Below are 72089 nucleotides of genomic sequence, written 5' to 3'. Positions count from 1 at the left end.
GAAATCTGAGCACAAGTCCTAGAATATGGACAAGAGAAGCTCCACAAATAATAATAATCATATCCCAAACTTCACATTATAGGGGACATATAATACTACATTACAGTCTATGAGGACGAGGGAGGACACAAGAGCTTACAGTCTATGAGGATGAGGAGGTGACACAAGAGCTTACAGTCTATGAGGGTGAGAGGGGGGCACAAGAGCTTACAGTCTATGAGGATGAGGGGGTGACACAAGAGCTTACAGTCTATGAGGATGAGGGGGTGACACAAGAGCTTACAGTCTATGAGGATGAGGGGATGACACAAGAGCTTACAGTCTATGAGGATGAGGGGGGACACAAGAGCTTACAGTCTATGAGGATGAGGGGGTGACACAAGAGCTTACAGTCTATGAGGATGAGGGGGTGACACAAGAGCTTACAGTCTATGAGAATGAGGGGGTGACACAAGAGCTTACAGTCTATGAGGATGAGGGGGTGGCACAGGAGCTTACAGTCTATGAGGATGAGGGGGTGACACAAGAGCTTACAGTCTATGAAGATGAGGGGAGACACAAGAGCTTACAGTCTATGAGGATGAGGGGAGGACACAAGAGCTAACAGTCTATGAGGATGAGGGGAGGACACAAGAGCTTACAATCTATGAGGATGAGGGGTGACACAAGAGCTTACAGTCTATGAGGATGAGGGGGGACACAAGAGCTTACAGTCTATGAGGATGAGGGGGGACACAAGAGCTTACAGTCTATGAGGATGAGGGGGTGACACAAGAGCTTACAGTCTATGAGGATGAGGGGGTGACACAAGAGCTTACAGTCTATGAGGATGAGGGGAGACACAAGAGCTTACAGTCTATGAGGATGAGGGGAGACACAAGAGCTTACAGTCTATGAGGATGAGGGGTGACACAAGAGCTTACAGTCTATGAGGATGAGAGGGGACACAAGAGCTTACAGTCTATGAGGAGGAGGGGGTGACACAAGAGCTTACAGTCTATGAGGATGAGGGGAGACACAAGAGCTTACAGTCTATGAGGAGGAGGGGGTGGCACAAGAGCTTACAGTCTATGAGGATGAGGGGGTGACACAAGAGCTTACAGTCTATGAGGATGAGGGGTGACACAAGAGCTTACAGTCTGTGAGGATGAGGGGGAGGACACAAGAGCTTACAGCCTAGGACTGACTTATATTTGCCATGATACTAGGAATTGTAGATCTTCAAAAGTTAACAAAGTAAAACTTCAAAATTCAACTCTTGAAAGAACTATGACACTTTGTATCCTGGGACTATGTTACTTTATTCTTGGATGTGTTGCCAAAAAGTCTTGGCATTTGTTTCTTTTGTTCCTGGGAGAACTGATGAGTTATAAAAGACGGATACTCTTTGCTGTTAGTATTTGCTCTTCTATTTGTTCACCCACCGTGTCCCCGTTATTCACATTATCTCTGTATGTACCAGTTTTGCCATCAATTTTAATAATTTGGACATATTACACGGAAATGATGAAGAACCAAACATCCATCACCAGCGTTCTTCTCATGAGTCTATCGGATGACCAGAAGACCATCCATGTCCTCTTCATCTTCTTCCTCCTCATCTACCTGATGACTGTCTTCTCCAACTTCCTCATTATCCTTCTAGTTGTTACTTGTGCTCATCTTCATACACCCATGTATTCCTTTCTTGGTAACTTGGCAGTATTCGACATGTCCTCTTCATCTGTCATTGGACCAAGTCTGCTTTTTCATCTCAACACCCAACGATGGTCCATCTCCTTCCCAGAATGTATAGTACAAGTGTTTTTGGCCATGTATTTTGGAGGCTGTGAGGTTTACTTGTTGTCCTCCATGTCCTATGACCGGTATGTAGCCATCTGCCATCCTCTCCATTACTCTAAACTTATGTCTTTGGAAACATGCTTTAAAATTGTGTCTCTGGTCTGGTCTATTTCTTTTGTTGTTCCCCTCATTTGTACCTTATGCATAAGAAGATTGACCTTCTGTGGTCCTAACTTCATCCGAAGTTTCTTTTGTGATCTGCCCCATTTGTTCCAGATCTCCTGTAGCGATGCTTCCATTAATATTCTAGTCACTTCAATTTTTGGGGGTGTTATCGGCACCATAGCCTTTGTAGCCACATTTTACCCCTATGTCCGAATATTTAGGGCAGTCCTCAGAATCGGCACCAGTGATGGGAAGAGTAAAGCTTTCTCCACCTGTACGTCTCACCTGACTGTGGTCGTAATATTTTATGCATCAGTAACTTTTATCTATCTTGTTCCTGACACAAGTCACCTGGTTGTCCTCAGCCAGATGGTCACTGTGATCTACACCCTGATCACCCCCTTACTGAACCCCTTAATCTACAGCCTGAGGAGTAAAGACCTGAAGGCCGCACTGCAGAGAGCGTTACATATACACCGGCTGCATCCAGACACCGCTACAAGGAGATGAAGATGCCTCCTGCTCAGGGTCTATCATACATGGTCCACACTTTTAGACAGATATTGATGATGGGCCTTGATGGAGAAGAAATAATAAGGACATTGCTGGTCCACGTTGTCCTATGTTGTTTATTATTACACATTTCCCTCGGTGGGGGTTGGTGACTCCTCCAGCAGCAGTGAGTATTGCTCCAGCCTGATCTACAATAGTCTTCTCTAGTTGTGGTGGTGGATCAGTATTTCTGCTGGTTCATTGTTCTTAAAATTATCTCTAACCATAAAAACTTAAAATATTGGCCGCCATAAGCCATTGGTGGCTTGGTGCGTTGAGTGGATTAATTTGTGGGGCAGGGTCGGTTTTCTGTTTTGTAGCATTGTATCGCAAGACACGAGGAGAAAATGGGCAATGGAAATGCTACATTCAGGAAGGAGTTTAGAAGGTGATCAGTAGCGTAACTAGGAGAGGCTGGACCCCATGGCAAACTTCTGCTTGGGGCCCTCCTACCCCTGAGTTCAGGCCGGTGCCGCGGAGTTTGGGCGGGCCAGCACTCAGAGAAGTACTGTACAGAGTTGGGCCGGCTGGAGTTTGGGTGGGCCAGTGTTTGGGGAAGCACAGAGACAGAGGGAGGGCCCAGTCGCAGTCGCACCCTCTGCAACTGTGATTGTTACGCCCCTGACGGTAATAGACTTCGTGTTGGTCTTAATGTGCAACAAAAATTGCCCCAGAAATAGGTGTCAGAAACAAGAGCTGTGCCCAAATTGAGAGAGACAGAAAACTGAGCTGACTGTGGAGCTGAAGCTCTGGAAATCCGTCGTAACCGGTGCAAAATAAAAAAAATCGCAGAATTGCCCGACAAAAAAACAGAGGTAAAAGTATTAATACATTCCCACCATAAACCTTCCAAGAGCGACAAAAGCCGATAGAAGAGTAAAATACTAAACCAGCCTCCGCACTGGACGACACGTCACACACATTCGGGCAGATTTACTTACCCGGTCCGTTCGCAAACCAGTGGCGCGTTCTCTGCGCTGGATTCGGGTCTGGCCGGGATTCACTAAGGTAGTTCCTCCGCCGTCCACCAGGTGGCGCTGCTGCGCAGAAGTTCTCCGGAGGCGCACTGGAATGCCCTGAAATTCACCGGCCTATAACTGGTGAAGGTAAGTGTAATTTTCGCAACACATTTTTTTCTAAAATGCTGCGTTTTTTTCCGAATCCGTCGGGTTTTCGTTCGGCCACGCCCCCCGATTTCCGTCACGTGCATGCCACCGCCGATGCGCCACAATCCGATCGCGTGCGCCAAAATCCTGGGGCAATTCAGGTACAATCGGCGCAAATTGGAAATATTCGGGTAACACGTCGGGAAAACGCAAATCGGGCCCTTAGTAAATGACCCCCATTGTCCCAGGACCTCTAGGTTGGTCTTGTTCTTCCATAGATTGTCCTTTGATTTGTGCATTTCAGGCCTGGTCCATAATTCCAAAAGAAAAAGTGGCTTCTATTCATCTCCGTTGAGTTGTTGTAGTCTGTATACTGTGTATATCGCCTATATTTACCTGCTAAAGCTAAAATCACACTGGTAGATGGGGGCACAACTAGAAGAGTTCTCAATGGGGCCCTTTTTCACTTTGTCAGGTAATCTTCTTATCCCAGGGAGGTTGAGGGCTCATATCTCTCCGAGGGAAGTAGATGGCAGGAGCTGGATTTATTAGATACAGCCCCTCTCACCCCATGGAATCTTTATCTACAGCCTTATGGAGCCCCAGAACTTGCCCAGGTTCACCCAGTGCTGGTGCTGACCCTGCACATTTGCTATTTTTAGTGTGTTAGGTCAGATGCTGGGGCCCCCTGAGACTACGGGCCCCATAGCAGCCTACATGGCTGCTACTGCTACAGTTTCACAGATTTGGGCACCAGATTCAGGATTTCTAGGGCATTCTTCATCAATCTGGTGCCCCCTGCACTGCCCCGACAGAGTGCACCACTTTTTTTGGTGCCCCTTTAACATGGGACGTGTGACACTTCTGTCGGACTTCGCAGGATAAATGTGGTGCGCCTGAGCCCCGGACGCCCCTTCAGTGCAGAAATTTGTGTGGTGCAGACACTTCCTAAATGCAAAGTCCATCGGAAAACTGGCGCAGGGGCCTCAGTGAATGTGCCACAGAGTATTTATAAAGGATGAAATGAAATGAAATAAAGAGGAACATTTATATTTTTCTCAGCAGAACTGACTGGGGGACTTTGTTGTCCAAAAATGTTAATTCTCTTAAATTAAAAGTTTATTCTACTCAGCTAATGTACAAAGTAACCAGCGGCCTCAGACTGCCCCTGCCTGTGTTATATTGGGGTACATTGGGGCCCCAGTAACATAGAATAAGTGTTAGGGGCCCCCACTGAGGCCACTGATTAGCTGCACCGGGCCCTGTAAAAGGCGCAGTAAGTACTTTATTATTTTCCCCTCCCCTGTCATCACCCATAGAGAATCCTGGAAACCTGAGTATATAACAGCACTTCTTCTCTCAGCCTCCAGGTCCGGAGGGGCGCTGTTACCTTATTCACCTCAATGGGAGATCCAAATCCAATAACCAGAGGCACAATGTAATCCTCCCCGGGGCTCATTGAAAAAGTTTATCTTGGTTTCTTCCTGACTTCCTAACTTAACTACTTCAGCTAGAGGAGGTCCACAGAGGAAGTCTATAGAGGAAGTCCATAGAGAAGGTCCACAGAGGAAGTCCATAGAGGAGATCCATAGCGAAGGTCCACAGAGATGGTGCATAGAAGACTTCTATAGAGGAGGTCCATAGAAAAGGTCTATAGAGGAGATCCATAGAGTACGTCATTGAGGAAGTCCATAGAGGAGGTCCACACAGATGGTCCATAGAGGAGGTCCATAGAGGAGGTCTATAGAGGAGATCCATAGAGTACGTCATTGAGGAAGTGCATAGAGATGGTCCATAAAAGAAGGTCCATAGAGGAGGTCCACAGAGATGGTTTACAGAGGTGGTCCATAGAGGAGGTCCATAGAAGAAGTCCATTGAGGAGATCCACAGAGTACCTCATTGAGGAAGTCCATAGAGGAAGTCTATAGAGGAGATCCATAGAGGAAGTCTATAGAGGGGGTCCACAGAGATAGTCCATAAAGGAGGTCTATAGAGGAGGTCTATAGTGAAAGTTTATAGAGGAGGTCCAGAGAGGAGGTCCATAGAGAAGGTATATAGAGGAGATCCATAGCGGAAGTCTAAAGATCAGGTCCATAGAAGAAGTCCATAGAGCAGGTCCATAGAGGAGATCTATAGTAGAGGTCCATGGAGAAGGTCTACAGAGGAGATCTATAGAGGAAGTCCACAGTGGTGGACACCTGTGATTATAAACTATTTTGTCATATGTCCTGGGTCCCATCACTCTTATGTACCCCAATATAACACGCAGACAGGGGCAGTGTACAGGGGAGACTCTTCATCTTTCACTTATTTCACTTATTACATTGAGGTGGAGAAAACTCATTATTTTTCTGTAATTCCCGGTGGTTTCTTTGTCTCTATCCAATTCCTCCGGGATGTGAGGGATGATGTCTACAATAAACCCCAGGAGCCAAATACAGGAACATATAAGACGGCACAGATATCAGATATACAAGATATGCACTTCTCTATGTACATGATCTGGTGGCTCTGTAGTCCATGCACCCTACTCCTGGAGATGTCCACAACCTGCACGTTTGGCCACTGTCACTGTCTACATGTCACTAGATTTCCCCTCAGTAACAATCGTTAGAATGTTTTGACTTCTGACGTCTTCTGAGGCAGCTCCTCGAATCTATTGTTTCTCTTCTGATGGGGAACCACACCTTGTCAGAGTTGTACCTGTTGGGGATTTCTGACCTCCCCCACATTCAGCTTCTTCTCTTCCTGCTCTTCTTCCATGTCTATTTCTTGACCCTAGTGACTAATCTTCTCATCCTTCTTCTGGTCATCATGGATGCCCACCTCCATAGCCCCATGTACTTCTTTCTTGGTAACCTGGCCCTTCTGGACGTTGGTTCCTCTTCCCTCACGACCCCACGGTTGCTCTTTGATCTCAGAACCAACAGTAAGATGATTTCTGTACCAGCCTGCATCTGCCAAGTCTTCTTCTTCATATTTTTTGCATCTAGTGAGATTCTCTTACTTGCAGTGATGTCATATGATCGATACATTGCCGTCTGTAGACCTCTTCACTACATCCATGTCATGGGCTGGAGGAACTGTGTCCTTCTGTCCGCCCTGGTGTGGACGCTTGGCATGACATATTCCATGATACACACAGTCTTCACGTTGAGGTTGACCTTCTGTGACTCCAATATCATCCAAAGTTTCTTCTGTGATGTCTCCAAGTTGTTGCAGATTTCCTGCACTGATACACTTGTCAATCTGTTGTCCATCTTCATCCTTGGGGGACTTCTGGGCATAAGTTCTCTGCTGATGACATTTATTCCATACGTCACTGTCTTCTCCACTGTCCTGAAGATGAAAGTGAAGGAGAAGAGGTTTAAAGCCTTCTCCACATGTTCATCTCACCTCACAGTTGTCTTTATTTTCTATGGGACACTTGTCTTCAACTATTTCAGACCAACCACCAGTTATTACCACACGGCTGACAGAGTAGTATCAGTGTTTTATACTGTAGTCACACCTCTAGTAAATCCACTGATATATAGTCTAAGGAACCAGGAGCTAAAGGAAGCCTTACTAAGACTGTACAAGGCCTACAACATCTACTGAGACTGTGCAAGGCCTACAACATCTGCTGAGCCTGTACAGGGCCTACAACATCTGCTGAGCCTGTACAAGACCTACACCATGTACTGTGACTGTGCAAGACTTACAACATCTGCTGAGCCTGTACAGGGCCTACAACATCTACTGAGACTGTACAAGGCCTACAACATCTGCTGAGCCTGTACAGGGCCTACAACATCTGCTGAGACTGTGCAGGGCCTACAACATCTGTTGAGCATGTACAAGACCTACACCATGTACTGTGACTGTGCAAGACTTACAACATCTGCTGAGACTGTGCAGGACATACAACATCTGCTGAGACTGTGCAAGACCTACAACATCTGCTGAGACTGTGCAGGGCATACAACATCTGTTGAGCATGTACAAGACCTACACCATGTACTGTGACTGTGCAAGACTTACAACATCTGCTGAGACTGTGCAGGGCATACAACATCTGCTGAGCCTGTACAGGGCATACAACATCTGTTGAGCATGTACAAGACCTACACCATGTACTGTGACTATGCAAGACTTACAACATCTGCTGAGACTGTGCAGGGCATACAACATCTACTGAGACTGTGCAGGACATACAACATCTGCTGAGACTGTGCAGGGCCTACAACATCTGCTGAACCTGTACAGGGCCTACAACATCTGCTGAGCCTGTACAAGACCTACAATATTTACTGTGACTGTGCAAGACAACATCTGAGCCTTAATAAGATCTACAAAATCTACAGTGACTGCACAGCAACTAAAACATCTACTGAGACTGTGCAAGGCCTACAACATCGACTGAAACTGTGCAGGACATACAACATGTACTGAGACTGTGCAAGGCCTACAGCATCTACTGAGACTGTGCAAGGCCTACAACATCTACTGAGACTGTGCAAGGCCTACAACATCTGCTGAGACTGTGCAAGGCCTACAACATCTGCTGAGACTGTGCAAGGCCTACAACATCTGCTCAGACTGTGCAAGGCCTACAACATCTGCTGAGACTGTGCAAGGCCTACAACATCTGCTGAGACTGTGCAAGGCCTACCACATCTGCTCAGACTGTGCAAGGCCTACAACATCTACTGAGACTGTGCAGGACCTACAACATCTGCTCAGACTGTGCAAAACCTACAACATCTACTGAGACTGTGCAGGGCCTACAACATCTGCTCAGACTGTGCAAGGCCTACAAAATCTACAGAGGCTGTGCAAGGCCTACAACATCTACTGAGACTGTGCAAGGCCTACAACATCTACTGAGACTGAGCAAGGCCTACAACATCTACTGAGACTGTGCAGGGCATACAACATCTACTGAGACTGTGCAAGGCCTACAACATCTACTGAGACTGTGCAAGGCCTACAACATCTACTAAGACTGTGCAAGGCCTACAACATCTACTGAGACTGTGCAAGGCCTACAACATCTACTGAGACTGTGCAGGGCCTACAACATATACTGAGACTGTGCAAGACCTACAACATCTACTGAGACTGTGCAGGGCCTACAACATCTACTGAGACTGTGCAGGGCCTACAACATATACTGAGACTGTGCAAGGCCTACAACATCTACTGAGACTGTGCAAGCCCTACAACATCTACTGAGACTGTGCAAGACCTACAACATCTACTGAGACTGTGCAAGACCTACAACATCTACTGAGACTGAGCACGGCCTATAACATCTACTGAGACTGTGCAGGGGCTACAACATCTACTGAGACTGTGCAAGACCTACAACATCTACTGAGACTGTGCAGGGCCTACAACATCTACTGAGACTGTGCAAGGTTTACAACATCTACTGAGACTGTGCAAGGTTTACAACATCTACTGAGACTGTGCAGGACCTACAACATCTACTGAGACTGTGCAAGACCTACTACCTCTGATGAGATAGTACAGTGAGGAGGTCAGTGGTAGGTCGAGCGGTTTTGGAAGGCAGTACAGGTGGGATAATTGGTCAGTTGGACACCGCGAGGGAGGGGCAGTGGGGTTATATAAGTGGAAGGAGAGGGTTGGCAAGGGTCTTACCTTTTCAGAAAAGTCACGACACCCCTCTTATTTTGGTATAATGTATAATTGCAAGATATTATGTTTTTGTGGGATACTTTGGGTTTTTCACTGTCTTTCAGGAGGCACAGCTGCGGATTGGGACCTTGCCCTGGAGAAGGAGGGGCAGCTTGGCGCCTCATGCTCGGCGGGCCGACGGACAAGAAGCGCAGAAGTCTGAAGAAGGTTTCTGGTTTAAGGGCAAAGGTCAAAACAATCTTTAATGTTAAATATGTTTGGTTAATAAAGTTGTGGCCACCCCCCAAATCCCAGCATGTCGCTGCAAGGTATTTTATTTGGGATGTTTCCCTGCTGCGCGTCCGGTGGTTACTGAGAATTGTCCCTGAAGTCCTGCTACACCTGATGAGATTGTACAAGACCTACAATTAATGATATATGTACAGCCGGTATAACCTGGGGATCTCCTGTATATAATGATATATGTACAGCCGGTATAACCTGGAGATCTCCTGTATATAATGATATATGTACAGCCGGTATAACCTGGGGATCTCCTGTATATAATGATATATGTACAGCCGGTATAACCTGGGGATCTCCTGTATATAATGATATATGTACAGTCGGTATAACCTGGGGATCTCCTGTATATAATGATATATGTACAGCTGGTATAACCTGGGGATCTCCTGTATATAATGATATATGTACAGCCGGTATAACCTGGGGATCTCCTGTATATAATGATATATGTACAGCCGGTATAACCTGGGGATCTCCTGTATATAATGATATATGTACAGCCGGTATAACCTGGGGATCTCCTGTATATAATGATATATGTACAGCCGGTATAACCTGGGGATCTCCTGTATATAGTGATATATGTACAGCCGGTATAACCTGGGGATCTCCTGTATATATTGATATATGTACAGCCGGTATAACCTGGGGATCTCCTGTATATAGTGATATATGTACAGCCGGTATAACCTGGGGATCTCCTGTATATAATGATATATGTACAGCCGGTATAACCTGGGGATGTCCTGTATATAATGATATATGTACAGCCGGTATAACCCGGGGATCTCCTGTATATAATGGTATATGTACAGCCGGTATAACCTGGGGATCTCCTGTATATAGTGATATATGTACAGCCGCTATAACCTGGGGATCTCCTGTATATAGTGATATATGTACAGCCGGTATAACCTGGGGATCTCCTGTATATAGTGATATATGTACAGACGGTATAACCTGGAGATCTCCTGTATATAATAATATATGTACAGCTGGTATAACCTGGGGATCTCCTGTATATAATGATATATGTACAGCCGGTATAACCTGGGGATCTCCTGTATATAATGATATATGTACAGACGGTATAACCTGGAGATCTCCTGTATATAGTGATATATGTACAGCCGCTATAACCTGGGGATCTCCTGTATATAGTGATATATGTACAGCCGGTATAACCCGGGGATCTCCTGTATATAATGATATATGTACAGCCGGTATAACCTGGGGATCTCCTGTATATAATGATATATGTACAGCCGGTATAACCTGGGGATCTCCTGTATATAATGATATATGTACAGCCGGTATAACCTGGGGATCTCCTGTATATAATGATACATGTACAGCCGGTATAACCTGGGGATCTCCTGTATATAATGATATATGTACAGCCGGTATAACCTGGGGATCTCCTGTATATAATGATATATGTACAGCTGGTATAACCTGGGGATCTCCTGTATATAATGATACATGTACAGCCGGTATAACCTGGGGATCTCCTGTATATAATGATTTATGTACAGCCGGTATAACCTGGGGATCTCCTGTATATAATGATATATGTACAGCCGGTATAACCTGGGGATCTCCTGTATATAATGGTATATGTACAGCCGGTATAACCCGGGGATCTCCTGTATATAATGATATATGTACAGCTGGTATAACCTGGGGATCTCCTGTATATAATGATATATGTACAGCTGGTATAACCTGGGGATCTCCTGTATATAATGATATATGTACAGCCGGTATAACCCGGGGATCTCCTGTATATAATGATATATGTACAGCCGCTATAACCTGGGGATCTCCTGTATATAATGATATATGTACAGCCGGTATAACCTGGGGATCTCCTGTATATAATGATATATGTACAGCCGGTATAACCCGGGGATCTCCTGTATATAATGATATATGTACAGCCGGTATAACCCGGGGATCTCCTGTATATAATGATATATGTACAGCTGGTATAACCTGGGGATCTCCTGTATATAATGATATATGTACAGCCGCTATAACCTGGGGACCTCCTGTACATAATGATATATGTACAGCCGGTATAACCTGGGGATCTCCTGTATATAATTATATATGTACAGCCGGTATAACCCGGGGATCTCCTGTATATAATGATATATGTACAGCCGCTATAACCTGGGGATCTCCTGTATATAATGATATATGTACAGCCGGTATAACCCGGGGATCTCCTGTATATAATGATATATGTACAGCCGCTATAACCTGGGGATCTCCTGTATATAATGATATATGTACAGCCGGTATAACCTGGGGATCTCCTGTATATAATGATATATGTACAGCCGGTATAACCCAGGGATCTCCTGTATATAATGATATATGTACAGCCGGTATAACCCGGGGATCTCCTGTATATAATGATATATGTACAGCTGGTATAACCTGGGGATCTCCTGTATATAATGATATATGTACAGCCGGTATAACCCGGGGATCTCCTGTATATAATGATATATGTACAGCCGCTATAACCTGGGGATCTCCTGTATATAATGATATATGTACAGCCGGTATAACCTGGGGATCTCCTGTATATAATGATATATGTACAGCCGGTATAACCTGGGGATCCCCTGTATATAATGATATATGTACAGCCGGTATAACCTGGAGATCTCCTGTATATAATGATATATGTACAGCCGGTATAACCTGGGGATCTCCTGTATATAATGATATATGTACAGCCGGTATAACCTGGGGATCTCCTGTATATAGTGATATATGTACAGCTGGTATAACCTGGGGATGTCCTGTATATAATGATATATGTACAGCCGGTATAACCTGGAGATCTCCTGTATATAATGATATATGTACAGCCGGTATAACCTGGAGATCTCCTGTATATAATGATATATGTACAGCCGGTATAACCTGGGGATCTCCTGTATATAATGATATATGTACAGTCGGTATAACCTGGGGATCTCCTGTATATAATGATATATGTACAGCTGGTATAACCTGGGGATCTCCTGTATATAATGATATATGTACAGCCGGTATAACCTGGGGATCTCCTGTATATAATGATATATGTACAGCCGGTATAACCTGGAGATCTCCTGTGTATAATGATATATGTACAGCCGGTATAACCTGGGGATCTCCTGTATATAATGATATATGTACAGCTGCTATAACCTGGGGATCTCCATGTATATAATGATATATGTACAGCCGGTATAACCTGGGGATCTCCTGTATATAGTGATATATGTACAGCCGGTATAACCTGTGGATCTCCTGTATATAGTGATATATGTACAGCCGGTATAACCTGGGGATCTCCTGTATATAATGATATATGTACAGCTGCTATAACCTGGGGATCTCCATGTATATAATGATATATGTACAGCCGGTATAACCTGGGGATCTCCTGTATATAATGATATATGTACAGCCGGTATAACCTGTGGATCTCCTGTATATAGTGATATATGTACAGCCGGTATAACCTGGGGATCTCCTGTATATAATGATATATGTGCAGCCGGTATAACCTGGGGGTCTCCTGTATATAATGATATATGTACAGCCGGTATAACCTGGGGATCTCCTGTATATAATGATATATGTACAGCCGGTATAACCTGGGGATCTCCTGTATATAGTGATATATGTACAGCCGGTATAACCTGGGTATCCCCTGTATATAATGATATATGTACAGCCGGTATAACCTGGGGATCTCCTGTATATAATGATATATGTACAGCCGCTATAACCTGGGGATCTTCTGTATATAATGATATATGTACAGCCGGTATAACCTGGGGATCTCCTGTATATAATGATATATGTACAGCCGGTATAACCTGGGGATCTCCTGTATATAATGATATATGTACAGCCGGTATAACCTGGGGATCTCCTGTATATAATGATATATGTACAGCCGGTATAACCTGGAGAACTCTTGTATATAATGATATATGTAAAGCCGGTATAACCTGGGGATCTCCTGTATATAATGATATATGTACAGCCGGTATAACCCGGGGATCTCCTGTATATAATGATATATGTACAGCCGGTATAACCTGGGGATCTCCTGTATATAATGATATATGTACAGCCGGTATAACCTGGGGATCTCCTGTATATAATGATATATGTACAGCTGGTATAACCTGGGGATCTCCTGTATATAATGATATATGTACAGCCGGTATAACCTGGGGATCTCCTGTATATAATGATATATGTACAGCCGGTATAACCTGGGGATGTCCTGTATATAATGATATATGTACAGCCGGTATAAGCTGGGGATCTCCTGTATATAATGATATATGTACAGCCGGTATAACCTGGGGATCTCCTGTATATAATGATATATGTACAGCCGGTATAACCTGGGGATCTCCTGTATATAATGATATATGTACAGCCGCTATAACCTGGGGATCTCCTGTATATAATGATATATGTACAGCTGGTATAACCTGGGGATCTCCTGTATATAATGATATATGTACAGCCGGTATAACCTGGGGATCTCCTGTATATAATGATATATGTACAGCCGGTATAACCTGGGGATGTCCTGTATATAATGATATATGTACAGCCGGTATAAGCTGGGGATCTCCTGTATATAATGATATATGTACAGCCGGTATAACCTGGGGATCTCCTGTATATAATGATATATGTACAGCCGGTATAACCTGGGATCTCCTGTATATAATGATATATGTACAGCTGGTATAACCTGGGGATCTCCTGTATATAATGATATATGTACAGCTGGTATAACCTGGGGATCTCCTGTATATAATGATATATGTACAGCCGGTATAACCTGGGGATCTCCTGTATATAATGATATATGTACAGCCGCTATAACCTGGGGATCTCCTGTATATAATGATATATGTACAGCCGGTATAACCTGGGGATCTCCTGTATATAATGATATATGTACAGCCGGTATAACCTGGGGATCTCCTGTATATAGTGATATATGTACAGCTAGTATAACCTGGGGATCTCCTGTATATAATGATATATGTACAGCCGGTATAACCTGGGGATCTCCTGTATATAATGATATATGTACAGCCGGTATAACCTGGGGATCTCCTGTATATAATGATATATGTACAGCCGCTATAACCTGGGGATCTCCTGTATATAATGATATATGTACAGCCGGTATAACCTGGGGATCTCCTGTATATAATGATATATGTAAACCTGGTATAACCTGGGTATCCCCTGTATATAATGATATATGTACAGCCGGTATAACCTGGGGATCTCCTGTATATAATGATATATGTACAGCCGCTATAACCTGGGGATCTCCTGTATATAATGATATATGTACAGCCGGTATAACCTGGGGATCTCCTGTATATAATGATATATGTACAGCCGGTATAACCTGGGGATCTCCTGTATATAATGATATATGTACAGCCGGTATAACCTGGGGATCTCCTGTATATAATGATATATGTACAGCCGGTATAACCTGGAGAACTCCTGTATATAATGATATATGTAAAGCCGGTATAACCTGGGGATCTCCTGTATATAATGATATATGTACAGCCGGTATAACCTGGAGAACTCCTGTATATAATGATATATGTAAAGCCGGTATAACCTGGGGATCTCCTGTATATAATGAGATATGGACAGCCGGTATAACCTGGGGATCTCCTGTATATAATGATATATGTACAGCCGGTATAACCCGGGGATCTCCTGTATATAATGATGTATGTACAGCCGCTATAACCTGGGGATCTCCTGTATATAATGATATATGTACAGCCGGTATAACCCGGGGATCTCCTGTATATAATGATATATGTACAGCCGGTATAACCCGGGGATCTCCTGTATATAATGATATATGTACAGCCGGTATAACCTGGGGATCTCCTGTATATAATGATATATGTACAGCCGGTATAACCCGGGGATCTCCTGTATATAATGATATATGTACAGCTGGTATAACCTGGGGATCTCCTGTATATAGTGATATATGTACAGCCGGTATAACCTGGGGATCTCCTGTATATAATGATATATGTACAGCCGGTATAACCTGGGTATCTCCTGTATATAATGATATATGTACAGCCGGTATAACCTGGGGATCTCCTGTATATAATGATATATGTACAGCCGGTATAACCTGGGGATCTCCTGTATATAATGATATATGTACAGCCGGTATAACCTGGGGATCTCCTGTATATAATGATATATGTGCAGCCGGTATAACCTGGGGATCTCCTGTATATAATGATATATGTACAGCCGGTATAACCTGGGGATCCCCTGTATATAATGATATATGTACAGCCGGTATAACCTGGGGATCTCCTGTATATAATGATATATGTACAGCCGGTATAACCTGAGGATCTCCTGTATATAATGATATATGTACAGCCGGTATAACCTGGGGATCTCCTGTATATAATGATATATGTACAGCCGGTATAACCTGGGGATCTCCTGTATATAATGATATATGTACAGCCGCTATAACCCGGGGATCTCCTGTATATAATGATATATGTACAGCCGCTATAACCTGGGGATCTCCTGTATATAATGATACATGTACAGCCGGTATAACCTGGGTGTCTCCTGTATATAATGATATATGTACAGCTGGTATAACCCGGGGATCTCCTGTATATAGTGATATATGTACAGCTGGTATAACCTGGGGATCTCCTGTATATAGTGATATCTGTACAGCCGGTATAACCCGGGGATCTCCTGTATATAATGATATATGTACAGCCGGTATAACCTGGGGATCTCCTGTATATAATGATATATGTACAGCCGGTATAACCTGGGGATCTCCTGTATATAATGATGTATGTACAGCCGGTTTAACCTGGGGATCTCCTGTATATAGTGATATATGTACAGCCGGTATAACCTGGGGATCTCCTGTATATAGTGATATATGTACAGCTGGTATAACCTGGGGATCTCCTGTATATAATGATATATGTACAGCCGGTATAACCTGGGGATCTCCTGTATATAATGATATATGTACAGCCGGTATAACCTGGGGATCTCCTGTATATGATGATATATGTACAGCCGGTATAACCTGGGGATCTCCTGTATATAATGATATATGTACAGCCGGTATAACCTGGGGATCTCCTGTATATAATGATATATGTACAGCCGGTATAACCTGGGGATCTCCTGTATATAATGATATATGTACAGCCGGTATAACCTGGGGATCTCCTGTATATAATGATATATGTACAGCCGGTATAACCTGGGGATCGCCTGTATATAGTGATATATGTACAGCCGGTATAACCTGAGGATCTCCTGTATATAATGATATATGTACAGCCGGTATAACCTGGGGATCCCCTGTATATAATGATATATGTACAGCCGGTATAACCTGGGGATCTCCTGTATATAATGATATATGTACAGCCGGTATAACCTGGGGATCTCCTGTATATAATGATATATGTACAGCCGGTATAACCCGGGGATCTCCTGTATATAACGATATATGTACAGCCAGTATAACCTGGGGATCTCCTGTATATAATGATATATGTACAGCCGGTATAACCTGGGGATCTCCTGTATATAATGATATATGTACAGCCGGTATAACCTGGGGATCTCCTGTATATAATGATATATGTACAGCCGGTATAACCTGGGGATCTCCTGTATATAATGATATATGTACAGCCGGTATAACCTGGGGATCTCCTGTATATAATGATATATGTACAGCCGGTATAACCTGGGGATCTCCTGTATATAATGATATATGTACAGCCGCTATAACCTGGGGATCTCCTGTATATAATGATATATGTACAGCCGCTATAACCTGGGGATCTCCTGTATATAATGATATATGTACAGCCGGTATAACCCGGGGATCTCCTGTATATAATGATATATGTACAGCCGGTATAACCTGTGGATCTCCTGTATATAGTGATATATGTACAGCCGGTATAACCTGGGGATCTCCTGTATATAGTGATATATGTACAGCCGGTATAAGCTGGGGATCTCCTGTATATAAGGATATATGTACAGCCGGTATAACCTGGGGATCTCCTGTATATAATGATATATGTACAGCTGGTATAACCTGGGGATCTCCTGTATATAATGATACATGTACAGCCGGTATAACCTGGGGATCTCCTGTATATAATGATATATATGTACAGCTGGTATAACCTGGGGATCTCCTGTATATAATGATATATGTACAGCCGGTATAACCTGGGGATCTCCTGTATATAATGATATATGTACAGCTGGTATAACCTGGGGATCTCCTGTATATAATGATATATGTACAGCTGGTATAACCTGGGGATCTCCTGTATATAATGATATATGTACAGCCGCTATAACCTGGGGATCTCCTGTATATAATGATATATGTACAGCCGGTATAACCTGGGGATCTCCTGTATATAATGATATATGTACAGCCGGTATAACCTGGGGATCTCCTGTATATAATGATATATGTACAACCGGTATAACATGGGGATCTCCTGTATATAATGATATATGTACAACCGGTATAACATGGGGATCTCCTGTATATAATGATATATGTACAGCTGGTATAACCTGGGGATCTCCTGTATATAATGATATATGTACAGCCGCTATAACCTGGGGATCTCCTGTATATAATGATATATGTACAGCCGGTATAACCTGGGGATCTCCTGTATATAATGATATATGTACAGCCGGTATAACCTGGGGATCTCCTGTATATAATGATATATGTACAGCCGGTATAACCTGGGGATCTCCTGTATATAATGATATATGTACAGCCGGTATAACCTGGAGATCTCCTGTATATAATGATATATGTACAGCTGGTATAACCTGGGGATCTCCTGTATATAATGATATATGTACAGCCGGTATAACCTGGGGATCTCCTGTATATAATGATATATGTACAGCCGGTATAACCTGGGGATCTCCTGTATATAATAATATATGTACAGCCGGTATAACCTGGAGATCTCCTGTATATAATGATATATGTACAGCTGGTATAACCTGGGGATCTCCTGTATATAGTGATATATGTACAGCCGGTATAACCTGGGGATCTCCTGTATATAGTGATATATGTACAGCTGGTATAACCTGGGGATCTCCTGTATATAATGATATATGTACAGCCGGTATAACCTGGGGATCTCCTGTATATAATGATATATGTACAGCCGGTATAACCTGGGGATCTCCTGTATATGATGATATATGTACAGCCGGTATAACCTGGGGATCTCCTGTATATAATGATATATGTACAGCCGGTATAACCTGGGGATCTCCTGTATATAATGATATATGTACAGCCGGTATAACCTGGGGATCTCCTGTATATAATGATATATGTACAGCCGGTATAACCTGGGGATCTCCTGTATATAATGATATATGTACAGCCGGTATAACCTGGGGATCGCCTGTATATAGTGATATATGTACAGCCGGTATAACCTGAGGATCTCCTGTATATAATGATATATGTACAGCCGGTATAACCTGGGGATCCCCTGTATATAATGATATATGTACAGCCGGTATAACCTGGGGATCTCCTGTATATAATGATATATGTACAGCCGGTATAACCTGGGGATCTCCTGTATATAATGATATATGTACAACCGGTATAACATGGGGATCTCCTGTATATAATGATATATGTACAACCGGTATAACATGGGGATCTCCTGTATATAATGATATATGTACAGCTGGTATAACCTGGGGATCTCCTGTATATAATGATATATGTACAGCCGCTATAACCTGGGGATCTCCTGTATATAATGATATATGTACAGCCGGTATAACCTGGGGATCTCCTGTATATAATGATATATGTACAGCCGGTATAACCTGGGGATCTCCTGTATATAATGATATATGTACAGCCGGTATAACCTGGGGATCTCCTGTATATAATGATATATGTACAGCCGGTATAACCTGGAGATCTCCTGTATATAATGATATATGTACAGCTGGTATAACCTGGGGATCTCCTGTATATAATGATATATGTACAGCCGGTATAACCTGGGGATCTCCTGTATATAATGATATATGTACAGCCGGTATAACCTGGGGATCTCCTGTATATAATAATATATGTACAGCCGGTATAACCTGGAGATCTCCTGTATATAATGATATATGTACAGCTGGTATAACCTGGGGATCTCCTGTATATAGTGATATATGTACAGCCGGTATAACCTGGGGATCTCCTGTATATAGTGATATATGTACAGCTGGTATAACCTGGGGATCTCCTGTATATAATGATATATGTACAGCCGGTATAACCTGGGGATCTCCTGTATATAATGATATATGTACAGCCGGTATAACCTGGGGATCTCCTGTATATGATGATATATGTACAGCCGGTATAACCTGGGGATCTCCTGTATATAATGATATATGTACAGCCGGTATAACCTGGGGATCTCCTGTATATAATGATATATGTACAGCCGGTATAACCTGGGGATCTCCTGTATATAATGATATATGTACAGCCGGTATAACCTGGGGATCTCCTGTATATAATGATATATGTACAGCCGGTATAACCTGGGGATCGCCTGTATATAGTGATATATGTACAGCCGGTATAACCTGAGGATCTCCTGTATATAATGATATATGTACAGCCGGTATAACCTGGGGATCCCCTGTATATAATGATATATGTACAGCCGGTATAACCTGGGGATCTCCTGTATATAATGATATATGTACAGCCGGTATAACCTGGGGATCTCCTGTATATAATGATATATGTACAGCCGGTATAACCCGGGGATCTCCTGTATATAACGATATATGTACAGCCAGTATAACCTGGGGATCTCCTGTATATAATGATATATGTACAGCCGGTATAACCTGGGGATCTCCTGTATATAATGATATATGTACAGCCGGTATAACCTGGGGATCTCCTGTATATAATGATATATGTACAGCCGGTATAACCTGGGGATCTCCTGTATATAATGATATATGTACAGCCGGTATAACCTGGGGATCTCCTGTATATAATGATATATGTACAGCCGGTATAACCTGGGGATCTCCTGTATATAATGATATATGTACAGCCGCTATAACCTGGGGATCTCCTGTATATAATGATATATGTACAGCCGCTATAACCTGGGGATCTCCTGTATATAATGATATATATGTACAGCTGGTATAACCTGGGGATCTCCTGTATATAATGATATATGTACAGCCGGTATAACCTGGGGATCTCCTGTATATAATGATATATGTACAGCTGGTATAACCTGGGGATCTCCTGTATATAATGATATATGTACAGCTGGTATAACCTGGGGATCTCCTGTATATAATGATATATGTACAGCCGCTATAACCTGGGGATCTCCTGTATATAATGATATATGTACAGCCGGTATAACCTGGGGATCTCCTGTATATAATGATATATGTACAGCCGGTATAACCTGGGGATCTCCTGTATATAATGATATATGTACAACCGGTATAACATGGGGATCTCCTGTATATAATGATATATGTACAACCGGTATAACATGGGGATCTCCTGTATATAATGATATATGTACAGCTGGTATAACCTGGGGATCTCCTGTATATAATGATATATGTACAGCCGGTATAACCTGGAGATCTCCTGTATATAATGATATATGTACAGCTGGTATAACCTGGGGATCTCCTGTATATAATGATATATGTACAGCCGATATAACCTGGGGATCTCCTGTATATAATGATATATGTACAGCCGGTATAACCTGGGGATCTCCTGTATATAATAATATATGTACAGCCGGTATAACCTGGAGATCTCCTGTATATAATGATATATGTACAGCTGGTATAACCTGGAGATCTCCTGTATATAATGATATATGTACAGCTGGTATAACCTGGAGATCTCCTGTATATAGTGATATATGTACAGCCGGTATAACCTAGGGATCTCCTGTATATAATGATATATGTACAGCCGGTATAACCTGGAGATCTCCTGTATATAATGATATATGTACAGCTGGTATAACCTGGGGATCTCCTGTATATAATGATATATGTACAGCCGGTATAACCTGGGGATCTCCTGTATATAATGATATATGTACAGCCAGTATAACCTGGAGATCTCCTGTATATAATGATATATGTACAGCTGGTATAACCTGGGTACTTCAGTACAGAATTATTACAGGGCTGCAGTTTTCCATCCCTTGTTCTTTATTCCCTATATAGTTGCAGATGATGAGCTACACGCCGAGTTCTTCCGTATTTCGGGGTCAGGGAGGAGGAATGTGGAAGAGACTGTGGACGATGTTAGTGGCTCCTGCCGTTAGCTCATCCACTTCAGCGCTGACGCTCACACAACAGCCGTGATTTCTGATTCCAAAAGATGTAACATCACAGGAGCAGCTCCTGGAGGGAGGAAATAGAAAAGACTTGTACAATACACTGCCCCTCCAAGCTGTACAGTACACCGCCCCTCCGTGCTGTACAGTACACTGCCCCTCCGTGCTGTACAGTACACTGCCCCTCCATGCTGTACAATACACCGCCCCTCCATGCTATACAGTACACCGCCCCTCCGTGCTGTACAGTGCACCGCCCCTCCGTGCTATACAATACACCGCCCCTCCGTGCTATACAATACACCGCCCCTCCGTGCTGTACAGTGCACCGCCCCTCCATGCTATACAGTACACTGCCCCTCCATGCTGTACAGTGCACTGCCCCTCCATGCTATACAGTACACTGCCCCTCCATGCTGTACAGTGCACTGCCCCTCCATGCTATACAGTACACCGCCCCTCCATGCTGTACAGTACACCGCCTCTCCATGCTATACAGTACACTGCCCCTCCATGCTGTACAGTACACCGCCCCTCCATGCTGTACAGTACACTGCTCCTCCACGCTATACAGTACACTGCCCCTCCATGCTGTACAGTACACTGCTCCTCCACGCTATACAGTACACTGCCCCTCCATGCTGTACAGTACATTGCTCCTCCACGCTGTACAATACACCGCCCCTCCATGCTATACAGTACACCGCCCCTCCATGCTGTACAGTACACTGCCCCTCCGTGCTGTACAATACACCGCCCCTCCGTGCCGTACAGTACACCGCCCCTCCGTGCTATACAATACACCGCCCCTCCATGCTGTACAGTACACTGCCCCTCCGTGCTGTACAATACACCGCCCCTCCGTGCCTTACAGTACACCGCCCCTCCGTGCTATACAATACACCGCCCCTCCGTGCTGTACAGTACACCGCCCCTCCGTGCTGTACAATTCACCGCCCCTCCATGCTGTACAATACACCGCCCCTCCATGCTGTACAGTACACTGCCCCTCCATGCTGTACAATACACCGCCCCTCCATGCTGTACAGTACACCGCCCCTCCGTGCTATACAATACACCGCCCCTCCGTGCTGTACAGTGCACCGCCCCTCCGTGCTATACAATACACCGCCCCTCCGTGCTGTACAGTACACCGCCCCTCCATGCTGTACAATTCACCGCCCCTCCATGCTGTACAATACACCGCCCCTCCATGCTGTACAATACACCGCCCCTCCGTGCTATACAATACACCGCCCCTCCATGCTATACAGTACACTGCTCCTCCACGCTGTACAGTGCACTGCCCCTCCATGCTATACAGTACACCGCCCCTCCATGCTGTACAGTACACCGCCCCTCCATGCTATACAGTACACCGCCCCTCCACGCTGTACAGTGCACTGCCCCTCCATGCTATACAGTACACCGCCCCTCCATGCTGTACAGTACACCGCCCCTCCATGCTGTACAGTACACTGCCCCTTCATGCTGTACAGTACACTGCCTCTATGTCTGCACCTGTAAGGAATGTTTTGTGCAGGGAGATATATTCCTGCTGGTCGGATGCTGCACTCACCGTAGTGCTGGCAGGGTGGTCCCGTGGATGCTGATGTCATAGGATGTTATAATGATGTCTCTATCACTTGTCACATGACCTAAAATTATAACATAAAGTGATGTATTACAGCCCGGGGCACTGTGACCCTCATACAATGGGGGGATGTATCACGGCTTGTACCTGGCACATGGCTGGGAATTGTATATAATCCGCCCTCAAGCCTGATAGTGCCCCCAGGTCCTGAGCTCCCTGCCCCCCCGTTATCCATCCCCCGCTGTGACACGAGCACTTACTGGCCAGGCCAATGGTGAAGTTGGAATCCGTCCTTTTACTCTCCACCTGCAGCTTCAGGAAATCCCGGGATTTAGCCAAAGAAATAAGAACCTTCAGCCCCGGCTCCAAGGAGGCGACCAACTTATCTCCTTCCCTCCTGGCAACTCTGGAATGGTAATAATAATATTTCAAAAATGATGGATGTTTCCGAATTTATCATCTATCTATCTCCTAACTCCTATCTATCTCCTGTCTATCTCCTATCTATCTCCTAACTCCTATCTATCTCCAGTCTATCTCCTATCTATTTCCTATCTATGTATCTATTTATCTATCCAGGGGTGTACCAAGCATGTCTGCTGCCTGAGGCAAGCCATAGAGAGGCGCCTCCCCCCCCCCCCCCATATATGTAATATTTCGGGGAGTGTCAGGACCAGATCCATCATAGTGGTTTGGTGTGAAAATAAAGCAATGTAAAATGCATACAGCGTGCCGCCATGTAGTATAAAATGCATACAGCGTGCCACCATGTAGTATAAAATGCATATAGCGTATTGCCATGTAGTATAAAATGCATACAGCGTACCACCATGTAGTATAAAATGCATACAGCATACCACCATGAAGAATAAAATGCATACAACGTAGCGCCATGTAGTATAAAATGCATACAGCGTGCCACCATGTAGTATAAAATGCATATAGCGTACCACCATGTAGTATAAAATGCATACAGCGTATCGCCATGTAGTATAAAATGCATACAGCGTACCACCATGTAGTATAAAATGCATACAGCATACCGCCATGTAGTATAAAATGCATACAGCTTATCGCCATGTAGTATAAAATGCATACAGCTTATCACCATGTAGTATAAAATGCATACAGCGTGCCACCATCTAGTATAAAATGTATACATTGTGCCGCCATGTAGTATAAAATGCATACAGCGTACCGCCATGTAGTATAAAATGTATACAGCGTACCACCATGTAGTATAAAATGCGTACAGCGTATCGCCATGTAGTATAAAATGTATACAGCGTGCCACCATCTAGTATAAAATGTATACAGCGTGCCGCCATGTAGTATAAAATGTATACAGCGTGCCGCCATGTAGTATAAAATGTATACATTGTGCCGCCATGTAGTATAAAATTCATACAGCGTACCGCCATGTAGTATAAAATGCATACAGCGTACCGCCATGTAGTATAAAATGTATACAGCGTACCACCATGTAGAATAAAATGCACACAGCGTATCGCCATGTAGTATAAAATGTATACACCGTGCCACCATCTAGTATAAAATGTAAACAGCGTGCCGCCATGTAGTATAAAATGCATACAGTAACAGAAAAAAGAGGGGAGATCGGGGGCACTATTGAGAAAATTCCTATGTCTTCATGATAGTAGGGGCTCTGATCCAGAGTCGGTCAAGAGTTAAAACCGTAAGACTTGAGGTTTTTGGCGTGGTGCTCTAACTATAACAGACAGTCATGTACAAGAACTTCGTAGAAGAGAAGAAAAAGTTGGCACTCACCGCCTTTGTAAAACTTCAATTCCTTTATTCATCCATATTTAAAACATGGCGTACACAGCAGGGGAGGGTTGTGCAAAAGGATGCGTTATTTCGTTCAGGGACGAGTCGTTTCGCGCACAGGTTAGCGCAAGATGAAGCGTTTTAAATATGGATGAATAAAGGAATTGAAGTTTTACAAAGGCGGTGAGTGCCAACTTTTTCTTCTCTTCTACGAAGTTCTTATAAAATGCATACAGGGTGCCGCCATGTAATATAAAATGCAAACAGCGTACCGCCATGTTGTATAGGATAGATACTGCATACCACCAAGTAGTATAAAATGCATACAGCGTACTACCCTGTAGTATAAAATGCATACAGCATACCGCCATGTAGTATAAAATGCATACGGCGTAGCGCCATGTAGTATAAAATGCGTACTGCATAGCGCCATGTAGTATAAAATGAATCAGTGTAGTGCCATGAAGTATAAAATGCATACAGCGTACCGCCGAGTAGTATAAAATGCATACAGCATACCACCATGAAGAATAAAATACATACAACGTAGCACCATGTAGTATAAAATGCATACAGCGTACCGCCAAGTAGTATAAAATGCATACAGCAAACCACCATGTAGTATAAAATGTATACAGCGTGCCGCCATGTAGTATAAAATGCATACAGGGTGCCGCCATGTAATATAAAATGCAAACAGCGTACCGCCATGTTGTATAGGATAGATACAGCATACCACCAAGTAGTATAAAATGCATACAGCGTACTACCCTGTAGTATAAAATGCATACAGCATACCGCCATGTATTATAAAATGCATACAGCGTAGCGCCATGTAGTATAAAATGCATACAGTGTAGCACCATGAAGTATAAAATGCATACAACGTAGCGCCATGTAGTATAAAATGCATACAGCGTACCGCCAAGTAGTATAAAATGCATACAGCAAACCACCATGTAGCATAAAATGTATACAGCATGCCACCATGTAGTATAAAATGCATGCAGCATATCACCAGGCAGTATAAAATACATACAGAGTACCGCCATGTAGGATATAATGCATACAGCTTACCACCATGTAGTATAAAATGCATACAGAGCACCAACATGTAGTATAAAATGCATACAGCATACCGCCATGTAGTATAAAATGCATACAGTGTACCGCCATGTAGTATAAAAAGTATACAGCGTGCCGCCAAGTAGTATAAGATTGATACAGCGTACTTCCATGTAGTATAAAATGCATGCAGCGTGCCACCATGTAGTATAAAATGCATACAGCGCACCGCCATGTAGTATAAAATGTATACAGCGTGCCGCCATGTTGTATAAGATAGATACAGCGTACTGCCATGTATTATAAAATGCATACAGCGTACCCCTATGTAGTATAAAATGTATACAGCGTGCCGACATGCTGTATAAGATAGATACAGCGTACCGCCATGTATTATAAAATGCATACAGCGTACCCCTATGTAGTATAAAATGCATGCAGCGTGCCACCATGTAGTAGAAAATGCATACAGTGTAACGCCATGTAGTATAAAATGCATACAGCGTACCACCATGTAGTATAAAATGTATACAGCGTGCCGCCATGTATTATAAAATGCATACAGCGTGCCGCCATGTATTATAAAATGCATACAGCGTACCACCATGTAGTATAAAATGTATACAGCGTGCCGCCATGTAGTATAAAATGCATACAGTGTACCGCCATGAGTATAAAGTGTATACAGCGTGCCGCCATGTAGTATAAAATGCATACAGCGTATCGCCATGTAGTATAAAATGCATACAGCATATCGTCATGTATTATAAAAAGCATACAGAGTACCACCATGTAGTATTAAATGCATACAGCGTACCACCATGTAGTATAAAATGCATACAGCCTACCGCCATGTAATATAAAATGTATACAGCGTGCCACCATGTAGTATAAAATGCATACAGCATGCCGCCATGTATTATAAAATGCATACAGCGTACCACCATGTAGTATAAAATGTATACAGCGTGCCGCCATGTAGTATAAAATGCATACAGCGTACCGCCATGTAACATAAAATATATACAGCGTACCACCATGTAGTATAAAATGCATACAGCGTATCGCCATGTAGTATAAAATGTATACAACGCGCCACCATCTAGTATAAAATGTAAACAGCGTGCCGCCATGTAGTATAAAATGCATACAGGGTGCCGCCATGTAATATAAAATGCATACAGCATACCTCCATGTTGTATAGGATAGATACAGCATACCACCAAGTAGTATAAAATGCATACAGCGTACTACCCTGTAGTATAAAATGCTTACAGCATACCGCCATGTAGTATAAAATGCATACAGCATAGCGCCATATAGTATAAAATGCGTACCGCATAGCGCCATGTAGTATAAAATGCATACAGTGTAGCGCCATGAAGTATAAAATACATACAGCGTACCGCCAAGTAGTATAAAATGCATACAGCATACCACCATGAAGGATAAAATGCATACAGCGTTGCGCCATGTAGTATAAAATGCATACAGCGTACCGCCAATAGTATAAAATGCATACAGCAAACCACCATGTAGTATAAGATGTATACAGCGTGCCACCATGTAGTATAAAATGCATGCAGCATATCACCAGGCAGTATAAAATGCATACAGAGTACCGCCATGTAGGATATAATGCATACAGCTTACCACCATGTAGTATAAAATGTATACAGCGTACCTCCATGTAGTATAAAATGTATACAGTGTACCTCCATGTAGTATAAAATGCATACAGTGTACCGCCATGTAGTATAAAATGTATACAGCGTACCTCCATGTAGTATAAAATGTATACAGTGTACCGCCATGTAGTATAAAATGTATACAGCGTGCCGCCAAGTAGTATAAGATCGATACAGCGTACTTCCATGTAGTATAAAATGCATGCAGCGTGCCACCATGTAGTATAAAATGCATACAGCGCACCGCCATGTAGTATAAAATGTATACAGTGTACCGCCATGTAGTATAAAATGTATACAGCGTGCCGCCATGTTGTATAAGATAGATACAGCGCACCGCCATGTATTATAAAATGCATACAGCGTACCGCTATGTAGTATAAAATGTATACAGCGTGCCGCCATGTAGTATAAAATGCATACAGCGTACCGCCATATATTATAAAATGCATACAGCGTACCACCATGAGTATAAAATGTATATAGCGTGCCGCCATGTAGTATAAAATGCATACAGCGTACCGCCATGAGTATAAAATGAATACAGCGTGCCGCCATGTAGTATAAAATGCATACAGCGTACCACCATGTAGTATAAAATGTATACAGCGTACTGCCATGTAGTATAAAATGCATACAGCGTACCCCTATGTAGTATAAAATGCATGCAGCGTGCCACCATGTAGTAGAAAATGCATACAGTGTAACGCCATGTAGTATAAAATGCATACAGCGTACCACCATGTAGTATAAAATGTATACAGCGTGCCGCCATGTATTATAAAATGCATACAGCATGCCGCCATGTATTATAAAATGCATACAGCGTACCACCATGTAGTATAAAATGCATACAACATGCCGCCATGTAGTATAAAATGCATACAGAGTACCACCATGAAGTATAAATGCATACAGCGTACCGACAAGTAGTATAAAATGCATACAGCAAACCACCATGTAGTATAAGATGTATACAGCGTGCCACCATGTTGTATAAAATGCATGCAGCATATCACCAGGCAGTATAAAATGCATACAGAGTACCGCCATGTAGGATATAATGCATACAGCTTACCACCATGTAGTATAAAATGCATACAGAGCACCAACATGTAGTATAAAATGCATACAGCATACCGCCATGTAGTATAAAATGCATACAGCGTACCGCCATGTAGTATAAAATGCATACAGCGCACCGCCATGTAGTATAAAATGCATACAGCGTACCTCCATGTAGTATAAAATGTATACAGTGTACCGCCATGTAGTATAAAATGTATACAGCGTGCCGCCAAGTAGTATAAGATCGATACAGCGTACATCCATGTAGTATAAAATGCATGCAGCGTGCCACCATGTAGTATAAAATGCATACAGCGCACCGCCATGTAGTATAAAATGTATACAGCGTGCCGCCATGTTGTATAAGATAGATACAGCGTACCGCCATGTATTATAAAATGCATACAGCGTACCGCTATGTAGTATAAAATGTATACAGCGTGCCCCCATGTTGTATAAGATAGATACAGCGTACCTCCATGTAGTCTAAAATGCATGCAGCGTGCCACCATGTAGTAGAAAATGCATACAGTGTAACGCCATGTAGTATAAAATGCATACAGCGTGCCACCATGTAGTATAAAATGTATACAGCGTGCCGCCATGAGTATAAAGTGCATACAACATGCCGCCATGTATTATAAAATGCATACAGAGTACCACCATGTAGTATAAATGTATACAGCGTGCCGCCATGTAGTATAAAATGCATACAGCGTATCGCCATGTAGTATAAAATGCATACAGCGTATCGCCATGTAGTATAAAATGCATACAGCGTACCTCCATGTAGTATAAAATGCATACAGCGCACCGCCATGTAGTATAAAATGTATACAGCGTGCCGCCATGTTGTATAAGATAGATACAGCGTACCGCCATGTATTATAAAATGCATACAGCGTACCGCTATGTAGTATAAAATGTATACAGCGTGCCCCCATGTTGTATAAGATAGATACAGCGTACCGCCATGTAGTCTAAAATGCATGCAGCGTGCCACCATGTAGTAGAAAATGCATACAGTGTAACGCCATGTAGTATAAAATGCATACAGCGTGCCACCATGTAGTATAAAATGTATACAGCGTGCCGCCATGAGTATAAAGTGCATACAACATGCCGCCATGTATTATAAAATGCATACAGAGTACCACCATGTAGTATAAATGTATACAGCGTGCCGCCATGTAGTATAAAATGCATACAGCGTATCGCCATGTAGTATAAAATGCATACAGCGTATCGCCATGTAGTATAAAATGCATACAGCATATCGTCATGTATTATAAAAAGCATTCAAAGTACCACCATGTAGTATTAAATGCATACAGCGTACCACCATGTAGTATAAAATGCATACAGCGTACTGCCATGTAGTATAAAATGTATACAGCGTGCCATCATGTAGTATAAAATGCATACAACATGCCGCCATGTATTATAAAATGCATTCAGCGTACCACCATGTAGTATAAAATGCATACAGAGTACCACCATGTAGTATAAAATGTATACAGCGTGCCGCCATGTAGTATAAAATGCATACAGCGTACCGCCATATATTATAAAATGCATATAGCGTACCACCATGTAGTATAAAATGTATACAGCGTGCCGCCATGTAGTATAAAATGCATACAGCCTACAGCCATGTAGTATAAAATGCATGCAGGATGTCTCCACTATAATATATATATATACTCTATATATATACTATATATATATATACATACATATAAACACATACATATACACATCACATACATATACCCATATAAACTTACTGGGGCAGATTTACTTTCCCGGCCCATTCGCGATCCAGCGGCGCGTTCTCTGCTCTGGATTCGGGTTCGGACGGGATTTATGAAGGTAGTTCCTCCACCGTCCACCAGGTGGCGCTGCTGCGCTGAAAGTCATCTCAACGCGCCGGAATGCACCACCTCGGACCAGGTGAAGGTAAGCGATTCGCAAGCGACAGTTTGTCGGTTTTTAAATGCGGCGGTTTTTCCGAATACGTCGGGTTCTCGTTCGGCCCCCCCCTCCCGATTTCCGTTGCGCGCATGCCGGCGCCGATGCGCCACAATCCGATCGCGTGCGCCACAATCCCGGGGCAATTCAAGTACAATCGGCGCAAATCTGAAATATTCGGGTAACACGTCGGGAAAACGCGAATCGGGCCCTTAGTAAATGACCCCCACTTTGTTTTCTTTAAGGTTCTGCCTTCTCATCCACTTGGGGGGGTACCTGGAGCAGAGGGGGGGGGTTACGGAGAAGAGGAGAGGGGGGGCGGAACGGAGTGGGGGGGAAGCAGAGTGGGGGAATGGAGCAGTGGGGGTGGAGTGGAGCGGAGGGGCTGCACTTAGGACAGGGGGATGTTTGTACCGGCTGGCGGGAAGGAGAATGCGCCAGCTGGCATGCAGTGGTGTGTGTCAGCCTGGGCGGTGGCATGGGGTGTCACGGGTGTCCTATCTATCTTCTATCTATCTATCTATCTATCTATCTAACTATCTAACTATCTATCTAACTATCTATCTATCTCATATCTATCTATCTATCTATCTCATATCTATCTATCTATCTATCTCCTATCTATCTATCTATCTATCTATCTATCTCCTATCTATCTATCTATCTCCTATCTATCTATCTATCTCCTATCTATCTATCTCCTATCTATCTATCTATCTATCTATCTATCTATCTATCTATCTATCTATCTCCTATCTATCTATCTATCTATCTATCTATCTATCTATCTATCTCCTATCTATCTATCTATCTATCTCCTATCTATCTATCTATCTATCTATCTATCTATCTCCTATCTATCTATCTATCTATCTATCTATCTATCTATCTATCTATCTCCTATCTATCTCCTATCTATCTATCTATCTATCTATCTATCTATCTATCTCCTATCTATCTCCTATCTATCTATCTATCTATCTATCTCCTATCTATCTATCTCCTATCTATCTATCTATCTCCTATCTATCTCCTATCTATCTATCTATCTATCTATCTATCTATCTATCTCCTATCTATCTATCTCCTATCTATCTATCTATCTCCTATCTATCTATCTCCTATCTATCTATCTATCTCCTATCTATCTATCTATCTATCTATCTATCTATCTCCTATCTATCTATCTATCTATCTATCTATCTATCTCCTATCTATCTATCTATCTATCTATCTATCTATCTATCTATCTATCTATCTCCTATCTATCTATCTATCTCCTATCTATCTATCTCCTATCTATCTATCTATCTATCTATCCTTGTATAACTCCATGGGGTAATATTACCGTAGCCCCTGCGTTGCTGATGTCCATGGATGCACTTGTGCACTTTGACCTCTGGTCACTGTGATGTTTCCGGCTGTTACTTCCATGGTCGCCATCTTTCTCTTGTGCACTAGTCCAACTTTCTCAAAGCCGCTTCCATCTGCAGCGAGTTTTCCATTAAGTGTGATCCCTGGAGTAGAAGAAGAGGGTGAGATCTCAGAAATATCAGCATCGTACCAATAAACAGTCAGACAGGGGCGTAACTACCGGGCCTGAGGATGGAGGGGCCCGCAGTGTCCCAGCCACAGATTGTGTTCCGTCAGAGGAGAAGCAAATTGATTGTGTGAGTGTAAGACCCTCATATAATTGATTCAGAGAGTGCACAGACAAAGACACTATGATGTCATCATGCACAGGTATACAGCGTGCGCGGGCGGAGCTCACAGAGCTGCACGGTCAAGGGAAAAGAGCAAAACCGTAGGGTTCGCCAGAGAATAGAAGGTAAGTACAGAGTTTATTTTATTTGTAACATCATGAGGGAAGGCTGCTGGACATTTTATTAGTGAGGGAAGGCTGCTGGACATTTTATTAGTGAGGGGAGGCTGCTGGACATTTCATGAATGAGGGGAGGCTGCTGGACATTTATTTAGTGAGGAGAGGCTGCTAGACATTTTATTAGTGAGGGGAGGCTGCTGGACATTTCATGAATGAGAGGAGGCTGCTGGACATTTATTTAGTGGGGGGAGGCTGCTGGACATTTATTTAGTGAAGGGTGGCGGCTGGGCATTTCATTAATGAGGGAGGGTGCTGGACATTTATTTAGTGAAAGGAGACTGCTGGACATTCCATGAATGAGGGGAGGCTGCTGAACATTTCATTAGTGAGGGGAGGCTGCTGGACATTTCATTAGTGAGGGGAGGCTGCTGGACATTTCATGAGTGAGGGGAGGCTGCTGGACATTTCATTACTGAGGGATGGCTGCTGGACATTTCATTACTGAGGGGAGGCTGCTGGACATTTCATTACTGAGGAGAGGCTGCTGGACATCCATTTAGCGAGGGGAGGCTGCTGGACATTTCATTAGTGAGGGGTGGCTGCTGGACATTTCATTACTGAGGGGTGGCTGCTGGACATTTCATTACTGAGGAGAGGCTGCTGGACATTTCATTACTGAGGGGAGGCTGCTGCTGGACACTTCACGAATGAGAGGAGTTTGCTGAACCTTCATTTAGCGAGGGGAGGCTGTTGGACATTTTTCCTTAGTGAAAGGAGTCTGCTGCTGGAGATTTAATGAATGAGGGGAGGCTGCTGGACATATATTTAGTGAGGAGAGGCTGCTGGACATATATTTAGTGAGGAGAGGCTGCTGGACATATATTTAGTGAGGAGAGGCTGCTGGACATATATTTAGTGAGGAGAGGCTGCTGGACATATATTTAGTGTGGGGAGGCTGCTGAACATTTATTAAGTGAGAGGAGGCTGCTGGACATTTATTAAGTGAGAGGAGGCTGCTGGACATTTATTAAGTGAGAGGAGGCTGCAGGACATTTATTAAGTGAAGGGTGGCGGCTGGGCATTTCATTAATGAGGGAGGGTGCTGGACATTTATTTAGTGAAAGGAGACTGCTGGACATTCCATGAATGAGGGGAGGCTGCTGAACATTTCATTAGTGAGGGGAGGCTGCTGGACATTTCATTAGTGAGGGGAGGCTGCTGGACATTTCATGAGTGAGGGGAGGCTGCTGGACATTTCATTACTGAGGGATGGCTGCTGGACATTTCATTACTGAGGGGAGGCTGCTGGACATTTCATTACTGAGGAGAGGCTGCTGGACATCCATTTAGCGAGGGGAGGCTGCTGGACATTTCATTAGTGAGGGGTGGCTGCTGGACATTTCATTACTGAGGGGTGGCTGCTGGACATTTCATTACTGAGGAGAGGCTGCTGGACATTTCATTACTGAGGGGAGGCTGCTGGACATTTCATTACTGAGGAGAGGCTGCTGGACATCCATTTAGCGAGGGGAGGCTGCTGGACATTTCATTAGTGAGGGGTGGCTGCTGGACATTTCATTACTGAGGGGTGGCTGCTGGACATTTCATTACTGAGGAGAGGCTGCTGGACATTTCATTACTGAGGGGAGGCTGCTGCTGGACACTTCACGAATGAGAGGAGTTTGCTGAACCTTCATTTAGCGAGGGGAGGCTGTTGGACATTTTTCCTTAGTGAAAGGAGTCTGCTGCTGGAGATTTAATGAATGAGGGGAGGCTGCTGGACATATATTTAGTGAGGAGAGGCTGCTGGACATATATTTAGTGAGGAGAGGCTGCTGGACATATATTTAGTGAGGAGAGGCTGCTGGACATATATTTAGTGAGGAGAGGCTGCTGGACATATATTTAGTGTGGGGAGGCTGCTGAACATTTATTAAGTGAGAGGAGGCTGCTGGACATTTATTAAGTGAGAGGAGGCTGCTGGACATTTATTAAGTGAGAGGAGGCTGCAGGACATTTATTAAGTGAGAGGAGGCTGCAGGACATTTATTAAGTGAGAGGAGGCTGCAGGACAATCTCATGTCACCATCCATCCCTCGCTGTATACAGATTATCCGCGTGTGATCGGAATAACTTCTACCTCTGTCTGCATTGTGAAACAGATTGATAATTCCATCCTGAGGCTCAGAAATCTCCAGACAAATGTTCTCTGGGATGGCGGCGACGCTTATCAGCAGATGAGACGACGAGCAATCTGCAAAGAAAAAACAGGAGAAATATGGAGAAAAACTGATCAGACAGAAAACACCCCCTGCTGGTTCATTGTCAGGACAAGGCATTCCCAGAAATGTGGCTGCCTGCTTCCACCACTAGGGGTCACCCCGGAGGTGAATGGATACAGTGCTGTAATGAATGCAGATAATACTGTATATACTGCTCCAGGCGTTATGTGGGTGATAACCCCTACGGCCGCCACTGCTGCTCCAGCAGGGGATGTCACCCAGCGGCATTGGTGTGTCCTGTGCGGTCTCCGCACCTATCACAGATGGTCTCCGCCTCCTTTTCTTTATGGATAATGTACGGGCGAAAATCGGGAACCCTAGAAAGAGGATAATGAGAGGAGTCACTGCCCAGAGAAGTCACCGCAGCACAACGTCACCCCCCCCAAATAATAACCCCTCACCACCGGGTGACACCATGTCAGAGGGGCTTTCACTCTTACACAGGTGTGGGTTCTGGGATCTATGGTTTTGGGTCCTGGTTCTGCTCTGGGGAAGCCCTAAGAGATGCAGACACCATATATGGACAGATGGTTATATCTTTCTGATGACGTGGTCCCTGCTCTGCACTAACCCGACACATTTCTGCCTGTCAGGATTCCCTGTAGAAGTCATTCAGTAACGCAAGTTCTTGTTTTGAAAGTATAGTAGGTGGGACACAGAGCTGGGACAACCCCAGCCAGTGCAGGACCTTAAGTAAATATCCTGGACAATCTACCAGCTGCCCGTGACTGGGGGACAGAGGTGAAAGACCAGGACTGTCCCGTAAAAATCCGGGACGGTTGGGAGCTACGGGCGCAGATGCTTCATAAATACATGAACAAGCAGTTTCCATGTTGTTTTCAGTGAAAAATCAGACAGAAAACTGGCGCTCTGTAATAAATGTGGCACATGTGGACAGCAGCCCCTTAAAGGGGCAGTTACTCTACAAATGGAATAACATGTAACCTGTTCTGTACCAGAGCGAGGCCCAGGAACGTCACCAACATCTGAAAGGAAAAAGAATATTTTATGGGAAAAAAAATAATGTTTGATCTGGACACAATAAAAAGTTCTGATACCTTGGCTGCACTTAGCTCTCTGTGCCTCAGGGGTCATGTCGATGACTGCACCCACAGCTGCAGGTTTGTTACAATGTATCAGTGTGAAATGCAGGTTGTGTGGCTCTCAGATCTTGGATACAATTGTATCAAACTCGCGTCTAGGAGCAGGAGAAGCTATAAACAGGGTTATAGCAAGCAGAGATCTCTAAAAGGAACCTGTCAGCAGGTGTGACCACTTGGCTTGTGGGGTCCTCATTCCTCCTGTGCCGACTCCCTATAGCTGCTTGGACATTTTAGAAAATATGCAAAAATGTTTGGACCTTTTTAACGGCGAGAGCCGCTGCCTTCTTGGCTATTTGGGATTGTTACTTTTAAGAGACTTTTGTGTATGTTGTTAGTAGCAGCAGGACTGTGATTTACATTCCAAGATTTACTTAGGGGGTGTCCTCACACTGCTGTGCTCTGTGCTCTCTGCAGCCAGTGTCCTGTATTGTCCCTGGAGAGATGTGTAATCAGCCTCACACTGCTGTTCTCTGTGCTCCCTGCAGCCAGTGTTATGTATTGTCCCTGGAGAGATGTGTAATCAGACCTCACACTGCTGTGCTCTGTGCTTTCTGCAGCCAGTGTTATGTATTGTCCCTGGAGAGATGTGTAATCAGCCTCACACTGCTGTGCTCTGTGCTCTCTGCAGCCAGTGTTATGTATTGTCCCTGGAGAGATGTGTAATCAGACCTCACACTGCTGTGCTCTGTGCTCTCTGCAGCCAGTGTTATGTATTGTCCCTGGAGAGATGTGTAATCAGACCTCACACTGCTGTGCTCTGTGCTCTCTGCAGCCAGTGTTATGTACTGTCCCTGGAGAGATGTGTAATCTTCCCTCACACTGCTGTGCTCTGTGCTCTCTGCAGCCAGTGTTATGTATTGTCCCTGGAGAGATGTGTAATCAGACCTCACACTGCTGTGCTCTGTGCTGTCTGCAGCCAGTGTTATGTATTGTCCCTGGAGAGATGTGTAATCAGACCTCATACTGCTGTGCTCTGTGCTCTCTGCAGCCAGTGGTATGTACTGTCCCTGGAGAGATGTGTAATCAGCCCTCACACTGCTGTGCTCTGTGCTCTCTGCAGCCAGTGTTATGTATTGTCCCTGGAGAGATGTGTAATCAGACCTCACACTGCTGTGCTCTGTGCTCTCTGCAGCCAGTGTTATGTATTGTCCCTGGAGAGATGTGTAATCAGACCTCACACTGCTGTGCTCTGTGCTCTCTGCAGCCAGTGTTATGTATTGTCCCTGGAGAGATGTGTAATCAGACCTCACACTGCTGTGCTCTGTGCTCTCTGCAGCCAGTGTTATGTATTGTCCCTGGAGAGATGTGTAATCAGACCTCACACTGCTGTGCTCTGTGCTCTCTGCAGCCAGTGTTATGTATTGTCCCTGGAGAGATGTGTAATCAGACCTCACACTGCTGTGCTCTGTGCTCTTTGCAGCCAGTGTTATGTATTGACCCTGGAGAGATGTGTAATCAGACCTCACACTGCTGTGCTCTGTGCTCTCTGCAGCCAGTGTTATGTATTGTCCTGGAGAGATGTGTAATCAGACCTCACACTGCTGTTCTCTGTGCTCTCTGCAGCCAGTATTATGTATGGTCCCTGGAGAGATGTGTAATCAGACCTCACACTGCTGTGCTCTGTGCTCTCTGCAGCCAGTGTTATGTATTATCCCTGGAGAGATGTGTAATCAGACCTCACACTGCTGTGCTCTGTGCTCTCTGCAGCCAGTGTTATGTATTGTCCCTGGAGAGATGTGTGATCAGTCCTCACACTGCTGTGCTCTGTGCTCTCTGCAGCCAGTGTTATGTATTGTGCCTGAAGGGATGTGTAATCAGACCTCACACTGCTGTGCTCTGTGCTCCCTGCAGCCAGTGTTATGTATTGTCCCTGGAGAGATGTGTAATCAGACCTCACACTGCTGTGCTCTGTGCTCTCTGCAGCCAGTGTTATGTATTATCCCTGGAGAGATGTGTAATCAGACCTCACACTGCTGTGCTCTGTGCTCTCTGCAGCCATTGTTATGTATTGTCCCTGGAGAGATGTGTAATCAGACCTCACACTGCTGTGCTTTGTGCTCTCTGCAGCCAGTGTTATGTAATGTCCCTGGATAGATGTGTAATCAGACCTCACACTGCTGTGCTCTGTGCCCTCTGCAGCCAGTGTTATGTATTGTCCCTGGAGAGATGTGTAATCAGACCTCACACTGCTGTGCTCTGTGCTCTCTGCAGCCAGTGTTATGTATTATCCCTGGAGAGATGTGTAATCAGACCTCACACTGCTGTGCTCTGTGCTCTCTGCAGCCAGTGTTATGTATTGTCCCTGGAGAGATGTGTGATCAGTCCTCACACTGCTGTGCTCTGTGCTCTCTGCAGCCAGTGTTATGTATTGTGCCTGAAGGGATGTGTAATCAGACCTCACACTGCTGTGCTCTGTGCTCCCTGCAGCCAGTGTTATGTATTGTCCCTTGAGAGATGTGTAATCAGACCTCACACTGCTGTGCTCTGTGCTCTCTGCAGCCAGTGTTATGTATTATCCCTGGAGAGATGTGTAATCAGACCTCACACTGCTGTGCTCTGTGCTCTCTGCAGCCATTGTTATGTATTGTCCCTGGATAGATGTGTAATCAGACCTCACACTGCTGTGCTTTGTGCTCTCTGCAGCCAGTGTTATGTAATGTCCCTGGATAGATGTGTAATCAGACCTCACACTGCTGTGCTCTGTGCCCTCTGCAGCCAGTGTTATGTATTGTCCCTGGAGAGATGTGTAATCAGACCTCACACTGCTGTGCTCTGTGCTCTCTGCAGCCAGTGTTATGTATTGTCCCTGGAGAGATGTGTAATCAGACCTCACACTGCTGTGCTTTGTGCTCTCTGCAGCCAGTGTTATGTATTGTCCCTGGATAGATGTGTAATCAGACCTCACACTGCTGTGCTCTGTGCCCTCTGCAGCCAGTGTTATGTATTGTCCCTGGAGAGATGTGTAATCAGACCTCACACTGCTGTGCACTGTGCTCTCTGCAGCCAGTATGAGGTATTGTCCCTGGAGAGATGTGTTATCAGACCTCACACTGCTGTGCTCTGTGCTCTCTGCAGCCAGTGTTATGTACTGTCCCTGGAGAGATGTGTTATCATACCTCACACTGCTGTGCTCTGTGCTCTCTGCTGCCAGTGTTATGTATTGTCCCTGGAGATATGTGTGATCATACCTCACACTGCTGTGCTCTGTGCTCTCTGCAACCATTGATATGTATTGTCCCTGGAGAGATGTGTAATCAGTCCTTTGTGTATCTTGTTAGTAGCAGCAGGACTGTGATATATGGATTTATATTCCAGGATGCTCACACTGCTTTGCTCTGTGTTCTCTGCAGCCAACTTAAAAACGGGTGGGACTTATTGAACTTCCATCCTAATACATGCACTTCCTGCTTGGATGGGACTCTTTAAGGTGGGGTCTTAATGGAAAATCCTGCGCCCCTTACACGTGACTCTTATACACCCTGAGTATCAGAGGGGACATTGGTATAGTCGCCTACAAGAACAACAGAGAGATGGTTCCCCTGATACCTTCATCTCACCAAGGAATCCCCGGACATGATACAACTGTAACAAACCCTCAGCTGTGGGAACTATGACACTTACTGTCCTCCTTTGGCTTCCCGGCCACCATAGTCCGGGGGTCATGGCTCTGCTCGGTGATGACCATGGAGGTGAGAGGCGTCACAAAGTGGTACTTGAGGCTGAGGCGCAGCGCCTCCTCGGTGGAGTTCTCCTTTAATTCTCCATCAGAGGAAATTCTGAAACCAAAACATTGATACGTTACACAAAGACTCGAAATCTACTCAGAATAACAAAATATCACATTGTCTAATTCACAAAAATACACATCATTGTGTCGGGGTGTCCCAGCGTCGCTCTGCCTGATCCCACCTCTTGGTCAGCAGTTGGTCGATGGTCAGATAAGCCCACAGTCTCTGGGTGAAGTCTCCGAATATGTATCGCTGCTCCGCCTTCACGTCCTCCTGTACACCGGTCTCCACCCTACTGGAGAAGGGGTCAGTCACCTGGACAAACCAGAACATGGAGGTCACAGGACGCTCATAACTCTCTGCTCGGGTCAAAGGTCATCCCAACTCTACTTACACCTTGTGCCGAAACCTCAGCTATGAGCACGTCCACATCGTTACTGTCTATGTGTCCGGCCACCACGATCTCGGAGCCCTGGTAATAATACTTGAAGCGGTTTTGGGTTAAGCTGCTGACAGGCGAGTTATGGTACCGCAGGGTGACATCCAACAGAACCGGGTTCGCCACTTCTTTGTAGAAATTCTGCAGGAAAAACAGAAAAGCTGAAATTATCATCAAATCATGAAGTACCAGATGTGGAAGCTGAATGGTGGAAAAGAAATTTGTGCGCCATTATTATCTGCTCACATATATACAATGTATCTGGACACTGAGCGCCATTATTATCTGCTCACATATATGCAATGTATCTGGACACTGAGCACCATTATTATCTGCTCACATATATACAATGTATCTGGACACTGAGCCCCATTATTATCTGCTCACATATATACAATGTATCTGGACACTGTGCGCCATTATTATCTGCTCACATACATACAATGTATCTGGACACTGAGCGCCATTATTATCTGCTCACATATATACAATGTATCTGGACACTGAGCACCATTATTATCTGCTCACATATATGCAATGTATCTGGACACTGAGCACCATTATTATCTGCTCACATAATACAATGTATCTGGACAGTGAGCACCATTATTATCTGCTCACATATATACAATGTATCTGGACACTGAGCCCCATTATTATCTGCTCACATATATACAATGTATCTGGACACTGAGCACCATTATTATCTGCTCACATATATACAATGTATCTGGACACTGAGCGCCATTATTATCTGCTCACATATATACAATGTATCTGGAGACTGTGCACCATTATTATCTGCTCACATATATACAATGTATCTGGACATTGAGCGCCATTATTATCTGCTCACATATATACAATGTATCTGGACACTGAGCACCATTATTATCTGCTCACATATATACAATGTATCTGGACATTGTGCGCCATTATTATCTGCTCACATATATACAATGTATCTGGACACTGAGCCCCATTATTATCTGCTCACATATGTACAATGTATCTGGACCCTGAGCCCCATTATTATCTGCTCACATATATACAATGTATCTGGACACTGAGTGCCATTATTATCTGCTCGCATATATACAATGTATCTGGACAGTGGGCACCATTATTATCTGCTCACACATATACAATGTATCTGGACACTGAGCACCATTATTATCTGCTCACATATATACAATGTATCTGGACACTGAGCGCCATTATTATCTGCTCACATATATACAATGTATCTGGACACTGAGCGCCATTATTATCTGCTCACATATATACAATGTATCTGGACACTGTGCGCCATTATTATCTGCTCACATATATACAATGTATCTGGACACTGAGCACCATTATTATCTGCTCACATATATACAATGTATCTGGACACTGAGCACCATTATTATCTGCTCACATATATACAATGTATCTGGACAGTGAGCACCATTATTATCTGCTCACATATATACAATGTATCTGGACACTGAGCACCATTATTATCTGCTCACATATATACAATGTATCTGGACACTGAGCCCCATTATTATCTGCTCACATATATACAATGTATCTGGACACTGAGCACCATTATTATCTGCTCACATATATACAATGTATCTGGACACTGAGCGCCATTATTATCTGCTCACATATATACAATGTATCTGGAGACTGTGCACCATTATTATCTGCTCACATATATACAATGTATCTGGACATTGAGCGCCATTATTATCTGCTCACATATATACAATGTATCTGGACACTGAGCACCATTATTATCTGCTCACATATATACAATGTATCTGGACATTGTGCGCCATTATTATCTGCTCACATATATACAATGTATCTGGACACTGAGCCCCATTATTATCTGCTCACATATGTACAATGTATCTGGACCCTGAGCCCCATTATTATCTGCTCACATATATACAATGTATCTGGACACTGAGTGCCATTATTACCTGCTCGCATATATACAATGTATCTGGACAGTGGGCACCATTATTATCTGCTCACACATATACAATGTATCTGGACACTGAGCGCCATTATTATCTTCTCACATATATACAATGTATCTGGACATTGAGCGCCATTATTATCTGCTCACATATATACAATGTATCTGGACACTGAGCACCATGATTATCTGATCACATGTTTACAATGTATCTGGACACTGAGCATCATTATCATCTGCTTACATATATACAATGTATCTGGACATTGAGCACCATTGTTATCTGCTCACATGTATACAATGTATCTGGACACTGAGCACCATAATTATCTGCTCGCATATATACAATGTATCTGGACAGTGAGCACCATTATTATCTGCTCACATATATACAATGTATCTGGAGACTGAGCGCCATTATTATCTGCCCACATATATACAATGTATCTGGACACTGAGCACCATTATTATCTGTTCACATGTATACAATGGGGGTCATTTACTAAGGGCCCGATTCGCGTTTTCCCGACGTGTTACCCGAATATTTCCGATTTGCGCCGCTTGTACATGAATTGCCCCGGGTTTTTGGCGCACGCGATCGGATTGTGGCGCATCGGGGCCGGCATGCGCGCGACAGAAATCGGGGGGGCGTGGCCGAACGAAAACCCGACGTATTCGGAAAAACCGCCGCATTTAAAAACCGCAAATGTGTCGCTTGGGGAGCGCTCACCTTCACCTTCTATGGGATGGTGCATTCCGGGGCGTTAAGATTATTTTCGGCGCTGCAGCGCCACCTGGTGGACGGCGGAGGAACTACCATCTTAAATCCCAGCCGGACCCGAATCCTGTGCAGAGAAAGCGCCGCTGGATCGCGAATGGGCCGGGTAAGTAAATGTGCCCCAATGTATCTGGACACTGAGCGCCATTATTATCTGCTCACATATATACAATGTATCTGGACACTGAGCGCCATTATTATCTGCTCACATATATACAATGTATCTGTACACTGAGCACCATTATTATCTGCACACATACATACAATGTATCTGGACACTGAGCGCCATTATTATCTGCTCACATATATACAATGTATCTGGACACTGAGCGCCATTATTATCTGCTCACATATATACAATGTATCTGGACAGTGAGCACCATTATTATTTGCTCACATATATACAATGTATCTGGACACTGAGCACCATTATTATCTGCTCACATATATACAATGTATCTGGACAGTGAGCACCATTATTATCTGCTCACATATATACAATGTATCTGGACACTGAGCACCATTATTATCTGCTCACATATATACAATGTATCTGGACAGTGAGCACCATTATTATCTGCTCACATATATACAATGTATCTGGACACTGAGCACCATTATTATCTGCTCACATATATACAATGTATCTGGACACTGAGCCCCATTATTATCTGCTCACATATATACAATGTATCTGGACACTGAGCACCATTATTATCTGCTCACATATATACAATGTATCTGGACACTGAGCGCCATTATTATCTGCTCACATATATACAATGTATCTGGAGACTGTGCACCATTATTATCTGCTCACATATATACAATGTATCTGGACATTGAGCGCCATTATTATCTGCTCACATATATACAATGTATCTGGACACTGAGCACCATTATTATCTGCTCACATATATACAATGTATCTGGACATTGTGCGCCATTATTATCTGCTCACATATATACAATGTATCTGGACACTGAGCCCCATTATTATCTGCTCACATATGTACAATGTATCTGGACCCTGAGCCCCATTATTATCTGCTCACATATATACAATGTATCTGGACACTGAGTGCCATTATTACCTGCTCGCATATATACAATGTATCTGGACAGTGGGCACCATTATTATCTGCTCACACATATACAATGTATCTGGACACTGAGCGCCATTATTATCTTCTCACATATATACAATGTATCTGGACATTGAGCGCCATTATTATCTGCTCACATATATACAATGTATCTGGACATTGAGCGCCATTATTATCTGCTCACATATATACAATGTATCTGGACACTGAGCACCATGATTATCTGATCACATGTTTACAATGTATCTGGACACTGAGCATCATTATCATCTGCTTACATATATACAATGTATCTGGACATTGAGCACCATTGTTATCTGCTCACATGTATACAATGTATCTGGACACTGAGCACCATAATTATCTGCTCGCATATATACAATGTATCTGGACAGTGAGCACCATTATTATCTGCTCACATATATACAATGTATCTGGAGACTGAGCGCCATTATTATCTGCCCACATATATACAATGTATCTGGACACTGAGCACCATTATTATCTGTTCACATGTATACAATGGGGGTCATTTACTAAGGGCCCGATTCGCGTTTTCCCGACGTGTTACCCGAATATTTCCGATTTGCGCCGCTTGTACATGAATTGCCCCGGGTTTTTGGCGCACGCGATCGGATTGTGGCGCATCGGGGCCGGCATGCGCGCGACAGAAATCGGGGGGGCGTGGCCGAACGAAAACCCGACGTATTCGGAAAAACCGCCGCATTTAAAAACCGCAAATGTGTCGCTTGGGGAGCGCTCACCTTCACCTTCTATGGGATGGTGCATTCCGGGGCGTTAAGATTATTTTCGGCGCTGCAGCGCCACCTGGTGGACGGCGGAGGAACTACCATCTTAAATCCCAGCCGGACCCGAATCCTGTGCAGAGAAAGCGCCGCTGGATCGCGAATGGGCCGGGTAAGTAAATGTGCCCCAATGTATCTGGACACTGAGCGCCATTATTATCTGCTCACATATATACAATGTATCTGGACACTGAGCGCCATTATTATCTGCTCACATATATACAATGTATCTGTACACTGAGCACCATTATTATCTGCACACATACATACAATGTATCTGGACACTGAGCGCCATTATTATCTGCTCACATATATACAATGTATCTGGACACTGAGCGCCATTATTATCTGCTCACATATATACAATGTATCTGGACAGTGAGCACCATTATTATTTGCTCACATATATACAATGTATCTGGACACTGAGCACCATTATTATCTGCTCACATATATTCAATGTATCTGGACACTGAGCACCATTATTATCTGCTCACATATATACAAAATATCTGGAGACGGTGCGCCATTATTATCTGCTCACATATATACAATGTATCTGGACACTGAGCACCATTATTATCTGCTCACATATATACAATGTATCTGGACACTGAGAGCCATTATTATCTGCTCACATATATACAATGTATCTGGACACTGAGCACCATTATTATCTGCTCACATACATACAATGTATCTGGACACTGAGCGCCATTATTATCTGCTCACATATATACAATGTATCTGGACACTGAGTGCCATTATTATCTGCTCACATATATACAATGTATCTGGACAGTGAGCACCATTATTATTTGCTCACATATATACAATGTATCTGGACACTGAGCACCATTATTATCTGCTCACATATATACAATGTATCTGGACACTGAGCACCATTATTATCTGCTCACATATATACAAAATATCTGGAGACGGTGCGCCATTATTATCTGCTCACATATATACAATGTATCTGGACACTGAGCACCATTATTATCTGCTCACATATATACAATGTATCTGGACACTGAGCACCATTATTATCTGCTCACATATATACAATGTATCTGGACACTGAGCACCATTATTATCTGCTCATATACATACAATGTATCTGGACACTGAGCGCCATTATTATCTGCTCACATATATTCAATGTATCTGGACACTGAGCCCCATTATTATCTGCTCACATACATACAATGTATCTGGACACTGAGCGCCATTATTATCTGCTCACATATATACAATGTATCTGGACACTGAGCGCCATTATTATCTGCTCACATATATACAATGTATCTGTACACTGAGCACCATTATTATCTGCACACATACATACAATGTATCTGGACACTGAGCGCCATTATTATCTGCTCACATATATACAATGTATCTGGACACTGAGCGCCATTATTATCTGCTCACATATATACAATGTATCTGGACAGTGAGCACCATTATTATTTGCTCACATATATACAATGTATCTGGACACTGAGCACCATTATTATCTGCTCACATATATTCAATGTATCTGGACACTGAGCACCATTATTATCTGCTCACATATATACAAAATATCTGGAGACGGTGCGCCATTATTATCTGCTCACATATATACAATGTATCTGGACACTGAGCACCATTATTATCTGCTCACATATATACAATGTATCTGGACACTGAGAGCCATTATTATCTGCTCACATATATACAATGTATCTGGACACTGAGCACCATTATTATCTGCTCACATACATACAATGTATCTGGACACTGAGCGCCATTATTATCTGCTCACATATATACAATGTATCTGGACACTGAGTGCCATTATTATCTGCTCACATATATACAATGTATCTGGACAGTGAGCACCATTATTATTTGCTCACATATATACAATGTATCTGGACACTGAGCACCATTATTATCTGCTCACATATATACAATGTATCTGGACACTGAGCACCATTATTATCTGCTCACATATATACAAAATATCTGGAGACGGTGCGCCATTATTATCTGCTCACATATATACAATGTATCTGGACACTGAGCACCATTATTATCTGCTCACATATATACAATGTATCTGGACACTGAGCACCATTATTATCTGCTCACATATATACAATGTATCTGGACACTGAGCACCATTATTATCTGCTCATATACATACAATGTATCTGGACACTGAGCGCCATTATTATCTGCTCACATATATTCAATGTATCTGGACACTGAGCCCCATTATTATCTGCTCACATACATACAATGTATCTGGACACTGAGCGCCATTATTATCTGCTCACATATATACAATGTATCTGGACACTGAGCGCCATTATTATCTGCTCACATATATACAATGTATCTGGACAGTGAGCACCATTATTATTTGCTCACATATATACAATGTATCTGGACACTGAGGACCATTATTATCTGCTCACATATATACAATGTATCTGGACACTGAGCACCATTATTATCTGCTCACATATATACAATGTAACTGGACACTGAGCACCATTATTATCTGCTCACATACATACAATGTATCTGGACACTGAGCGCCATTATTATCTGCTCACATATATTCAATGTATCTGGACACTGAGCACCATTATTATCTGCTCACATATATACAATGTATCTGGACACTGAGCACCATTATTATCTGCTTACATATATACAATGTATCTGGACACTGAGCACCATTATTATCTGCTCATATATATACAATGTATCTGGACACTGAGCACCATTATTATCTGCTCACATATATACAATGTATCTGGACACTGAGCACCATTATTATCTGCTCACATATATACAATGTATCTGGACACTGAGCACCATTATTATCTGCTCACATATATACAATGTATCTGGACACTGAGCACCATTATTATCTGCTCATATATATACAATGTATCTAGACACTGAGCGCCATTATTATCTGCTCACATATATACAATGTATCTGGACACTGAGCACCATTATTATCTGCTCACATATATACAATGTATCTGGACACTGAGCACCATTATTATCTGCTCACATATATACAATGTACCTGGATAGTGGGGTTATGTTTGTAATTCAACCAGATGGCGCACTCAGAGTGTAATATACAATTCGGTTTATTAAGGATCTTAAAACACAACGCGTTTCGAGGTTACAGTACCCCTTTATCAAGTGTACAAAGACAGTGCTGGTGGTGTTGTCTATATCATCCACAGCATGATACAATGTATCTGGACACTGAGCCCCATTATTATCTGCTCACATATATACAATGTATCTGGACACTGAGCGCCATTATTATCTGCTCACATATATACAATGTATCTGGACACTGAGCCCCATTATTGGTCACACACAGTTTGCAGTCACCTGTAGCTGTAAGGCAGAGTCAGAATCCAGATAAATTCTTCTTGCCAGGCCGCCATTTTCCAAAGACATTTTTTCCAAGAAGCTGTAATCAAGATCAGCGCCAAATCCCAAACTGTACAAGGTCACGGAGCCATCAGCCGCTTCCCTCACATTCTTCATTATCAGGTCACTGTCTGTCTCACCTTCAAAGGAGAAAAAGGTCAAGTAAATAAAGAGAGAAAGACTAAAATACAGAAATCCCCTGGATCACCGCATCACACAGAACACGCCCCCCAGTGACCCCGCCTCCACGTACCAAATGTTGCGTCGCCATCAGAGAGGAAGATGACGGCCGAGGTCCTGACGTCCTGTGAGATTTCTGCTTCGCGTCCATCTTTCAGCATCTTCATGGCGGAGAGTAAAGCGGAGTTTATATCAGTTCCTAGAGTGGAGACATAAGACGTTGTGACTCGTCCTGATGTGCGATGTGACTCGTCCTGATGTGCGATGTGACTCGTCCTGATGTGCGATGTGACTCGTCCTGATGTGCGATGTAACTCGTCCTAATGTGCGATGTGACTCGTCCTGACGTGCGATGTGACTCGTCCTGACGCGCGATGTGACTCGTCCTGACGCGCGATGTGACTCGTCCTGACGCGCGATGTGACTCGTCCTGATGCGTGATGTGACTCGTCCTGACGCGCGATGTGACTCGTCCTGACGCGCGATGTGACTCGTCCTGACGCGCGATGTGACTCGTCCTGACGCGCGATGTGACTCGTCCTGACGTGCGATGTGACTCGTCCTGACGTGCGATGTGACTCGTCCTGACGTGCGATGTGACTCGTCCTGACGTGCGATGTGACTCGTCCTGATGTGCGATGTGACTCGTCCTGATGTGCGATGTGACTCGTCCTGATGTGCGATGTGACTCGTCCTGATGTGCGATGTGACTCGTCCTGATGTGCGATGTGACTCGTCCTGATGTGCGATGTGACTCGTCCTGATGTGCGATGTGACTCTCCCTGATGTGCGATGTGACTCGTCCTGATGTGCGATGTGACTCGTCCTGATGTGCGATGTGACTCGTCCTGATGTGCATCCACTCTCCACTCACCTTGGTCCTCACACTGCTGTGCTTCCAGATCCCTGCACTGAGCTCCCTTCTGATCTTAGTAAAAGCTATAGCTGCTTCTGGTTAAACACTACAGCAGACATTCAGAAAAGAATGAAGGAGCCATGGGTAAGTTCAACGCAGATTACACAGCAGTGTGAGGACACACCTGCAGACCACCTGGAGAAGCTACAACCCTGGAATATAAATCCATATTTCACAGTCCTGCTGCCACTAACAACATACACAACGTGGCAGCACAGAGCACAGCAGTGTGAGGACACATCCCCAAAGCACCTAGAGAAGCTACAAGCCTGGAATATAAATCCATATTTCACAGTCCTGCTGCTACTAACAACACACACAAAGTGGCAACACAGAGCACAGCAGTGTGAGGACACATCCCCAAAGCACCTGGAGAAGCTACAAGCCTGGAATATAAATCCATATTTCACAGTCCTGCTGCTACAAACATCATACGCAAAGTGGCAGCACAGAGCACAGCAGTGTGAGGACACATCCCCAAAGCACCTGGAGAAGCTACAATCCTGGAATATAAATCCATATTTCACAGCCCTGCTGCCACTAACAACATACACAGGGCACAGCAGTGTGAGGACCCCCCACACTGCAATGTAACGCACCTCCCTGAGCGGTGATTTTGCTGACGAATTCCTTGGCGCTCTGGATCATGTCGGGCGTGGCCATCACGAGAGCCTCCTTCCACTTCACAATGTGATCGCTGAACTTCAGGATTCCAAAACGATCTTCCTCCGGCAAATCCGACAGAATCTTCATGAAGGCCTCGTACGTCTGCGCTCCAAGCACAAGGGGTTAATATCCCAGAATGCAGAATAGTGAGTGCAGCTCCGGAGCACTCACCTGTCGGATCTTGTGTCCTGCCATGGAGCCGCTGCAGTCGATGACAAACACCACGTTCTTGGGGACTCGTTGTAGGAAGCCGGGAGCAAAGTAATGGACAAAATAACCATTGACGATCTGCGGATGAAGGAAGGAAGAGGCCGAGTGATGTCCTGTACAGGAGTCTATGGAGAGGGAGGAGCTCAGAGATAGAGGAGGGACACAGGCAGAGGCTGCTGGAGATAATAGGAAGCTTCTATCTCACCCCAGGTGCTTTATTCACATCAATACATGACAGCACTGCTCTATAATGTTCTATGTGATCCTGCTGGTGCTTCTGAGTGATAGAGGAGATATACAGGGACAGACAGAGGCTGCTGGAGATAATAGGAAGCTTCTATCTCACCCCAGGTGCTTTATTACCATCAGTACATGACAGCACTGCTCTATAATGTTCTATGTGATCCTGCTGATGCTTCTGAGTGATAGATGAGATATACAGGGACAGACAGAGGCTGCTGCAGATAATAGGAAGCTTCTATATCACCCCAAGTGCTTTATTTACATCAGTACATGACAGCACTGCTCTATAATGTTCTATATGATCCTGCTGATGCCTCTGAGTGATAGAGGAAATATACAGGGACAGACAGAGACTGCTGCAGATAATAGGAAGCTTCTATATCACTCCAGGTGCTTTATTCACATCAGAACATGACAGCACTGCTCTATAATGTTCTATGTGATCCTGCTGATCCTTCTGAGTGATAGAGGAGATATACAGTTACATACAGAGGTTGCTGGAGATCATAGGAAGTTTCTATCTCACCCCAGGTGCTTTATTACCATCAGGACATGGCAGTACTGCTCTATAATGTTCTATGTGATCCTGCTGATGCCTCTGAGTGATAGAGGAGATATACAGGGACAGACAGAGACTGCTGGAGATAATGGGAAGCTTCTATATCACCCCAGGTGCTTTATTACCATCAGTGCATGGCAGTACTGCTCTATAATGTTCTATATGATCCTGCTGATGCCTCTGAGTGATAGAGGAGATATACAGGGACAGACAGAGACTGCTGGAGATAATGGGAAGCTTCTATATCACCCCAGGTGCTTTATTACCATCAGTGCATGGCAGTACTGCTCTATAATGTTCTATATGATCCTGCTGATGCAGAGGGATAGACAGAGGCTGCTGCAGTAAAGAGAAAGCTTCTATCTCCTGGGATATTTCAGTTTTACGTGTTTAATAAATGAGCAAAAATATCTACATTTCTGTCGTGATGGGGGATGTACATTAATGAGCAAAAATAAGAACCAATCGGCTGCAATGAAACAAAGAATGAAAAATGTAAAGGGGCCGATATCCTGTGTGATGCCCCTGATGCCCCTGAGTGATGGGGCAGATCCCCCTCTGCTTGCTGTGTGCAGTGTATGGGAGACATCATGGCAGCCGGTCTCCAGCTCCGAGACAACTGACAGTCAGAGACCGAGGCTGCCGAGGGGAATCTGCTGGTGACTTGTAGAAGGTTTGTAGGTATTTTAGGGTCTGTCCTTTCACCCACCTGGAGGCTGCCGGCAGACGTCTCCCGGTTGACATCGTATTTGACCACAAAGTCTCCGTCCAGAAGGGTCTCGGTACACGCCGGACATTTCCGCTGCTGCTCCAGGGTCGGTCTGAACAGAACATGAGCCTGAAATATAAAAACCATTAAGAGCGCAGCCCCTGGTGGGCGCCGGACCCCCGGACTACAAGCAGTTACCTCGTGTCCCTGGTGGTCGATCTGAACCACATCCAGCAGCTCATTGGTCAAGAAACCTCCAAACGCGTTCACAAAGCGGATTCCCTGCGGCTCCAGTATATCTACTGTTATCTGCAGAGAAAGGAGGGGGCAGGGTCAGCAGCGCAGAGGGTTTAAGCGGACAGTGAGCCGAGGGTATACAGGGAAAGGAGAAGGGTCTCCAGCAGCACAGAGTATTTCAGGAGGGGATTGGGGGAGGTCGCAGATTGAGGGGCACATATTAGCAGAGCTGGGCCCCCCGCAGCACAGAGTATTTCAGGAGGGGATTGGGGGAGGTCGCAGATTGAGGGGCACATATTAGCAGAGCTGGGCCCCCCGCAGCACAGAGTATTTCAGGACAATAAACCAATGATGTTCTGTTCGGACCTGGAAGTTCTGCACCAGTTGCTTGGGTTTCACCTTCAGCTCTAGCTGGTACGCCCCCTGCTGTCTCTTCAGCAATTCCTCATACGTCAGTTTGAATACGGCCACGACCCGCGCCCCAACGTTCACCGAGATCCGAAAATTCTCCATTTTCCGTCCAATCGATCTACATAGAGATGAATCTCAGGGTCGCATCACACAGATACAGGGGTCACACAGATACAGGGGTCACACAGATACAGGGATCACACAGATACAGGGGATCACACAGATACAGGGGTCACACAGACACAGGGGATCACACAGATACAGGGGTCACACAGACACAGGGGGTCACACAGACACAGGGGGTCACACAGATACAAGGATCACACAGATACAGGGGGTCACACAGGTACAGGGGGTCACACAGATACAGGGGTCACATAGATACAGGGGTCACATAGATACAGGGGTCACATAGATACAGGGGTCACACAGATACAGGGGGTCACACAGATACAGGGGTCACACAGATACAGGGGGTCACACAGATACAGGGGTCACATAGATACAGGGGTCACATAGATACAGGGGTCACATAGATACAGGGGTCACACAGATACAGGGGGTCACACAGATACAGGGGTCACATAGATACAGGGGTCACACAGATACAGGGGGTCACACAGATACAGGGGTCACATAGATACAGGGGTCACACAGATACAGGGGTCACATAGATACAGGGGTCACACAGATACAGGGGGTCACACAGATACAGGGGGTCACACAGATACAGGGGTCACATAGATACAGGGGTCACACAGATACAGGGGGTCACACAGATACAGGGGGTCACACAGGTACAGGGGGTCACACAGATACAGGGGGTCACATAGATACAGGGGGTCACACAGATACAGGGGTCACACAGATACAGGGGGTCACACAGATACAGGGGGTCACACAGGTACAGGGGGTTACACAGATACAGGGGGTCACATAGATACAGGGGGTCACACAGATACAGGGGGTCACACAGATACAGGGGTCACACAGATACAGGGGGTCACACAGGTACAGGGGTCACACAGATACAGGGGGTCACACAGATACAGGGGGTCACACAGATACAGGGGTCACACAGATACAGGGGGTCACACAGATACAGGGGTCACATAGATACAGGGGTCACACAGATACAGGGGGTCACACAGATACAGGGGGTCACATAGATACAGGGGGTCACACAGATACAGGGGTCACATAGATACAGGGGTCACACAGATACAGGGGGTCACACAGATACAGGGGGTCACACAGATACAGGGGGTCACACAGATACAGGGGTCACACAGATACAGGGGGTCACACAGGTACAGGGGTCACACAGATACAGGGGGTCACACAGATACAGGGGATCACACAGACACAGGGGGTCACACAGACACAGGGGTCACACAGATACAGGGGGTCACCCGGCCCCGGGGTCACACAGATACAGGGGGTCACACAGATACAGGGGTCACACAGATACAGGGGGTCACACAGATACAGGGGGTCACACAGATACAGGGGTCACACAGATACAGGGGGTCACACAGATACAGGGGTCACACAGATACAGGGGTCACACAGATACAGGGGGTCACACAGATACAGGGGGTCACACAGATACAGGGGGTCACACAGATACAGGGGTCACACAGATACAGGGGGTCACACAGATACAGGGGTCACACAGATACAGGGGGTCACACAGATACAGGGGATCACATAGATACAGGGGGTCACACAGGTACAGGGGGTCACACAGATACAGGGGATCACACAGATACAGGGGGTCACACAGACACAGGGGGTCACACAGATACAGGGGTCACACAGATACAGGGGTCACACAGATACAGGGGTCACATAGATACAGGGGGTCACACAGATACAGGGGTCACACAGATACAGGGGGTCACACAGATACAGGGGTCACCCGGCCCCGGGGTCACACAGATACAGGGGGTCACACAGATACAGGGGTCACACAGATACAAGGGTCACACAGATACAGGGGGTCACACAGATACAAGGGTCACAGACACAGGGGTCACACAGATACAGGGGTCACATAGATACAGGGGTCACAGAGATACAGGGGGTCACACAGACACAGGGGGTCACACAGATACAGGGGGTCACACAGACACAGGGGGTCACATAGATACAGGGGGTCACACAGATACAGGGGTCACACAGATACAGGGGGTCACACAGATACAGGGGGTCACACAGATACAGGGGTCACACAGATACAGGGGGTCACACAGATACAGGGGTCACACAGATACAGGGGTCACACAGATACAGGGGGTCACACAGATACAGGGGGTCACACAGATACAGGGGGTCACACAGATACAGGGGTCACACAGATACAGGGGGTCACACAGATACAGGGGTCACACAGATACAGGGGGTCACACAGATACAGGGGATCACATAGATACAGGGGGTCACACAGGTACAGGGGGTCACACAGATACAGGGGATCACACAGATACAGGGGGTCACACAGACACAGGGGGTCACACAGATACAGGGGTCACACAGATACAGGGGTCACACAGATACAGGGGGTCACACAGATACAGGGGTCACCCGGCCCCGGGGTCACACAGATACAGGGGGTCACACAGATACAGGGGTCACACAGATACAAGGGTCACACAGATACAGGGGGTCACACAGATACAAGGGTCACAGACACAGGGGTCACACAGATACAGGGGTCACATAGATACAGGGGTCACAGAGATACAGGGGGTCACACAGACACAGGGGGTCACACAGATACAGGGGGTCACACAGACACAGGGGGTCACATAGATACAGGGGTCACAGAGATACAGGGGGTCACACAGACACAGGGGGTCACACAGATACAGGGGGTCACACAGGTACAGGGGGTCACACAGATACAGGGGGTCACACAGATACAGGGGTCACACAGATACAGGGGGTCACACAGATACAAGGGTCACAGACACAGGGGTCACACAGATACAGGGGTCACATAGATACAGGGGTCACAGAGATACAGGGGGTCACACAGACACAGGGGGTCACACAGATACAGGGGGTCACACAGACACAGGGGGTCACATAGATACAGGGGTCACAGAGATACAGGGGGTCACACAGACACAGGGGGTCACACAGATACAGGGGTCACACAGATACAGGGGGTCACACAGATACAGGGGCCACACAGATACAGGGGGTCACACAGATACAGGGGGTCACATAGATACAGGGGTCACACAGATACAGGGGGTCACACAGATACAGGGGGTCACACAGATACAGGGGGTCACATAGATACAGGGGTCACATAGATACAGGGGTCACACAGATACAGGGGTCACATAGATACAGGGGTCACACAGATACAGGGGGTCACACAGATACAGGGGTCACACAGATACAGGGGTCACACAGATACAGGGGGTCACACAGATACAGGGGTCACACAGATACAGGGGTCACACAGATACAGGGGTCACATAGATACAGGGGTCACACAGATACAGGGGGTCACACAGATACAGGGGGTCACACAGATACAGGGGGTCACACAGGTACAGGGGGTCACACAGATACAGGGGGTCACACAGGTACAGGGGGTCACACAGGTACAGGGATCACAGATACAGGGGTCTGCACATAACACTTGTCCTATGGGTCAGGACTTGGAAGTTGGGGTACAGTCACACACACAGGATGTATAGAAGACTATGAGGCAAATACAGATCAGGGTAAGGGGACGTAAAGGAGATGCATGGCATATAGAGGACAGGGTGGGGACATATAGAGGACAGGGTGGGGGACATATAGAGGACGGGGTGGGGGACATATAGAGGACGGGGTGGGGGACATATAGAGGACAGGGTGGGGGACATATAGAGGACAGGGTGGGGACATATAGAGGACAGGGTGGGGGACATATAGAGGACGGGGTGGGGACATATAGAGGACAGGGTGGGGGACATATAGAGGACGGGGTGGGGGACATATAGAGAACGGGGTGGGGGACATATAGAGGACGGGGTGGGGACATATAGAGGACAGGGTGGGGGACATATAGAGGACGGGGTGGGGGACATATAGAGAACGGGGTGGGGGACATATAGAGGACGGGGTGGGGACATATAGAAGACGGGTGAGGGACATATAGAGGACGGGGTGGGGGACATATAGAGGACGGGTGGGGGACATATAGAGGACGGGGTGGGGGACATATAGAGGACGGGTGGGGGACATATAGAGGACGGGGTGGGGGACATATAAAGGACGGGTGGGGGACATATAGAGGACGGGGTGGGGGACATATAGAGGACGGGTGGGGGACATATAAAGGACGGGTGGGGGACATATAGAGGACGGGGTGGGGGACATATAGAGGACGGGTGGGGGACATATAGAGGACGGGGTGGGGGACATATAGAGGACGGGGTGGGGGACATATAGAGGACGGGGGGGACATATAGAGGACGGGGTGGGGGACATATAGAGGACGGGGTGGGGGACATATAGAGGATGGGGGGGACATATAGAGGACGGGGTGGGGGACATATAGAGGATGGGGGGGACATAGCTGATTATACAGTCGGGGGATCATACTGGACCAGTCCGGCGTTTTGGCCCTTGGCCGCGGCTCGTCCGTACTCCTGATCCGCTTCATCCTTCTTCTTCACTGCACCGACAGTGGTGACGCCATCAATGGTCCTTAGTGATGGACGGAGAGGGAAATGTACATTAGTGATTAGGATCCGGGGCGACCTCTGACCCCAATGAATCAGGAGACACACGGATACATGTGTAATGGGGAGACAATGATGGGTTGTGTTATCCCCCCCCCCCCCTCATTATTATATATATTATTGTATTCAGGACCCAGGACTGTCCCGGACAAGGACTCACATGCTGAAGTTGGTAATAAATGCGGTTTTAGGAAGTTCCACGTCAAACACGGCTTCATGGGACGAGTTCAGACGGTTCTCGATTTTGGCTTCTATCGAGGTGCGAGCGAAACGCGATGTGACTTTACAGTCGACGTCCATATTGTGGATGAGCAGCGGCGGCTGCACCTGTAACGTTATAACATTATAATCCTCAGAGACGTATATAGCACAGAGGGGGGGGGGGGCGGAGCCTGGGGGTCAGATGTGAGTCCTGGCACCAGACGTGTATAATCACTTCTGGTTAATACCCCTCCCCCCCCCCCCCCCCTGGATGTGATTCTGTTTATTGGTTCACAAGTTTTGTAAAAAAGTATCAAGGTCTGATACATTAATAGCGGAACCTTTGACTGAGAGAATGAGGAAACACGATGGAGGGGTTAAAATATGAGGGGGAGAGGAGGGGTCACAATATGAGGGGGAGATGAGAGGCCACAATATGAGGAGGAGATGAGGGACCACAATATGAGGAGGAGATGAGAGGCCACAATATGAGGGGGAGATGAGAGGCCACAATATGAGGGGGAGATGAGAGGCCACAATATGAGGGGGAGATGAGAGGACACAATATGAGGAGCAGATGAGAGGCCACAATATGAGGGGGAGATGGGAGGCCACAATATGAGGGGGAGATGAGAGGCCACAATATGAGGGGGAAATGAGAGGACACAATATGAGGAGCAGATGAGAGGCCACAATATGAGGAGGAGATGAGAGGCCACAATATGAGGGGGAGATGAGAGGCCACAATATGAGGAGGAGATGAGAGGACACAATATGAGGAACAGATGAGAGGCCACAATATGAGGGAGAGGTGAGGGGCCACAATATGAGGGGGAGAGGAAAGGGCCACAATATGAGGGGGAGGTGAGAGAGGTCACAATATGAGGAGGAGATGAGAGGCCACAATATGAGGGGGAGGTGAGAGGCCACAATATGAGGGGGAGGTGAGGGGCCACAATATGAGGGGGAGAGGAAGGGGCCACAATATGAGGGGCAGAGGAGTGGCCACAATATGAGGGAGAGATGAGAGGCCACATATGAGGGGGAGAGGAAGGGGCCACAATATGAGGGGGAGAGGAGTGGCCACAATATGAGGGGGAGAGAAGGGGCCACAATATGAGGGGGAGAGGAGGGGCCACAATATGAGGGGGAGAGAAGGGGCCACAATATGAGGGGGAGAGGAGTGGCCACAATATGAGGGGGAGAGGAAGGTCCACAATATGAGGGGGAGATGAGAGGCCACAATATGAGGGGGCGATGAGAGATCACAATATGATGGGGAGATGAGAGGCCACAATATGAGGGGGAGATGAGAGGCCACAATATGAGGAGGAGATGAGAGGACACAATATGATGGGGAGATGAGAGGCCACAATATGAGGGGGAGATGAGAGGCCACAATATGAGGGGGAGATGAGAGGCCACAATATGAGGAGGAGATGAGAGGACACAATATGAGGAGGAGATGAGAGGACACAAAATGAGGGGGAGATGAGGCCACAATATGAGGAGGAGATGAGAGGCCACAATATGAGGGGGTGATGAGAGGGGCCACAATATGGATGAAGGTCCAAAAATATGAGGGGGAGACGAGATGCCACAATATGAGGGGGAGGTGAGGGGCCAGAATATAAAGGGAAGAGGCCACAATATTAGGAGGACATGAGGAGCCACAGTATGAGGAGGAGATAAGAGGGGACACTAAGGGGGAATTATACTGTGTATGGGTGAAGTTAGATGGCACGTGGAGACCACACACACTACTGACCCCATCAGTAGCATGCCCAAGTGTTGTAGGGAGGTCATACAGACACATGGAGGCCACACACACTACTGAGCCTCATCAGGAGCATGCCCAAGTGTTGTAGGGAGGTCATAGAGGCACATGGAGGCCACACACACTACTGACCTCATGAGGAGCATGGCCAAGTGTTGTAGTAAGGTCATAGAGGCACGTGGAGGCCACACACACTACTGACCTTATCAGGAGCATGCCCAGGTGTTGTAGGGAGGTCATACAGGCACGTGGAGGCCATACACAATACTGAGCCTCATCAGGAGCATGCCCAGGTGTTGTAGGGAGGTCATAGAGGCACATGGAGGCCACACACACTACTGACCTCATCAGGAGAATGCCCAGGTGCTGTAGGGAGGTCATAGAGGCACGTGGAGGCTATACACACTACTGCCCTCATCAGGAGCATGCCCAAGTGTTGTAGGGAGGTCAAAGAGGCACATGGAGGCCACACACGCTACTGCCCTCATCAGGAGCATGCCGAGGCGTTGGAGGGAGGTCATATAGGCACGTGGAGGCCATACACACTACTGACCTCATCAGGAGCATGCCGAGGTGTTGTAGGGAGGTCATACAGGCATATGGAGGCGACACACAATACTGACCTCATCAGGAGCATGCAGGGGTGTTGTAGGGAGTACATACAGGCACGTGGAGACCACACACAGTACTGACCTCATCAGGAGCATGCCCAGGTGTTGTAGGGAGGTCATACAGGCACGTGGAGGCCACACACACTACTGACCCCATCAGGAGCATGCCCAGGTGTTGTAGGGAGGTCATACAGACACGTGGAGGCCACACACAATACTGACCTCATCAGGAGCATGCCGAGGTGTTGTAGCGAGGTCATACAGGCACCTGGAGACCACACACTCTACTGACCTCATGAGTAGCATGGCCAGGTGCTGTTGTAAGGTCATAGAGGCACATGGAGGCCACACACACTACTGACCTCATCAGGAGCATGCCCAGGTGTTGTAGGGAGGTCATACAGGCACGTGGAGGCCACACACAATACTCACCTCATCAGGAGCATGCCCAGGTGTTGTAGCGAGGTCATACAGGCACCTGGAGGCCACACACACTACTTACCTCATCAGGAACATGCCCAGGTGTTGTAGAGAGGTCATACAGGCATTTGGTGGCCACACACAATACTGAGCCTCATCAGGAGCATGCCCAGGTGTTGTAGAGAGGTCATACAGGCATTTGGTGGCCACACACAATACTGAGCCTCATCAGGAGCATGCCCAGGTGTAATAGGGAGGTCATACAGGCATTTGGTGGCCACACACACTGCTGACCTCATCAGGAGCATGCCGAGGTGTTGTAGGGAGGTCATACAGGCACGTGGAGGCCACACACACTACTGACCTCATCAGGAGCATGCCCAGGTGTTGTAGGGAGGTCATACAGGCACGTGGAGGCCACACACACTACTGCCCTCATCATGAGCATGCCCAGGTGTTGTAGAGAGGACATACAGGCACTTGGAGGCCACACACACTACTGACCTCATCAGGAGCATGCCCAGGTGTTGTAGGGAGGTCATACAGGCACGTGGAGGCCACACACAATACTGAGCCTCATCAGGAGCATGCCCAGGTGTTGTAGGGAGGTCATAGAGGCACGTAGAGGCCATACACACTACTGCCCTCATCCGGAGCATGCCCAGGTGTTGTAGGGAGGTCATACAGGCATATGGAGACGACACACACTACTGACCTCATCAGGAGCATGCCCAGGTGTTGTAGGGAGGTCATACAGACACGTGGAGGCCACACACAATACTGAGCCTCATCAGCAGCATGCCCAGGTGTTATATAGAGGTCATGGAGGCACATGGAGGCCACACACAATACTGACCTCATCAGGAGCATGCCGAGGTGTTGTAGCGAGGTCATACAGGCACCTGGAGACCACACACTCTACTGACCTCATGAGTAGCATGGCCAGGTGCTGTTGTAAGGTCATAGAGGCACATGGAGGCCACACACACTACTGACCTCATCAGGAGCATGCCCAGGTGTTGTAGGGAGGTCATACAGGCACGTGGAGGCCACACACAATACTCACCTCATCAGGAGCATGCCCAGGTGTTGTAGCGAGGTCATACAGGCACCTGGAGGCCACACACACTACTTACCTCATCAGGAGCATGCCCAGGTGTTGTAGAGAGGTCATACAGGCATTTGGTGGCCACACACAATACTGAGCCTCATCAGGAGCATGCCCAGGTGTAATAGGGAGGTCATACAGGCATTTGGTGGCCATACACACTGCTGACCTCATCAGGAGCATGCCGAGGTGTTGTAGGGAGGTCATACAGGCACGTGGAGGCCACACACACTACTGACCTCATCAGGAGCATGCCCAGGTGTTGTAGGGAGGTCATACAGGCACGTGGAGGCCACACACACTACTGCCCTCATCACGAGCATGCCCAGGTGTTGTAGAGAGGACATACAGGCACTTGGAGGCCACACACACTACTGACCTCATCAGGAGCATGCCCAGGTGTTGTAGGGAGGTCATACAGGCACGTGGAGGCCACACACAATACTGAGCCTCATCAGGAGCATGCCCAGGTGTTGTAGGGAGGTCATAGAGGCACGTAGAGGCCATACACACTACTGCCCTCATCTGGAGCATGCCCAGGTGTTGTAGGGAGGTCATACAGGCATATGGAGACGACACACACTACTGACCTCAACAGGAGCATGCCCAGGTGTTGTAGGGAGGTCATACAGGCACGTGGAGGCCACACACACTACTGACCCCATCAGGAGCATGCCCAGGTGTTGTAGTAAGGTCATACAGGCACATGGAGGCCACACACACTACTGACCTCATCAGCAGCATGCCCAGGTGTTGTAGAGAGGTCATACAGGCACGTGGAGGCCACACACAATACTGACCTCATCAGAAGCATGCCCAGGTGTTGTAGGGAGGTCATACAGGCATTTGGTGGCCACACACAATACTGACCTCATCAGAAGCATGCCCAGGTGTAATAGGGAGGTCATACAGGCATTTGGTGGCCACACACAATACTGAGCCTCATCAGGAGCATGCCCAGGTGTTGTAGAGAGGTCATACAGGCACGTGGAGGCCACACACAATACTGACCTCATCAGAAGCATGCCCAGGTGTAATAGGGAGGTCATACAGGCATTTGGTGGCCACACACAATACTGAGCCTCATCAGGAGCATGCCCAGCTGTTGTAAAGAGGACATACAGGCAAATGGAGGCCATACACACTACTGAGCCTCATCAGTAGTATGCCCAGGTGTTGTAGGGAGGTCATACAGGCACATGGAGGCCACACACAATACTGAGCCTCATCAGAAGCATGCCCAGGTGTTGTAGGGAGGTCATACAGGCACATGGAGGCCACACACAATACTGAGCCTCATCAGGAGCATGCCCAAGTGTTGTAGAGAGGACATACAGACACGTGGAGGCCACACACAAAACTGACCTCATCAGGAGCATGCCCAGGTGTTGTAGGGAGGTCATACAGACACGTGGAGGCCACACACAATATGAGCCTCATCAGCAGCATGCCAAGGTGTTGTAGGGAAGTCATACAAGCATGTGGAGGTCTCACACACTACTGAGCCTCATCAGGAGCATGCCCAGGTTTTGTAGGGAGGTCATACAGGCAAATGGAGGCCACAGACACTACTGACCTCATCAGGAGCATGCCCAGGTGTTGTAGGGAGGTCATACAGGCACATGGAGGCCACACACACACTACTGACCTCATCAGGAGCATGCCCAGGTGTTGTAGAGAGGTCATAGAGGCACATGGAGGCCATACACACTACTGCCCTCATCAGGAGCATGCCGAGGCGTTGTAGGGAAGTCATACAAGCATGTGGAGGTCTCACACACTACTGCCCTCATCAGGAGCATACCCAGGTGTTGTAGGGAGGTCATACAGGCACATGGAGGCCACACAAAATACTGATCCTCATCAGGAGCATGCCCAGGTGTAGTAGAGAGGTCATACAGGCACGTGGAGGCCACACACAATACTGAGCCTCATCAGGAGCATGCCCAGGTGTTGTAGGGAGGTCATACAGGCACGTGGAGGCCACACACAATACTGAGCCTCATCAGGAGCATGCCCAGGTGTTGTAGTAAGGTCATACAGGCACATGGAGGCCACACACACTACTGAGCCTCATCAGGAGCATGCCGAGGTGTTGTAGGGAGGTCATACAGGCACATGGAGGCCACACACAATACTGAGCCTCATCAGGAGCATGCCCAGGTGTTGTAGGGAGGTCATACAGGCACATGGAGGCCACACACACTACTGACCTCATCAGGAGCATGCCCAGGTGTTGTAGGGAGGTCATACAGGCACATGGAGGCCACACACACTACTGACCTCATCAGGAGCATGCCAAGGCGTTGTAGAGAGGACATACAGGCACATGGAGGCCACACACTACTGACCTCATCAGGAGCATGCCGAGGTGTTGTAGAGAGGACATACAGGCACATGGAGGCCATTCACACTACTGACCTCATCAGGAGCATGCCCAGGTGTTGTAGGGAGGACATACAGGCACGTGGAGGCCACACACACTACTGAGCCTCATTTTGTCTTGGTTTTGGACATAACATCAAAGTTGGATCAGCCTTTAGTGTGTTTTTCCACTTTAATTTTGGGGGTTAATTTAAATCCATTGATTTTTGTGATATTGTCAGCACATTCAACTTATGCAGAACAAAGTATTCAACGTGATATTCCATGTAGGTCCAGTCCATGTATATGAGGAGTGACCCAGTATTTGTATGACTCGTGTCCTGCAGGTTCTATCTCCCATTCTCAGTGGTCTCAGGGCTGGAGACCGGCGGCTAGGAGGTCTCCCATACACTGCACACAGAAGGCTGAGGGGCCTCTACTGCATAGCTCTCCCATCTATCTCTCATAAAGCACTTAGGGGGATATTAATCATAGTCTGTTAGACTGTTTTGAGCGTCTTTTAGCGCAAAAATCTGGCGCATCTCGTTAATTATGCGCCCTTTTCTGGCGCACGGCAAAGTTCGGCACTTAGTGGTTCTGAGTCCCTGCGCCTTATCTGACATAGTGAGAGCCTCCTATACAGATGTTTGCACCGGATCTATCACTATTTTGCTCCTAAAAAGGCACAAAATAGGCGCAGAAAATGCCCCTCCTCCGAGCAGCTGCACTTCCAAAAAACTTCACTTTTCATTACTAAAAACATACATTTTAGGTTCCCAAATGAAGAATTCCCTCTATGCAACATGGAAAATACTTCGGAGCAGTTTTATCATTGTCTATGGGATCATCTCTGGGAGTGATTATTGTCTTATTGTACAGATCGGAGAATATTATCAGTCTCCATTTCCTGCACATTATAATAAAAAAGGCAAAGACTCATTTCAGCAAGAATTTTTTTTTTTTTTTTACATCTCTGTCACATTTAGTCCCTGCAGTTACATCACAATGATAGGTTTTGGTGCAGAGATGACGCCCTGAACCTTCTGTCACATTCTCTCAGTCTCCTTTCATTATTGCTCACAAATGAGATCTAACAATTTGCGCCAAATTTGGCACAAATGAATGGGACATGAGACAATTCCAAAATGCATTTACTAAGGCAGAACCAGATCCATCACAGATCAGTAGCCAAAAAGAACAAAAAATAGGCGAACCTGAGACCCCCTATGATTAATGTCCCCCTTAGGGCTAGTCCCTTAGCATTACCTGCAGCAGCCTTGGTTTCTGTGTAACCTGCCCCCTCTGTGAGCTGCAGAGTCTTGGACTGAGCAGATCTTAGAGAATGATGAGGATACATGGAAGCTCCGTCCGGATCACAGGTTCTCATGTTTATAATATTGATCTCTGCAGTTTTGTTACCGACCACTGAACAGATCTGCACCCGATATCCAGACTCTGGTGATAGATACACGTGGAAGCCCTTGTGCTGCCACCACCCTCCATGCTTTACCCTGCAGGATGTATCACAATTTAGTGCTTCATATATAATATTTATCAGGTATACGGAGGCTCCACATCCCGGCAGCCGCTCTCCCCCTGCGTGGACTCTGTACTCACCGCTGCGCCATAGCCACGTCCTGCGATACACAGTACGAGGAGCAGAACGGAGACGACCGGCACCATGACGAGATAGTACGACTGTGCGGCTACACGAGAGATAACAGGACTCAACCCCCCCCCCAGAGAGGGGCCCCTGCGAGGCTCGTGTGCACCTCCACCTCAACACTGACCAGAGGTAAACAGGAGCCGCTGCCAAGAGACCTGCCCTGTGTAATGTCCAGAGCGAGGCCCGAGAGGGACTACAACCCCCAACATGTCTGTGTGTGGACTAGGATTTGGGATCACTTCCTGCTAAAGACACTGCTGACCACTGTATAGTGGCTGTGCTTGGAATTGCAGTCAGTTCAACCCTGTTCACTTGAGACCCACAACAATGACAGATCAGTTGGGGGGCGGGGGGGGCTTGGGGAGTGGAGCGGAGCGGATGGGCATCACCCACCTCCGAAATCTCACATTTATCACCCTTTGACAAGACTATTGTTTGTAACGCAAACAATAACCAAGCAAGGACCTTGACACAGGTCCAGTGCTGCCGCTGACCAGAACCACCGCGTCACCCAGGAAGAGACAGAGGGACCATTCTCAGGTTACGTGTGGACCAAAACTATGTTTTATGGCTAAGATGAGACCCACACGGCAGCAGAACCCTCAGAGCGGCCACGACCAGGGTCCAGTAGTTCTCCCCGGTTCTGCTGTAGATGTCAGTTACATCAGATACTGAAGACGATTTTCAGCAATGGATGAAGCCTGAAGCCCAAGATCTTTAGAGGATTCTGCTTAAAATAAGTCACATGGGTCCAGTACGACACAGAACCGAGGGAAACGGTGAAAAATCCACAACAAAATCTGCCGTGTGATATATATATATATATATATATATATATATATATATACACGTTACATGAAAACTAGAAGGGAGGAGACAATGTTTCTGAAGTTGTTATAATGTATAAAAGTTGTAGAACCCATCATCATCCATGGATAAAAGAATCACTCACCCCCCCCCCAACTCCCCACATAGAAGGGGGGGGGGTCCCCAGTGTTCTCAGCCATTCTATGATAAATGGGTGGAGCCAGACAGAACCAACCAACCCTAGAAAGCCTGATTAGCATAGCTCAAGTACACAATACGCCAGCTAGACAGCGTCCACAGAGGCTCCACCCACCTGACAATGGGGATCTGAAAATCACAACTACACCAGAATCCTTGGAGAGACGCCCTCCAATAGCTTCCTAAAGCTCCTGCACCCATTCCATATTGTATTCACACAGGGGGGTCCTGCACACTGGGGTGTGAGCTGCGGGTGCAGCCGCGATGCTCTGCAGCCTTTAGCTATAATTGCAGGTCAGATTCTATACAAGACACAGATCAGATTGTACAGATTTTGTTTTTATTCGTACAGCGCGGGGCACAGGGGGCGACTATTTCACGCTCTTGGCTTGGTTCGCCTGCATCTTCTTCAGTCCTTTCTTATTGTGTTTCTTGGCGAAGCGCATGTTCCTCAGAAACTTGGGGTCAACCTGAAAAACACGAGGAAAAGTGTGAGGGGGAGAAGAGCAAAAAGTGATAATCGCTGTGATGAGCCATGGACCCCCCCCCCTCCCTGCCCCACAGATCACATTCACATTGTGACAACCAAAAGAGAACGGGGGGTGACACGTGGCGGCTGTGCAAGGGGTGAAGCCACAAACCCGCTCCACTGCTGCAGAGTAACCCCTTCCACCTGAGCGATGGGGCGTGTGGATCCAACATCAGTGTCCTATCCCAGGAACCCTTTCAGGAGGTCACCTGGGTATTGACTGTAGCTAACCTGCACTGACCCCGCCCACATGTCAGATTTAGAATCTGATGTATGGAAGGAATAACTGTGGTTACAATGTGCAGACCTCAACCCACAGTGAGCTGAAGCCAAACAAGGACACCCCCCCCCCAATCCACAGGGACAGGAACCCCAGGACTGCACCACACGGACCAGCAAAAGCCCAAATACAACAAGTGTATCCCCCAAATACAGGTGTATCCAACACTTCCCCACCATAACATGGAGAATCTGCTCGTTACCACCCGGAAACCATCTTATTCCTGCACGGAGGGTCCGATCCCGTCCCAGGCTGATAACATTTTCCTGTGGCGAGTCCATGGATCGAGGAGCACAGCGCGGCCGGCACCCACAGACCCACCACAGGACTCCCGGCATCATGGTTGTATACACACAGTTATGGGGAAGCAGGAACCTCTTACATCAGTGTGAAGGGTTTGGATTTTCTAAGCTCGGGGGAAAATGTAACAAACACTTCAGCAGTAACAATTCTGTGCAGGACCTGAGAGCGCTCGGATCCACCGATACAGAGTGACAGAACTTCAGCTGCGAGAATGACCATAAACCTGACAAACCCAAGGAACACAAGTAGCCAGACCAGAACCAAGCGCATGCAGTGACCGGGCCGCAGTCCATTAGCACAGGATAGTTCTACCCGCCGGTACTCACCCCTTTAAGAGACTCGTATCTCTGAGACCGCGGCTTTTTGATGCCGTTCCTGTGCCATTTGCGAGCTGAAAGATAAAGACACAAAATTACATCCAGGCCTGAGCGAGTGGAGGGGCACAGAGGGGACGGGGACCATGCACACAGGAGCCTGCGGGGGGCGACACTTACACTGGTTGTGAGTTGTGTGATTCTTGGACTTTGCCATGATGAATCCTAAAGAAGAAGAAAACAAAGAATTAGATACTTTCACGAATATTTAAAGGGAACAGCGAATACAAGGGAGGGGGGACCCCCCCACCCCCGGCAGCCAATCACAGGCCGGACCCCCCAGCAGCCGTTCACGGGAGGGGGACCCAGCCACAAACACATACTGTGAGGTCCACAACCACTGAACCCCACACAGAGCAGGGAACAGACATGGTGCACCCCAAAACCAACCGGGGGGGGGGGGGGGTCACAGGTGAAGCTGCAGCCCAAAGCTATAAAACTCCAATAACAGAAAATAGAGGAAGAGGATCCGGCACCACAGAGGAAGCTGCAGAACCTCACATGGGCCCAGCACCAGCGGTACCAGAACCAGGGTTACCAGCCACAAAGTGTCCCCCAAACCAGGAGCCTCCAGTGTCCGTGCAGGAGGGAGCAGAGACCCCCAGAGCTCCGGCCTCCCCTCTGCTCCCGGCCCGGGGTCCCCCATAGCCCCTGCACAGCCGCCTATACACAGCCCGGTAACCCCGGGCCTGGACATGAGGCTCCCCCCGGGCCCCGCGCCGTGTCCTCCGCTACCCCCACTGTCCTCACCCCGGTGCACGGATCCCCGGCGGAGGATGAACCCAGATTCCCCGCTCCCGGGGCCGCACTCACCGCTGCTCAGCTACAGCCACAAACCGGAAGAGGAAGGCAGTTTGCGGAGCACGCCGGGAAGTTACTGAGCCGCGGTGCAACGGGAAATCCGTCCCCGGGGAACAGAGGAGGTGAGCGAAGGTTCCGGCAGAAGGATGTTACGTTATATAATGTTATAGGGGCAGGAATACACCTGGTATATGACAGCAAGGTCCATATATACTATATACTACATGTACTGCTATATACTACTATATACTACATGTACTGCTATATACTACTATATACTACATATACTACACTATATACTACATGTACTGCTATATACTACATGTACTGCTATATACTGCTATATACTACTATATACTACATATACTGCTATATACTACATGTACTACTATATACTACATGTACTGCTATATACTACATGTACTGCTATATACTACATATACTACACTATATACTACATGCACTGCTATATACTACATATACTACACTATATACTACATGCACTGCTATATACTACATATACTACACTATATACTACATGTACTGCTATATACTACTATATACTACATGTACTGCTATATACTACTATATACTACATGTACTGCTATATACTACTATATACTACACTATATACTACATGTACTGCTATATACTACATGTACTGCTATATACTACTATATACTACATGTACTGCTATATACTACATATACTACACTATATACTACATGTACTGCTATATACTACTATATACTACATGTACTGCTATATACTACATATACTACACTATATACTACATGTACTGCTATATACTACTATATACTACATGTACTGCTATATACTACTATATACTACATGTACTGCTATATACTACTATATACTACATGTACTGCTATATACTACACTATAAACTACATGTACTGCTATATACTACATGTACTGCTATATACTACATGTACTGCTATATACTACTATAAACTACATGTACTGCTATATACTGCTATATACTACATGTACTGCTATATACTACATGTACTGCTATATACTACATGTACTGCTATATACTACTATATACTACATGTACTGCTATATACTACATATACTACACTATATACTACATGTACTGCTATATACTACTATATACTACATGTACTGCTATATACTACATATACTACACTATATACTACATGTACTGCTATATACTACTATATACTACATGTACTGCTATATACTACTATATACTACATGTACTGCTATATACTACTATATACTACATGTACTGCTATATACTACACTATAAACTACATGTACTGCTATATACTACATGTACTGCTATATACTACATGTACTGCTATATACTACTATAAACTACATGTACTGCTATATACTGCTATATACTACATGTACTGCTATATACTACATGTACTGCTATATACTACATGTACTGCTATATACTACATATACTACACTATATACTACATGTACTGCTATATACTACTATATACTACACTATATACTACATGTACTGCTATATACTACATGTACTGCTATATACTACTATATACTACATGTACTGCTATATACTACATATACTACACTATATACTACATGTACTGCTATATACTACTATATACTACATGTACTGCTATATACTACATATACTACACTATATACTACATGTACTGCTATATACTACTATATACTACATGTACTGCTATATACTACTATATACTACATGTACTGCTATATACTACTATATACTACATGTACTGCTATATACTACACTATAAACTACATGTACTGCTATATACTACATGTACTGCTATATACTACATGTACTGCTATATACTACTATAAACTACATGTACTGCTATATACTACTATATACTACATGTACTGCTATATACTACATGTACTGCTATATACTACATGTACTGCTATATACTACATATACTACACTATATACTACATGTACTGCTATATACTACTATAAACTACATGTACTGCTATATACTACATATACTACACTATATACTACATGTACTGCTATATACTACATGTACTGCTATATACTACATGTACTGCTATATACTACATGTACTGCTATATACTACATATACTACACTATATACTACATGTACTGCTATATACTACTATATACTACATGTACTGCTATATACTACATATACTACACTATATACTACATGTACTGCTATATACTACATGTACTGCTATATACTACATGTACTGCTATATACTACATATACTACACTATATACTACATGTACTGCTATATACTACTATAAACTACATGTACTGCTATATACTACTATATACTACGTGTACTGCTATATACTACTATATACTACGTGTACTGCTATATACTACTATATACTACATGTACTGCTATATACTACATATACTACACTATATACTACATGTACTGCTATATACTACTATATACTACATGTACTGCTATATACTACACTATATACTACATGTACTGCTATATACTACTATATACTACATGTACTGCTATATACTACTATATACTACATGTACTGCTATATACTACATATACTACACTATATACTACATGTACTACTATACACTAATATATACTACATGTACTGCTATATACTACTATATACTACATGTACTGCTATATACTACATGCACTGCTATATACTACTATATACTACATACACTACACTATATACTACATGTACTGCTATATACTACATATACTACGTTTACTGCTATATACTACAATATACTACATGTACTATTATATACTACTATATACTCCGGCTCCAGGAGTCCTGCACTGAACAGCTATAGGGGCTCCTAACCCTCAGCCTGAGTGCAACAGCTTCATATCATAATGTCACCTATGCACATTATAAACATGGAGGACATAGGAGCAGCTGCAGTGTAAAGCAGAAGCATACGGATAGGAGCTACTGACCCTGCGTTACATCCTGTATTATACCCCAGAGCTGCACTCACTATTCTGCTGCTAGTGCAGTCACTGTG

At 45.4% G+C, this 72089-nt stretch overlaps 2 protein-coding genes across 2 annotated transcripts; one reads left to right on the top strand and one right to left on the bottom strand.

Annotated features, from left to right (window-relative positions):
- The first annotated feature begins 6278 nt into the window (after positions 1–6278).
- On the top strand, positions 6279–7205 carry LOC140104647 (olfactory receptor 5V1-like). Its single transcript, XM_072128288.1, has one exon. The coding sequence runs from the start codon at positions 6279–6281 to the stop codon at positions 7203–7205; it is 927 nt and encodes a 308-aa protein (XP_071984389.1).
- Positions 7206–21907: 14702 nt separating this feature from the next.
- LOC140104007 (inter-alpha-trypsin inhibitor heavy chain H3-like) lies at positions 21908–65866 on the bottom strand. Its single transcript, XM_072127332.1, has 20 exons — positions 65716–65866; positions 57778–57944; positions 57478–57582; positions 52825–52987; positions 52420–52530; positions 52222–52350; positions 50672–50788; positions 50434–50602; positions 48992–49117; positions 48697–48878; positions 40570–40755; positions 40357–40490; positions 40069–40223; positions 36301–36330; positions 35599–35661; positions 35203–35316; positions 32589–32757; positions 23921–24066; positions 23646–23724; positions 21908–22133 (listed from the first exon to the last, which is right to left on the bottom strand). The coding sequence occupies exons 1-20, from the start codon at positions 65779–65781 to the stop codon at positions 21998–22000; spliced, it is 2547 nt and encodes an 848-aa protein (XP_071983433.1). The 5' UTR covers positions 65782–65866; the 3' UTR covers positions 21908–21997.
- Positions 65867–72089: the final 6223 nt, after the last annotated feature.

This window comes from Engystomops pustulosus, chromosome 10 (genome assembly GCF_040894005.1).
Source record: "Engystomops pustulosus chromosome 10, aEngPut4.maternal, whole genome shotgun sequence".
NCBI lineage: Eukaryota > Metazoa > Chordata > Amphibia > Anura > Leptodactylidae > Engystomops > Engystomops pustulosus.
This window is presented reverse-complemented; position numbering and strand designations above follow the sequence as displayed.

Excerpts from the sequence above, each read along its gene's own strand:
- LOC140104647 (XM_072128288.1), top strand. The coding sequence starts at position 6,279 with ATGGGGAACCACACCTTGTCAGAGTTGTACCTGTTGGGGATTTCTGAC.
- LOC140104007 (XM_072127332.1), bottom strand. The coding sequence starts at position 65,781 with ATGGTGCCGGTCGTCTCCGTTCTGCTCCTCGTACTGTGTATCGCAGGA. Across the intron at positions 52,988-57,477 it reads CAAAACGCCGGACTGGTCCA|ATCGATTGGACGGAAAATGG; the intron begins GTATGATCCCCC and ends ATCTCTATGTAG. Across the intron at positions 48,879-48,991 it reads TGATGGCGACGCAACATTTG|GTGAGACAGACAGTGACCTG; the intron begins GTACGTGGAGGC and ends TCTCCTTTGAAG.